Below are 72,089 nucleotides of genomic sequence, written 5' to 3'. Positions count from 1 at the left end.
GCAGTTTTTGTTGAAACCTATATTTAAGCCTAGACCACCTAAATTAAAAATATGACTCTTGAAACCAACTTGAAGCCTTAAAACCGTAAAATTTTCTTCTTCACCCTCAATAAACCAAGCCATTAAAGCCAAATTCAAAATTCCTACCCTAAGTGCAAAGGATTGTATGATTGAAAGATTCGATTGTTAATTAGAATGTAGCAACAAAAGAGGGAGAATTCATCAATTAAAACTAGCAAATAAAGAAAAGAAGAAAGAATCAAGAAAGAGGCACATGAAAAGCAATCAAAAGAATTCAAGAAAAATAGAAAAGGCAAGGAAGAAAAGTGCAAAAATATTAAGAAAAGACCTTGTCCAAAATGCCTCTAGCTAGTAAGAAAATTTCAAAACAAAACACTCCCTAGAACTAGAAAAAGTTTAATTAAAATAGAATCTAGAATGTTATACATTCTTTTGTACTCTTTGACCACATTTCATCCCTTTCTTTGATTAAGCAAAATTTACACCAAGAAAGCCCCATTACAACCCAAAATAAAGACCTTCTGATCTTTTAATCGTATGCATTTAAATCGTGGAGAAAGGATGACTAATTCTGCATATGGGAATGCCACTTTTATCAATTATCTTATTTTTAAATGCTTTAGATAACTCATGTCCTGTTTATCATAATTTGAATAAGTATTAGTGTTGATAATCTCTCTAAACTTATATTTTACTCAATGAATGTGCTTTATTCAAAAAAATAAAAATCAAGCTTAAGTATGAATAGCATGGAGAACAATTGAGTTTATCCACTTATTTACTAATCATGATATCATGAAAAGTTTATTGAGATCAGCTCCAGCCATGGTAAGCCAGTGTCGTCAAATTATTTTCTTTTAGTTTTGTTGCTTGAGGACAAGCAATGGTTTAAGTTTGGGGAATTTTGATAGATGTTAATTCTATAGTGTTTTAATATAGTTTTTATTTGAATTCTAGTAAGTTTTTATTGCTTTAATTTGATTTTAAATCACTTTTAGTATAATTATATTCAAAAGCTTCCTTGATCTTTAATCCGCTTGATCTAAGAGAAAATTGCAGAAATTTGGCACAGAAAAGAACTTTATAATACAAGGCACTTAGCCTTTAGCACGCCCAGGCCGTGTTAAAAAGCACAACCGTGCTAGAAGCCAAGGAAACCAAAGAAGAGACAGAAGAAAGCACGGCCAGGGTGTGCCAAAAGGCACGACCGTGCTATAATGGGACCAGGGCGTGTCAAGCATAGCACGCCCGTGACAACTCTAGGCAGACTTCCAGAGAAAAGCACGCCCTTGCCGTGCTAAGTGGCACGCCCGTGCCTCAATGCTTCGCTAGCCCGTGCTGCCTAGCACGCCCCGTGCTTCACTAGCCAGACTTCCAGACTAAAGCACACCCAGCCCGTGCCAGGAAGCACGCCCGTGCTGCACAGGCGGAACCAGCGTAAATTTAATATGCAAATCAAGCCTTTTCTCACATGGGCCGACTTCAGGGAGTTTCCTAAACACACTAAACAAGACCTGGACCTATTCTAGGAGAAAAAGGAGTCTTAATCAAGAAGAAATCAAAAGTCTAAACAGTCATGATCTCCTATAAAGGATTTTGCATTAAATAAGGATTCTATTTCCTAAAAGGAATCAGACTTGCCTTCAGGAACTCTATATAAAGAAAGGAACTTCTCATAGCAAAATATATATCTCGTTGTTTTTAGGCAATTTCTTTACATAATTCGTTCTCTCTCTAAAGGATTTCAAGCATCAAACAATTGTGCCAAGATTCAAGGAAGCCATCAACATAGTTGTGATACAGTTTTTATTCTAAAACTCTTCATCTTGTTTCTTTCTTTTATTATTGTCTTTAAATATGATGAATGTGCCAAGCATGATTGAGTTTAATTTAATTACTATGACCAGCTAAACTCTTATACTAGGGATTTGATGTAGCTTAATTTGATTCCAATTTATGATATTAGATTTGTTTTTCTTTGTTCTCGTTATAAATTATTATTGTGCTTAATGCTTCCAGGCAGAAATTTTCCCCTGGATTGAGGTATTTCAATAACTACATTCGGGAGAAGGGTTATTGATATGAAAAAGATAATAATTTACTTGAGAATAACAACTTGATGCGGAAGCTATATGGTTTGACTCAAGGGAGGTTTTCATAAGTTAATAAATTATTAAGTTGTGAACTCACAAAACAACCTTAAAACCTAATAATCTGATTTATGTTTAATTTCACTATTAAAGATAGGTAATTGAACTGAATTAGAATAACTAACAATAAATCGGGAGAGCTTGTTAGTGACTTTAGGGTTGTTCTCCTACTTGAACAATTAAAATTGATTAATGAACTAATAGAATAAGATGGATAGAATTAAGTGAAATCAAATTCCCTAGTAGCTTAATCCCCTGATTTCTTTTCACTTAAATTTTATGTTTGATCTCTTCTATTTTTACTTTAAGATTCTATTTACCTTACAGTGAATCTCTCTTATCGTCGTCTAAATAATAATAGGTTAACATAATTTTGGTACTTGATAAACAATCCCTGTGGATACGATACTCTCTTACTCTATATTACTTGTTGCGATTTCGTATACTTGCGAAAAAACGCTGTCATTTATAAAAGGAGTACCTAAAATTACCATATAATTTATTTGAGGAGATAATAAAAATACTGTGTTTATTTCTAATTCTTGATTTATGATTATTGCATCTGTCTTTCCTATAATTTCAAGTTTAGATTTATTGGCTGTACTTAATCTTTCACTAGTTTTTAACCAATATCTTTTAGGAACTATATCAGATTTTATACAGTTTAAATCTGCACCTGTGTCAAAAAGTGCAATTGCATTTATCACAAAATCATTTATTTGAATGTTTATTTTTACTAAATATTTACGTGAAGTAATTTCTTGTAATAAATTTAGAAAATTACAATCTACATCTTCATCTAATTCATTTATTTCATCTTTTATATCAGTTTCTGGTTCGTCATCAGAGGAAGAACTAGAGATTAATTGAGACTCTAATAATTTTATTTTTTTAGAATTGTGTTGAAATTGAAGTTTTAATTCATGAACTTCATTTTTTAAAGTTTTAATTTCATTGCGTAACTCTTTAGTAGATATGTCAATATTCTCTTTTTTACTTTTATTTTTATTTAAAATAGTGGTTAAATCATAAGTATTAGGTTGAATTTTAGGAGTGATATATGGTACTTCTTTTTCTTTATCAAAGCTTTGAATTAATTTTTTAAGAAGTTTTGCTTTAGTTTCTTGGTCCTCTATTGTATTTACTACTTGTAATAATGTACTTTGATCTTTACTAAGCATATTTATGGATTTGTCTGATGAACTGGAAAAACTTGTGGTAGTTCCTAATTCATCAATTTGATTTTCACTTTCATCAATCTCAGATTCCGAAGAATCAGAATCAATATATAATTCATAAATTTTATTTAAAACATCATCTTCTAATTTTAATTCATGTAATCTTTTATTAAATTTACAAAATTTAGATGTATGCCCTTTTTTTCCACAATTGTAACAAGTCAAATTTTTATAAGAAGTTTTAGTTGTAGATTTAGAAGGTCGTTTATCTTTGTGTTTATAAGAAGGTTTTGTTCTCTTTTTACTATAGAATTTATCTTGACTAGGTGTAGACCTATATTGTTTTTTGGAGTATTTATTTCTATAATATTTTTTAGGTTTAGTTGTTTTAGAACATTGACCATCACATCGTTGGTTTGATATGAAATTATAATCAAATTGCTTACAAAATGATCCTAATTCTTTTTTAGTTTTTTGCATTTCATATTTTAATTTTCTTTGAAGTTTTAAGTCTTGACAAATTTGTAAACTTTCCTTTTGGATTATACTAATTAACTGTCCATATGTTAATTTATTATAAGGAATAGGTTGCCCAAATTGTTGCTTTATATGGTTTCTAACTTTTTCACCTAAAAAATAAGGTAGTCCAGCCAAAAACTTTTCTTTCCAAAAGCTTTGATTGGAATCTTCTCTTAACATTAATCTAGTGAGAAAAGTAGTTTTATAATTTTGAAAATCACCTAAATTTCTACATTTAAGATTACTTAATAATTCGGCATTTTTATCTTTTAGGTGAGATGGATCTCCTATAAAATGTAATGAAATAGTAAGAATTAAGGTTGCAACTGCATCCTGAATTACCTCACCATTTTCATCATAAATAGGTTCACCGTCATCATTTACTTGAACTGAATTTAAGATTTCTAAATGTTGTTGATCAGTGAGATGATAATCCCACCAACCTTTTAATTGGCCTGTAAAGCCAGCTATAATGATTTCTGCTATAGCTCTATCTGAAATAATAGATTGAGTTTTATAGGCATTTGCAGCCATTGTCATTTGTTGCAAAATACTTAATATATTATATTCACTTAAACCATCTATGTTCCATTCATAAATAGTTGAAGCATTATATTTAAATTGAGATATAGTATTAGGTTTATCAATTATACCTAGGTCTGGTGCCCGATTTACTAGTTCTCTATGATGATTTATAGGATTGATTTCAAATTGTTTAATATTTTCTGAGTCAGGTTCACTAACATCAGAGTTGGTGTTTTCTTCTATCATGTTTATATTTCTTGATCCTGATGAAGGGGGAGTTTCTGGGGTTACATGTTGGGTGGTGTTAGAACGAACTTGGATTTTACTTAATTGATCTTTTAGTGTATTTACAAATTCATTTTTACTAGATTGAGAAATTTGATAAGGTTTAAACATATGAGTTTTTACCTTTTCTTTACCTTTTACAGTCTCATTTACAATTGGTTTATCTTCTAATAAATTTTCTATTCGTTTTAATTGTGTATTTAAACAAATTAAACTGGCATTACTAAAATTATTTTGTTCAATTAATTTATTATTTGTATCATTTTCCCTTATATTTTTAAATGGAGCACAGACAATTTCATGATCTTGATGTTTTAATTTACTAAGTGTTTTAGGTGGAAAATCACTTTTAATTGTTTGATCATTTACTATCCATTCTGGTCTTTTATCTCTTACAGTAATTGGATTTAAACTTTTATTAGAAGAATGTTCTTTAATAAATTTATACCAATCAAAGAAGTTAATTTCAGTTTGAGTATTTAATTTATAATCTAAATATTCATATTTTAATTCTTCAAAAGTATATTGTTTTAATATCTGTTTCATTTTAAGTAAATTTTTAATTTTAGATACTTCTTTTATTAAACTTTTTTCTATATCGTCTTTATTAAGTACATTTAATTCCCTGTTGATTTCACTAACATTTTCAGTTATGGCTGAAGCTGTTGGTGATTCTGGAGGTGTATTTACTAAATTTGATTGTTGATTAACATAATTATCTACAGGATTATAAACTGCCTGTGGTATAGAATTACTATAATCAACACCTTTCATTTTTAAATTTGGAATATCAGAAGTAGAAAATCTTGGTTTTACTAATGTTTGAATTATTGGTTTAGGCTCAGTCTCTTTATATTTAGCATAAATAACAGAAGGTATGGATGAAGTAGGTTTATCATTTTCATCTGTAGTTACAGAGGAAGATGACCCTGTATACCTCATACTTTGACTGCGATTAAATTTTAAAGTTACTTTACCATCTTCAAATTGTTCAATTTTTTGCAAATTGACGTTTGGTTTTACTTTATCAATAACTGGAGGAGGTACAACCCCCTCTAAAATCCATTCGTCTGGAAGTGTTATATCCTTCCATTGTATGGTTTTAGGAATTACTGTGTTTGTTTTAGTCAAGTCTATTTGAAGAAATCTTGTTTCACCAATTTTAGGTTGTAATTTATATTTAGTACCAAAAGCTGAATTCATTGCCTTATAATGAATTTTATAAATTAAAGCTATAGGAATTGATCCTTGCTTCATTTTATAATTATGAGTTTTAATTTCCAAAACTATACTTTCTAAAATATTTAAATCATTTAATGAGACAGTCATATCTGGATAGACCTCAAAGGAGATCGGTCCTTCACTTAAGCTAGTCTCAACTGATCCTAATAAAGAATCTTGAAAATTTAAAAATCTAGCGTCTCTTACTACTGCAAGAATACTAGTATTTAATCCTTCTCTGGTTAAAGGTTTTATTCCTACTTGAATTAATCCTATATGAATATATTTATATTTTTTACTTTTATGATGTTGTAAAGTTTTAGAAGATAAAAGAGTTATTCTTTCAAAAGGTTTACTTAATTGAAAATCTCTTTCTTCGGTTTTAATTACATAATCTGTTTTAAATAAATTAAATTTAGAAACTTTATAAATTTGTTCTTTATCAACTTTAGGAATTTCCCATTCATCAATTGCTTTACTAAAATCTTGCAAAATTAATTCATTTCTATTTATTACTCTTTTAATTTCTGAGTTATCTGAGTCTTCAGATTTATTACTACTAGCCGATCTACACAACAAAGGATCCATTTTATTATATACCAAAAGCTTTAATGACTACCTGGTTATACCCTCCTGGTTATACCCTTTCGATGCCTCTCACATGGGTCTTACTCATGGGTTCAATAGGAATGGGTTCAGTAGGCTAAGTCAAAACTGCTTAGGATATATATATATATATATATATATATATATATATATATATATAGATATATATATACTCTTCCATACTTTTAAGTAATTAAAAAGACACATAAAACAAAAGAGTTTGCATCACAAACCAAATAGTATGAACAAAACTTATGTTGTGCTCACTTAATTGTTGAAGGCTAGAAGTTAATCTATACCGAAGCACGTGATAGACGAGTGGTTAATCTATGAGAGGCTAACCGAGAAAATCACAAAAGACTAATAATAGTTTATCAATGACAGTGTGAGAAAATATCATATATTATAAAATATTGCAAAAATCCGTTTGAAAAAAGATCATATATTGATAGAAAACCTTGTAGTCAACAAATGAAATTAGCCAATGCAAGCCACAAAAAACTTACTTGCAAGAGGGACGAAAGAAAATACATGTAACCGAGCTGACATAAGAGATTAAAATGTTCAAAAAAGATTAATATGAAAAAGAATTTGAAACAAAATAACAATGACTTATTTGAGTGGTAAATTTGAGAGAAAGAGGCACCTCAAAACGTTCTTGCTCAGGAAGTGAATCTAAAATCAAGATTAGTCATTTGAATTGCAGCAATTAACAATTAGATCTGAAAGTATTAGCAGTGACAAAATGTGATAATAATCAAAGTACTGGAAAGTGTAAGATTTCAATTCGTAACAATACATTTTTCTTGAGATATCTATTCTGAGTTAATTGCTAGCGTCACCTCAGGAATGTCATTCTTACTCCATAAAAAAATATTGAGGGAACACCAATAAATAATGAAATAGTCAATAATGTTTAAATGCCTATATATGAAATGGTTAAAGAACCCAGTATATTTGTTAGCATAGAAAGACTTCATTGTGAACGAAGTAACTGGAGAAGTAAAATGCAACAAAATTTTAAAATCAACACTATCCTATTCCAAGAAAATGTAACATTCTTATTGAGAATCCATATCAAATGTAATATTTGAAAGTATTAATATAGATATAGAATAAAGAGAGAGTTGAAGAGATAGGTTTTGTGCAATTGAAATAATTTTTTTAAATAATAATTATCTGTCAATAATTATCTAAATTTCTGTAGAAAAAATAAATGATTAAAAAGTTATTAAAAATTATAAAAGAATTATAGAAAAAACGAAACAAAGAATGCTTTAGGAGAGGGTGCCATGTTATTATTGTGCAAGTTTAATATAAATATGTAAATAAATATATGGAATAGAAAGCGCAGGATTCCTTCTAGAATTATTTAATATGAAAAGAAAAAACCAACAAAAAAAAAAAAAAAAAAAAACAGGAGCGATCATAGATCGTAGAAACAACAATTTGTAACTGATAATTGCATATTGCATCTGAAAACTGAAAGAAAATGGGCGAGCTTTACCAACTGCGAAGAGTAGTATCATTGCAGAGATTTTTTGATACTGTTAGTTCACACAAAGAAGAAACAGAGATTTTTATAGTATCATAGAAACAGTAATACCTAATAATTTCAGATTGCGCTTGAAAACTGAAAATTGTTCCGTTGCAGAGGATGTTCTTGCCGTAGATGATGCCACTTTTCAGAATGTTAGGTATTTCTTAATGTGATGAGATTATATATAGATAGATTAAACATATTAAATTAAATAGATACGGAGACAGATAAGAGAAAAAATTAAAAAATTTCAAAACTACATAATTATATAATTACTTATTTTTCTATTGATAATTAGGAATTTTAAGGTCCAATCAAAACGTAATAAATAAAATAAAATTTTAAAAAAATTCGAAATTCTGTAAAAAAAGATAAATAGAAATGCTAAACGTAGAAAGCATCTTGAAGTTATTTTTTGCTTCAGGATTTTATATATATATATATATATATATATCTCGTAATAAATATAAACACGTTGTTTTTAATTAGAAGATATAAACACGTTGCTCCTGCAGCATCAATGCCAAAAGATGTCTAAATTTGGTAGATGATTAGAAAATTCAAAAGCTTCCAAAAGTTGGAATAAAGCTTATAGCACAAGTAGAATATGTAATGCAATGTAACAGGCAAGCTGGCAATAAGTATGTCCACACTTCCAACACATCATCCATTAGAACCTCTTAAAACTTAAAAAGGAAAGTGTTGATCTATAACTAATAATAGGAATATAACAAAAAATATTTCGAAGTTTATTACTTCATTGACGCAACATTTTTTTACCTCCTATATCTAAATGAATTTGTTACTTACATTGATGTCACTTCAAAGGTAATGACTACGAGGAACTTTCTTCTATGCTGAAACAAGGAATTACTAGGCAATTTCACTCTCATCTTAATATGAGTCATGCAAACTTAAGTCTAATAATTAACTTCCTAGAAATAATATCAGGATAACTACACCTAAGGCATATAAAGGTCAACAAGCATTAGATAGTAGAAATTATATAGAGTGGATCTAAGTAATCAAACATTTGCTAATGACAGAAAAAACTTACTGTCATAAGCCTCTTTGTACATATCCACTAAGCGCGAGCCGATACTTTTCCTATAGAACTCCCATTTTATGGGTTCAGGTTCCTGCACAGAAGAGAGAATCAATAAGATAATAGAAAAAGCGAACCAGCGAGATGAAATCACTGGCAATGACAATTCTGACTTTCAAAAAGCTGTCTTTAAAAGACAAAAATCCATATTTCAGTTGCAACAAAGTAAATTTGGAACCATAAATGATCCAATTTCCCCATCTTAATAATGGAGAATACAAAAAATCAAAAACAACAATCCAAAGCATAAGAAATTACATGTAACAATACTAACAGAAGAAAAATGAGACCGAGAAGCAAAATCTTCGCTGAATATCAACAAAATGTAAAATAAATAAATAGACAAAATCTAAAGAAAAAGGCGTTTGATCGAAAGAGAAGACACCTGGCTGAACTTGGTCTGGAGAGTGGAATTAACCTCATCAAAAGCGCGACGGAGCGAGGCGTACTCCTTTCGAGTCTCATCGGAGACGAAAAACTTTGCCATTGAACAGGATAAGGCAAGCTTGAGAAAACAATGGACAATCTCAATCATGGAGAACCGAAAAGTAGAAAGAATGAAAAGAAAGTAGCAGAGTTTTTAATTCTCAACCTCTGCTCTGAACTGTTCTTTTCTTCATCTTGTTCTAGAACTGTTTTACACAAAAGTATATATGATCTATCTTTCGTAACTAACTGTAGGTTTTGGCTAAGTGTACTTGGCTGTGATGGTTATTTGTTAATGGTGCTGTGATGTTTTTAATGTGTGAAGGCTGTGACTGAAGTAACGCTTATACCCCCTCCTCAAGCTGGCGTTGGGGAGAAGTCAACCAACCCAAGCTTGGAAGAAAAAGACTGGAATATGGTTGTGGAGAGAGGTTTAGTGAAAACATCCGCTAGTTGCATTGTTGAAGGTAGGTAAGGAGTGCTAATGAAGCCGGAAAGAACATGGGATCTGACAACATGACAATCAATGTCAATATGTTTAGTCCTTTCATGAAAAACTGGGTTGGCAGCGATATGAATTGCCACTTTATTGTCACAGTGAAGAGGTATTGGTTTTGGAATTTCAACGTGAAAGTCAGAAAGAAGAGAATGCAGCCATTTGATCTCACAAACTGTTGTTGCCATGGATCGGTATTCAGATTCTGCAGAAGATCTGCTTACGGTGGGCTGTTTCTTTGATTTCCAGGACACTAAAGCAGTGCCTAGGAAAATACAGTAGTCGGTGGTAGATTTTCTGGTATCAGTACATGACGCCCAGTCTGCATCAGAAAAGGCCCTTAACTTCATGTCATTTTGGGATGGCAGGAATAGACCTCTATAACTGGTGCCCTTCAAATACTTGATTACTTGTAAGGCAGCCTTAAGGTGTTGTGGAGCAGGTGTTTGCATGAACTGACTTAGCTGCTGGACAGCGAAGCTAATATCAAGTCTGGTTAGTGATAAATAGAGAAGTCTACCAACAAGTCTTCGGAAAACATCTGGAGTTTGAAGAGGGGATCCCATGTCGGAACTGAGCTTCAGTCCTTGAATGAAAGGACTAGGGCTTGGTTTTGCATTCTGCAATCCAGAATCTGTGATAATATCTGTGATGAACTTGTGTTGAGTGAGAAGAATGCCTTCATGTGATCTGGCAATTTCAATGCCAAGAAAATATTTAGCGTATCCCAAGTCTTTTATAGTAAATTTATGGTGAAGATAGTCTTTGAGGTCCTGAATGAGCTTTTCGGATGGTCCTGTTATAATGCAATCATCAACATAGACCAGAATAGCAAGAAAAAATTCTCCTTTGCCTTTTGTGAACAGGCAGTTATCAAACATGGACTGTTGGAAACCTTGAGAAAGTAAGCTGGCAGAAAGTTCCTTATTGCATTGTCTCCCCGCTTGCTTCAACCCATAGAGAGACCTCTGTAATTTGCATACTTGACCTTTGTGAGCTTTGTTATAACCTGGAGGTACTTGCATATAAATAGTTTCATCAATGGATCCATGCAAATAGGCATTGTTGATATCTAGTTGGTGAACAGGCTAGGTTTTAGTTGCTGCCACAGTTAAGAACACTCTTACAGTTACTAACTTGGCCATAGGAGAGAAGGTCTGGTTGTAATCGAGACCTAGCAGTTGGTTGTAACCCTTCGCCACAAGTCGGGCCTTGTATCTGTCAATGCTTCCATCTGATTTATACTTTATCCTGTATATCCACTTACATCCCACAGGTTTTACATAAGGTGGTAAATCAGTTAGTGTCCATGTATTATTGTTTTCAAGAGCAGTTAACTCTATATGCATGGCATCTACCCAATTTTTATCATTTTTAGCTTGATTATAGCTGCTAGGTTCCTTGATTTTAGAAACATGTGCAACAAAAGTTTGATGTGAGGGTGTGAAATAAATGGAAGCTGGTGTTTGATGGGAGGAGAGGTGAGAAACCACAAAGTCTTGTAGCCAGGTTGGTGTATGTTTGGTCCTTATGATTCTTCTTAAAACAGGAGCTTGAGTTTGATTTGTTGATAATGAGTCGGGAATGTTGGGGTGCGTATTGGCTGGGTCGATAAAGTTTGGCTGTGATGGGTCTTGTGGGGACAGAATAGATGTTCTAGAATCTGAAGATGGCGGATCTGGAACATGTTCTGTGATTTGTGAAGTGTGTTGGAGTGAGTTGTGTGGAGAAACATCAAGTGTTGTTGTAGGAAATGAAATTGGAAATAGATATGCATCAGAAATACAAGCTGGCAGTGTGAAATTTGTTATGGCTTCAGGTGTTTTGTGATGAAAAGGGAAGGTGGTTTCAATAAAAATCACATCTCTGGAATGGAATAAGGTTTGGGTACTGAGATTGTACAATTTATACCCTTTATGTTGTTGAGAATAACCAAGGAAGACACAAGGATGTGCTCGGGGCTCAAACTTCAGTTTGTGTGGCAGGGTATTGGTTGAGTAACATAAACAGCCAATTACTCTAAAGTGAGAATAATCGGGTGGTTTATGATATAATTTTTCATAGGGTGTTTTCGATTCAAGGTTTTCAGAAGGGACTCTATTGGATATGTAGGTGGCAGATAACAAGGTTTCAGACCAGAATTGGGTTGGGAATTTGGCTTGGTGAAATATAGCTCTAGCAATATTCATTAAGGTTCTGTGTTTCCTTTCCACTACTCCATTCTGCTGAGGAGTATACACACAAGTTCTTTGGTGAATAATGCCTTTGTCAAGAAAAAACTTCTGACATTCAGAATTTGTGAATTCTGAGCCATTATCAGATCTGAAGATCTTGATATGTTGTTGAAATTGGGTAAAAATTAGTTGGTAAAAGGATTTTAAGGCATATGGTACTTGAATCTTTGTTGTTAGCATGTAGGTCCAGCAATATCTGCTGTAATCATCCACCAAGGTCAACATATACACTGCATTTGTAACAGATTTAACTCTATATGGTCCCCATAAATCTATATGCACAATCTCAAAAGGCTTTAAGGTGGAAATTTGGCTAGTGGAAAAAGGTAATCTGGTTTGTTTAGCAATAGGACAAACAGGACATGCCATATCCACAAAATCACAGTCATGTACATCACTCACATTTTTCAATCTCTTATTAGAGATATGGCCTAATCGAGCGTGCCACAACATTGCTAGATGTTTATTGTGGCTATTACATTGAGCTGTCATGTTTTGGTTCTTATTTGGAATGAAAGAGTCTTTTGTCATGTAGTATAGGTCTTCATACACTTTTCCCACTGCCAGTAATTCCTCAGTCTGTAAATCCTGGAATAAGCAATAGTCAGGAAATGAGTGCACAGACAGATGACATGTTTTGGTGAGTAAGTTGACTGAGATGAGGTTACAGCTGAAAGAGGGAACATACAATACATTGTACAGAGTAATTCTATTGTTCAGTTTGATGTTTCCAATGTGAGTAACTTGTCTGGTAGAGTTGTCAGGTAGTCTAATGGTTTTGGGAGGGTTCAGTTTATGTACAATATCAAAGAATGATAGATTGGTAGTGATGTGGTCTGTTGCACCTGAGTCTATTATCCAGTTACTTTTGCAGTTAAAATCAATGCTATGAATGACAGAATTGAGTAAGGTACCTGCAAAGTGAACACTCCTGATGTCGGCATTAATTGGTTCCATCTGATAATCAGTTTGCTGCTGCAGAGGTGTGGGCTGCTGGTGCTGCAAAGGCGTATCATCCATATGAACTGCATTCACCGTTTTTATTCCAGTCATGTTGGCTCCTTTTTTCTTTTGTAATTCAATAAACCAGTCCGGATATCCATGGATTTTGAAGCAGTTGTCTATGGTGTGACCATTTATTTTGCATTTGGAACAATACTTGTCTCTCTTATCTTCCTTTTGGTTGTAGTATGGTCTCCTGTTACCAGTTGCGCCTAAGCTGTTGTAATTTCCGTTATAGTTCCTTCTAGCCAATAGTACCGTTGAATTTTCACTGGATTCCACATTCAATGTGTTTACCTCTCTTTGTTTCTCAACACTCAAAATCATGGAGTAAGCTTTATTAATTGAAGGAAACGTATCCATTAAAAGGATCTGATTCTTTACATTGTCATATTCATCACCTAGTCCCATTAGAAACTGCATTAGCCTTCTATTGTTGTCATACTCTGTAATTGCATTTGTTTGGCCACAACATGTAGGCAGAGGTGCCAAACACAGTAATTCATCCCATTTCCTTTTGAGATTTGTATAAAAACTTGTTACGGACTCGTTTCCTTGCTTGTAACTTGCAATTTCTCTCTCAATCTTATATATCATCAGGCCATTACACTCTCCATATCTCTGTTTTAGCTCATCCCAAAGTATTTTTGCAGTTTTGCAAAATACAAATGCATCTGATATTTCTTTGGACACAGCGTTAATTATCCACGAGGCTACCATGCTGTCTGCTTGTAACCATCTCTCGAACTCCTCTGACTGTGGATCAGGTTGAGCTATGGTTCCATTAATGAACCCTAGCTTGTTCTTTGCCCTGAGAGCTACCATTACTGATCTGTTCCACGAAAGATAGTTCTCTGGTCCTTTTAATGGAGAGTTCACCAACCGGAATCCGGGAGATTCTGAGTTGTTTACGTGTAAAGGATCACAATCATGATTCTTGCTAGTAACTGCAGCGATAAGCCTTGCCACATCTTCTGGAGTCATCATATTGATGTTCAACCAGATCTAAAAAAAAATTGCTCTTGAATTGTAGAAATCCAAGGACAAATCAATTTACCTGCTCTGATACCATGAACAGGATAAGGCAAGCTTGAGAAAACAATGGACAATCTCAATCATGGAGAACCGAAAAGTAGAAAGAATGAAAAGAAAGTAGCAGAGTTTTTAATTCTCAACCTCTGCTCTGAACTGTTCTTTTCTTCATCTTGTTCTAGAACTGTTTTACACAAAAGTATATATGATCTATCTTTCGTAACTAACTGTAGGTTTTGGCTAAGTGTACTTGGCTGTGATTGTTATTTGTTAATGGTGCTGTGATGTTTTTAATGTGTGAAGGCTGTGACTGAAGTAACGCTTATAGCCATCGCTTCCCATTCTATGTTTCTCGATGCTTTAAATACCACGTCTGTCACTTTCTTTGCTGTTCCACTCATTTTCGTTCGCTTTCCCTCACTTTCACAGTCGCCAAACAAATTTTTTGGCCTTCGGTTTTTCTGTGAATGTGTCACCAACACTCACCTACTGCTGTAGGAGATGCACTTGTTTTGAAGACTGACTGACACGGTATCATTTTGGATTGTTTGGAAAACCTAATGGCTATGCTAATGGGCTTAAAAGTGGTCTGAGTTCTTCAAGCAAGCTTAGCCTGCTTTGAGCTTCAGTGGTTGATGACTCTCCCATCCTATAATTCTTGTCCAATTTTATTTTTTTGATCCGTTTCAAATTATTATCATTTTTTCTATTTTAGAAGTAAATAGTATTTAAAGTTTATTAGTTTTATATTTTTTTTATCAATAAATAATAATCAAACTACTACAAGCCTATTTAGTTCAGAGATTCATACTAGTCGATAACTAATAACAGTTGCTGATAATTGGTGGCTGATAGCTGATAGCGATTAACCGATGAATATTTGTATTTGATAAAATTTTCATGGTGGTTGTTGTATATTCAGGAGTGTAAATGCATGCGTGTTCCAAGGATAAGTTATCAACTCACTTTTTCATTTTGTTTTATAGTAACAATGGTCCTTTTATAAATTTGGCTACAAAATTAAAGTTTTGATATTAAAAGTCAAAATAATGGAACATAAATACATAATTAACCATTATTTATATGTTTGATAACTATATGTCTACTTTTATCATTGTAAATTCGGTTACAACCACTGACATCGGGAACAAATATATGTTATACTCAGTTAAGTTTTGAAAACGACTATGTTTTGTTTTTAAAAGTGTGGGTGTGTTTTTTTACTATAGTCATTTATATTATAGCCAACCATAGTCATTTATGCTTCATATTATAAGATTCAAATATGGAGGATGCAAAGTGGTCATTTTTAGATATGATGTGACCGCTTTAGATGTTATGGAGAAATGAATGGGTTTTTCTTGAATCAAATCATTAACCGTGATTTCATTTATTTGTGGCCAAAATTTAGAAGTTGAAGAGTTTGTAAACTCAAAAAATTTAGTTTCAAATTCTATTTTATTTTGGCCGCAATATATTCCATTTGAGCATTACTTTTTGAATTTTATTTAAATTTGGAAAAATCAAATTTTGCTTTTAATTTTGAATTTGAATTGAAAAACTATTCAAGTTTAAACAAGTTAACGCCAAAATTTAAGTCTTCCCTCCTTTATTTTCGCCAAAAATTTGGAAAATTTATCACTTTCGATAAATAAGTTTAAAAATTTGGCCTTTAATTTAGTTTCAATTTTTTTTAATTTTTGGACACATATTATGTAAAATGTCCTTATTTTAATAAAGTGTGATAGAGTTAATAAAAAAGATTGAAAGTTATGGCCAAATGATACAAGTAGGTAATAAATGCACTTCTTCGGACTATTTTTATGTCAGTTATTGTTCACATAATTAATGAAGAAATAAAGGGCATTTTAGAGATAAAATTTTATTTAACTAATTTTCTTAATCCAAGAGTTTTTTCTTTTTCTCTAAATAAAGAGAATAAAGAGAATAACAATTTATATATCCTGGATCATATATGTTGATTAACACCGATCATATATTGTTGTCTTCTCTGTCTGCTATTGGTGTTTGCTCCAATTACATTAATCACCTATACCATTATGATTTTTAAGAAAGCCTCCCGATGTTTTTAGAGCATTGATGTGTTTCCATACAATAAAAATGGAGGAAATAAAATCATAAGGGAATTGTGGCAACAAGCATACAGAGGACAAAATATAGATGACATTTGCATTCATACATATTCGGAAAGTGGTGGGACTATAATTTTGATTCCAATTTGATGCGATGCATAATTTTACAGTTTTAAAAGTTAAATTTATAATATCTATTTTAAATTTAAATTCATAATCTATCTAAATTATTATGAAAAAAATATCAATCATTTCTATTATGTTAAATTTGGATTAAAAAATTAAATTAATAATTTTTTAAAATTTCAAATGTTCATCCATTTATGACTAAATATTGAGATTAATTATTGTTATTAACGAAAAAAATTTCAATAAAAAATTATAAATTAAAAACTTATCGAATAATTCAATTATAACAATTATCGAGTAATACATAAATACCTACGCTTGAAGTGCAGAATAACGACTAATTATATATATATATATATATATATATATATATATATATATATATATATATATATATATATATATATATATATATATATATATATTTGGTTATTACTAATAGCAAAGCAAAGTATAAGTTGAAAAAAATTTTAAAATACTATTTGTAGAAAATTAGCTATTACTAATAGTTTTGCAATATATATATTATTTTATGGGCTGCATTCCACGTTAATTATTTATAACTATTATTAATTTTTGTATAATATTAGGTATTGATTATAATTCTTATAATGTTTAAAGCATGAAAGGGAATATAATAAATACAATGACTATTACTAAATAAATATTAATTTTTATATAAATTAAAAAAAAACTAATCCAATTACTTTATAAGATGTCAAATAAAATAAATTAATATTATGAACTAAACTAACATTACATATTAGACGATAGGTGAACAGTGGTGAGAAAAAAAAAATTCCCAGGTCAACATGTAATAAAATATTAAGAAAAATTTTCAAGGGTGAATTGAGAGTTGAATCTTAGTTAGGCATGACCAAAATCCAGTTTTCATAATTAAAACCATCGATTCAGAAACAGTTGAAACTGGATTTTAAATTTTGTGGAACCGTAATCCGACGGTTCTAAGAACAAGTCAGAACCAGAAGTTCTTTCAACCGGTTAGAATTGACGGTTCCAACTGTCTTAATACATTTGCCACAATAGGTTTTCTTCTTTAGTAACTTTTTTTAAAACTAAGAGAAGGGAAGGGGAAGAGTGAATTGGAAGATATTGACATTGTTGTGTTGGGAAAGTAAAAAATTAATGAAGGGAAGGGAGGAGAAATAATTTTATTTTGTTCGGCTGAGGAGAAGGGGAATTTTAGTTATAAAAATACAATTATTTCCTTTGATAGGAGTTGAATTTGTCTACAAACTTCTGGAAATAAGTAAAATCCCAAGATAAATGATTTTCTCTTTCATTCTATTTGTTTCCCCTCTATTCTCCTCCATTTTACGCCCAGTCTAGATAAGATTGTATGCCACTCGTTTTGACAGCCAGCTTGTCTTCTTGAGTTCCACGTGACAAAGAAGAGAATCCTGGCCACCATGGCTCACTATATGCACGATCAGTGCTTGGAAACGAGGCTGAAGCACTGCCATTTCCATTTTCCAGATTAACATTCTCTTCGCTTGCATGCCTAACAAATTCCTCGGGAGACATGTGGGAACCATGGCAAGCGCACACAATTTTGATTTGAGTTTCACTGTATCCATACGTTACACCAAAAATTGTTCTTCCCTTTGGACCATAAACTGTAGTTGAAACCCATGGTAAGTTTGGGCAACCACTTCCAAAAATCTCTGGGGGCTTTGAAGAAGTGATATAGGGATGAGCAAATGTGAAGTCTTTACTATCATCTTTATGAGCAACTTTATCCCTTTGATCAACAATAAACTTGAGAGATTCATCCTCCATTTCAGACTGCAATTAAGATCAATATTATCCCCTAAATGATTCGCTGGGGATGTAAGAGTGCCTTTGTCGTCATTAGTTCCAAACATCATTATTAGAGGCTTTGAAGAACTACTGTACGAATGGGCTTTTGAGTTTTCCGAATTGGCAAGCATGGATTGGCGTTGGCCATTAATATTGCTAGTCTTGCTGGGATTTGACTGCAGTTGGGTTCCATCTTTACTTGTGTCTCTCAACAACAATAATAATGGAACATAAGATGAAGAACTGCTGTTCTGCTGCAAAATAAACAACATTATGTCAAACTGATGCTAATACCTTTTCTTTTCTACTTTTGATGTGCAAATTTTTATTTGTAGTTCATTGAGTTATAAGTCTAAATTTTTCCAAAGCAATGACCCTCTGAACTCTTATTTGGTTAAACGACTTTAAGATGTAAAATTCATTTATAAAAAACGGGATTTGGTGTAATTTGTCCAATTTCACAAAACTAAATTTATTTGATTGAAATAAACATTTTCGTTATTCATGCCCAAGCATGAAATTAAAGTATAACATTCTAAACCAAGCATAAAATTTTTTATTACAGTGGCACCAAATTAACATTGGGAGTTCAGTACTTGGAGGAAAACAGGAAGCTAAATTATTTGGTTAAGATGGGCTTGGCTCGATAAGAATATATTTGAACTCAAGCTCATTTCACGCTAAGGAGTCAGAGCTCGAACTCGGTTTGTGCAAAAATAGTCAAATTCAAGCTCGACTCGATAATCATCAAGTTTGAACTCGAGCTTGAAATATATCAAACCGAAAGTAAGTTTTTCTGATATAAGTTTAATTAATTTTAGCTTATTAGGTTAGCTCTAAGCTTAGCTCGGCCTAATAAAGCTGGTTTGCCAACTGTCTTGCTTGGCTTGACAAAACCAGCTCACAAGCTAATAAGCTTGACTCAGACCCATTTATTAAGCGAGCTTAATAACTCGGCTTGACTCGACTTTGATTCATTTATTAAGCGAGTTCAATGTCTCGGCTCGAACTCAGCTTTATAAGTTTATCGAATTAGCTCCAGCGAGTCGAGCAGCTAGCAACAAGGGCACCCAAGTACTTTTCATATGGAGACTTAATAATGGCAATCTCTTTTCCATCAAAAATTTCCTCAAAGTATGAATAACGATACCTAATTTGATATGTAATTATTTTTAATTAGAGTAATTTAAATTTTACCTGTAGGTAGTCGACGATATCGTCATCACCGAAAAGACTGCCAACAACGGTGAATTTATGTGGTTCAGTGGTTGAAGGGAAATAAGAAGCTATATAACACTTATCCGTACATCGCTGGCCAAGGATTTTACATGCGGCACAAGGTCCGATAACCGTTGCAGAAGGTGGGCCGGCGACATGACTTGAAGAAGTTAGGGAAGGAGGGAAGGGAAAAGAAGGCTGAAAAGGAGAATTCAGACTTTGAGAAGATGGACATGGAGAATTAGATGATGGCGACGGCGACATCGACGGCGACGGCGACGATGACGGAAATGATGGTAGAGAAGAAGAGAGTGTAGATGGAAAGAAGAATGGTTGTTTCCCATAGAAAGAGAGATCCAGATAGAGACAGAGATGTAACGGAGGAAAGAGCTACTCTTGCAAAAAATGGGTCACTGGTTAATGGTTGCTTTGCTGGTATTATTTTCAATATTTGTTTGGTAACGGTGAGTAAGGAATACGATATTGCAGGTAACGAAAAGTAATGGAAAGTGTGGCAGTATCCTTTCCATGTCCCTTCACATTTTGGTTTTTTTTTTTTTTTTTTTCCCCTTAAATGATCGTTCATTGATTATGAGCTGGACTATTGGAGTAACTTTTGTGTTTTAAATTTATTTCTAGAAGTAAATAATACTCTAAATTTTGAATCGTTATTTCTTCATTATTTTGGTTATAATTAAACACTTACTGCAACAATCAAGCCTTCCTCCCAAATTATGAGGTTGGCTCCATGAATTTTAAATATTCACTTCCATCAAATTAATATTAATGTAGAGTATAATACGAGCGAAAAAACGATTTTGAAAATACTTTTTTAAAAAAAAATTTAAAGGAGAATTTTAAAATCATTCATTATATTAATAATTCGAAGAAAACATAAAATTTTGATGGAAAATTATGATTGTATCCATATGGAATATTAAAATTAACTTGTGTCTATCATTGTATTTTAGAAAATATATTAATATATTTCTAATTTTTGCTTTTATTAAATTATTTGGTCATTCTAGAATTAATATATGAGACCCACACACATGTAAAAAAAAAAGAAAAAAAAGAAAAAGGAAGATTCAACATGCATACAACAAACTTAAAAGCTGTATATACGTTATGAAAGAGAATTAAAAAAAAAAAAAAAAAGAAAGAAGGCAAGTGGCACATGAGCTGTACACATCTCATGACTACACTTTCTTCTCTTATAAATATAAATATAGGAGAAAATTGCTTCTTCTATGTACAAAAACACCACCATAAAACCAACCTCGTATAATGTTAGAAAGAGGTTCTTAAAATTAGAAAAGAGAGAAAATAGTGAGAATTATAATTTTTGAGATGTTTTTTTGAGAAATACTTAGAGTATTACTATTTTTATAATTTCTTTTGTACCTACTATTTTATAGTAGAAGAATTATTCGGTGTTTTTAAATCAAAAAGAAAAAGAAATGAAGAACACAAAAATTGCATGAGTCACTATCCTCTTTGCTTCAAGACCTTCAATAGATACGTGTAATTTTTGTATTAAATAAATGAAAAAATAAAAGCTTTTCCTTTTTTTATTTAAAAAAAGTTCTCACTCTACTTTTGATATATCTCTTTTTTTTAATTATTTTCAATTTATGTTTCTAATTCTTTCTCTTCTAATTACTCTTTTCTTTTCTGAAAATTTGTAATTACTCTTTTTCATTTTTCATGATTTGTGGGTTTTGGGATTTAAAAATAAGAATATATATTTTTAAATCTTAGATGGTTCAATTGAGAATAAAATCAGTGGCTCTTTTTATGCGATTGAACTACTTAGGCACCATGCTTTTTATGCCATGAAAGTTTGTGTTATATATATTGGAAACTGTGAAAACCAGAAGAAAATCTGAGTTCTTTCACCGCTCTCATGTTCTTCATCCAAAGCCCTGCACTAAATTCTCACTAACACTTAATCCACCATAAATTAAAAACCCCATAATTTATTCAAATTGCTTTGTGATTTCTCTTGGAACAGTGTATATATCTATATATACTAGGATGAATCGGCCAAGCGAGCTCAAAACTTATAATATGTTAAATATTAATGATTTGAACCTAAGACTATTTTTATTGAACAAGAAGTTTGTTTGAAATATTTTTAGTTTATTACAGGTTTTTGTGGTTTTAAGCCTATCTAGATTTTATTGTCGATCTGACTCAAGGTATCGGGTCATGAAACATACACACAAAATATTCTATCTTTTGACCCCATAAAATTTAGCATAATTGATAAAAGAGCAATTAAGTTCATAAAGGAACAGTGGTGCTTGATTAGGTTGATTTTGTGGTTGTGTTTTATGGTCTTGTTCGTTGTTCAGATAGGAAGTACAAAGATATATAAAAAAAAAAAAAAAAGAAAAACACAATAGGGCAACACGCATATTGCAACGAGTAGAGAAATAGTACACAGGCAGGAGAGAGAACTTTATAAAGCTCATCAATACTGTTGAGATGGCAAGTTTTTCATTTTAAATATTTTAACGATGCACACGTGAGCTTTTCATCTACTCTTTAATGAAAAATCTAACAGACTGCTTTTTATGTAACACTAATTAAAGTTTATATTTTTTATAATAAGTTGAATTTTAGGAAGATTAATGTATAAGGTCTATAGCTCAAGTTCCATGGGTGAAACTAAGCTGGTCCTCGTATTCATATTGTTTGAGTTATACCATTTGTCAAGCTACAAAAGCAGGCTAAAACTGAGAGATAGAACTTTTATACCTAAATACCCATTAAAAAAAAAAAAATCCTTTTTTCTTTATCTTTTTTCTCTTTACCTTCCTCTTTAGATACAATCTCTATTCCCATCACCTCCACCACCGCCACGTTACCAGCTCATCTCCCATCACAACTGCCACCTCCACCACCGCTCACCTCAAATTGATCCCTCTCCTCGCCCGTGTCCTCTACAATATATGGTTCTTCATTTTCTTTAATTTTTCTATTATTTTTCTAAAATAAAGAAAATTCTCAATTTCATCTTCGAACATGATAATCTCGACATTTTCACCAGGTGTGGCCCTTACATTGGCTCGTCCATTTGCAGTCTCAACTGGACCTCCGATGGCTTAAGGTCTCACCACGGCTGGTGTTGTGACTATATTGAGGTCATGTCTACTTGTCCACACAAGGAGTGTGGCTAGACCTTATTCTACGTTGATCAGTGGCGGGACCGATGTGTGGCCTTTTAAGTTAATGATTGAGCTTGATGGGTATAGTTTGTTGGATGGGTCCTCCTAGTAGATGGTGAAAGGGTAAATTTATTATTAGGAATCGGAGCGAATTCTCTGGTTCTACTTTGTCACCATTTTTCCTATATATATATACACGCACATTTGTTTTATTTTTTTTACAATTTTTAATAGATGAAGTATTATATTATTTACTAATAGGATTTTTAAATAAATTTATTTAATTTATAATTTACATTAGGCTTAATGACTTCAAAAAAACCTAAACTTTTAAGTTTTTTTCAATTTTGGCCCTTTTTTTTTAATTTTATCAATTACAGCATTGAACTTAGTTTTTGCAGCAACTATAGCCTCCGTTCAAGAAGTGTTGGAAGCTCGCTTGACATGGTTGTTAGTGAGATCCACATATTGCCATCTCAAAACCACATGGACCCCAAAAAAAGCAAAATGCTCAATTTTTTATCAAAAAAATAAATTATTTGATATAAATCATATATATAATTAAAAATAATTAAACATTTAATCTAAATAAATATAATTAAAAAATAATGAAACCAGAAAATAATAGATACGTTTGTAATCAAATATTTCAATATTATCAAATATTTTTCTAATTTTATACGTTTCTTAAATCAAATATTTGTTTAATTATTTGTCAAAAAATCAAAGATAAAATACTATACTTTTTATAATTATTTTCATATTTTTCTTTCCTAATTTTAAACTTTTAAAATAATTTTATTAGTTAAAATATAAAACATTACTTTAAAAAAAGTGGGCTTTTTGTTCTAATACAATTGTAACTGTAAATTGTATAGAAAATTAATTTTTGGGCAAATTGTATATTACTTTTAAATTTAGAGAGGAAATTGAGATTTATTTCATCTTTTAATTAAAGAAGACAGTAATAGGGTTGACCTTGCCGGATATCTAATAACAAAAAAAAAAAGGTTTTTGAATATTCATTTTTGGAGTATTTTTTGATACGATAATTGATTGATTTCGGAATTTTGATTTCGGAATATAATTATACTATTGATGAAATTTTTTAGTTTGATTACATTAAAAGAAAGAGAAGAATTCATCTAACAATTGCTTGATCTAGGAAGATGTTTTAATTATAACATTGATGATTTTTTTTTCAGTTTAGCTACATTAAAAGAAAGAGTTGAATTTGATTGTTGAAAGATGGAAGGAGGAGTTGGAGTGCTTGACCCCTTTTATTTTTTATTTTTGGTGAGGGGGTGTTTTTCCTTACCATTTTTTGAGGAATTTCTTTGAGAGTTGAAAGAGGATAAAAGAAGGAAAGGAATTTTCTCGATCTTTTTCTAAGGATATTTTAATTATAAAATTTTTATCTCTCACTTTTTATCGAGCTTTTGTGGTCTGACAAATAGAAAAATTCTATTAGTACGCACGGAAAGACAAATTATTTATAATCTTAGCAAAACATAAAGATTTAGAAAGACATATCCAAAATAATTATTTTCAATAAGATATGAAGATAAGATTATAATTTTCAAAAAAAGAAAAAGGAAAAAAAAAATTGTGAATCTATGCTTCTAATGTCATATATCAAAGGTAAAAAAATTGTGAATCTATGCTTCTAATGTCATATATCAAAGGTATTAATTATGCTTCTAAGGCAGTGCGGCCTACCCTGCAGATTGGACGGGGATAAGATCTCACATATTGACTTCGAAGTCAAATAATCAAACCATTATTAATAAATTTCTACCTTTGGCATTCAAAAAAAAAAAAAAAAGATTTTTAAGTTGAAAATAGTCAAATGACAATTATAAAAATGCTTGGAGAGATGCTTATATTACTTCCAAAGTTTGATAAGCTTATCATGGCTAGCAGAAGCAATCAAGCTTGTCAAAGGTGATACAGCTAAGGCACTAATTAATCCTTCATGAGCAGGCACGGTCAGAGTCTTGTTCTCAGCCATATTCCAAAGCTCCAAACACAGGTAACCACCAATGACTAGCAAAGAAGGGTATGTAGGATGGAAAACACAGGAGCGGAATTCGTTGCCAGGCCAACTCATGGCATCACTGCAGTTCTCATCACTCCCTGACAGGAGACTCCACAGTCTAGCAGAGTCATCACTGACAGACGCTAGATACTGTCCAGAAGGATCCCAGGATAAAGAGCTGATTGGCTTGTTATGTCCCCGAAATGAATGCCAGAGAGCTCCTGTCTCAACATCAATTATATTTACAAAATTATAATTAGCAGCAGCAAGATACCTCCCTAGACGCGGCTGAAATCTTATTTGGGCTGTACCACCCTTTGTTATTTTTAGACAAGTACCATTTCCGATACTCCAGTAACGCAGTTCACAATCTGCATCGCAAGAGCAAATAAGATCATCCTTAAATGGGTGGAAATCTATTGACATGATAGAAGTAGAATGTCCTGTAAATGTGCATATTGAGTTATTGGGATCATTTGTATCCCAGACCTTGACAGTTTTATCGAATGAAGATGTTGCGAGCTGTGGCATAATTGGACTAAAACGAACATCTGTAATCAGTGATGAATGTTCTTTAAGGATGGTCTTCGGCTTTAGCTTTTCTCTTTCTGTATCCCACAATACCACCTTTTTATCATGTCCACCACTGGCAAGCAATTTTCCATCTGATGAGAAGTCGCAACAAACAACTTTGCCTGCACTTGCTCTAGCAGAATTTACTTCAACGAATGTAAACAACCGATTAATATCATGTTTACGAGCAACTTTATCACTTCGATCAACATTACCCACAGGCATATTTAGACCCACCATATCAGCCTGCAAGTCGAGATTATTATTATCCCCTAACTGTTTTGCTGGAGATGTAAGAGTGCCTGTGTCGTTAGTTCCAAACATATTTAGAGGCTTTGAAGAGCTACTGTATGAATGAGCTTTTGAGTTTTCAGAATTGGCAAGCATGGGTTTGCCATTAATATTAACATTAGTTCGATATGGAACAATATTGCTACCGTTGCTGGGGTTTGCCTGGAGCTGATTTCCATCTTTACTTGTGTCTCTCAACAACAATAATAGTGGAACGTAAGATGAAGAATTGCGGTTGAGCTGCAAAATAGACAACATTGTGATCAAACTCATGTTAACACTTTTTCTTTAACTCATGATGTGCAAATTTAATCTCATTCTGAAAAAGACTAATTCTAGAGTGGACTAATTGTGTCAAGTACTACCTGAACTCGCAATTTATTTTCATTACGATTCCTAAATTCAATCTGATATTAATAAAATTAACAAAATTTTATTTGAACTTCATTGAGGTATAGCTTCATTGAGGTATAGCTTTGAATTTTTCCAAAGCCACACTACCCATAATTGGTTAAATGACTCGAAGACGTAGAATTCATTTATAAAAAATGAAATTTGGTGTAACTTTTCAACTTCATAGAACTAAAGTCAATCATACCAACTAGAAAATGTAAAATTCTAAATCAATTGTACAAGATTTTACAAATTCATTGCAATGGAATCTAGCCAGCATCGGGCTCAAATTATGATAATTCCGTCCCAATAGACACACCAAGAAATAGATAATGATGAACTCAATTTGGTATATAACTGTTTTCTAATTAAGGAGCAATTTAAAATCATACCTGCAGGAACTCGTGGACATCGCTGAGTCCGAAGCGACTATCAACGACAGTGAAATTATGCGGTTCAGTAGTTGAAGGAAAATAGGAAGCTAAATAACACTTGTCGGTGCATTGCCGGCGAAGGATTTTGCAAGTGGCGCAAGGTCCGACAACATCCTTAGAAGGCAAGCTGAAATGGCTTGAAGAAGTTTGGGAAGGCGGTAAGGGAAGACTTTGATGAGAAGGATGAAAAGGGGAATTCAGACTTGGAGAAGATGGATATGAAGAGTATGAATTAAAAGATGGTGACGGAGAAGAAGAAGAAGATGGAATTGATGATTGAGAATTGGAAAACGTAGAGGGAAATACGAATGGGTTTTTTGCCATTTGAAGCTAAGCTAAGCGAGAGAGGAGAAACTGGGTCAATAATAGAATAGATGGTGGTGCTTTCTTAAAATTTTTGTTTGCTAATGCTTTTTAAGCATGGAATCTTAAAAGTAAGGTCACCTTTAGTTGGGAAGGAGGGATGAAATGGGGAATTAAATTCTTATTCTAGATTATATTCATGTTTTTAGTCGCTAAAAATAATAGAATCAATAGAATAAAGAATTAATAGAAAGACCTAAACATCCATATTAATAAATTTGCTATAACTTAATTTATTCAATTATTATTTTATTTAAGAAGGTTTAGTGTTTATAATAATTATATAATTATCATTAATACTTGCAAATAATGAGAAGGAAAAATACTTCTAAATCTATAATTTTTATTTCTTAATAATTTAAAAAATTATAATATCAGAGTCATATAAATGCATGGATATATTATTATCACAATATTTGTGATATTGAGTTAACAACTGTGCATTCGATCCATTTGTAAATGTGCAAATTGAGTTATTGGGATCATTTGTACCCCAGACCTTGACAGTTTTATCGAATGAAGATGTTGCGAGCTGTGGCATACTTGGACTAAAACGAACATCTGTAATCAGTGATGAATGTTCTTCAAGGATGGTCTTCGACTTTAAATTTTCTCTTTCTGTATCCCACAATGCCACCTTTTTATCATGTCCACCACTGGCAAGTAATTTTCCATCTGATGAGAACTCGCAACAAACTACTTTGTCTGCACTTGCTTTAACAGAATTTACTTCAACCAATATATAATATCCCTATAAAATATTGAAAATAATTTGCTTATATCCTTATATTTTAGAAAATACATTAATATATATCTAATTTTTGCTTTTATTAAATTATTTGGTCATTTTATCTGAATTATTGATCTTATTATATTGACGTCCCTAAAATTTAATTTATTACGTACAAGTATATAAACTTCAATTAATATTACATAAAAGCCAACTTGTTAAATTTTCGGTTAAAGACTGGATGGAGTGGTGACAGACTACATAATTAAACATTTAAAATAAAAAATTTTTCACCTCAATTATCAACTTTGATTTTCTCTCTCCTTGTTATTTTTTTCTTCCATTGTTTGATGGCTACCTCAGTCGTTACTGCCGGAACTGTGGGGTCCCTCCGACATGTGTGGTGTTCTGGACCCACACAAGTTTGAAAAAAAAAAAGAGAGAAAAGGAGATGTGTGGTGTTGTGGATCCACCCAAGTTTAAACAAAGAAAAAAAAAAGGCACGTTTTTTTTGTTGTTCAAAGGATGCTGCAGAGAAGAAAAGAAAAAGGAAAGAAAAATTGGCATGAAATTTTGACAAAGATGGAGAGCCGTGAATGAGTTACACACGGCTCTCTCGTAACCTCTCCTATAAATAGAGGTAGCGAATCCCTCTTCAATGTACAAAAAACAAAAGAATAGAAATACATAGAGTGTATAGAAAATTTTAGGAAAGGGTTCCTAAAATTGGGAAAGAGAGAAAATAATGAGGATTGTAATTTTTGGGGTGTTTTTTGAGAAACACTTAGAGTACCACTATTTTTGTATTCTCTTTTGTACCTACTATTTTTAGTGGAAGAATTATTTGGAGTTTTTGTCCCGTGGACGTAGCGCATAATAGTTGAAGGGTGAACCACGTAAATCTCGGTGTTCTTATTTTTCATCTGGTATTTACGGTAATTATTTAATTTTTACCGTAGTTATTATTTCTGGTGGATTCGATCGTCAATATCCAATACAAAATTATTGGAGGTATATGTGGTATTAGTAATTTTAATTTTACTTTTACCACCGGTATTTTTTCGCGAGCCCCACTCGGGATCAGTTATAATCCCAACAACTGGTATCAGAGCCTTTGGTTGGTAAAGTCTGTCAATTTCTACAAAGTTACTATTCACGTGAATAGTGAATTTCGTGAATAGTAAATTTTTTGTCAGATTCAGAATTCGACATGGCAAACGACGGGGCAATGATCAAATTGACAAATTCGAATTACTCAATGTAGAAATCCAGAATGGAGGATTACCTCAATTGCAAAGATCTGTACGATCCAATTGAAGGTGACAGTGCAAAGCCAGAAGAAATGAAACAAAGACAGTGGGAGAAATTAAAAAAGCAGACATTGGGTACAATACGCCAATGGATAGATGCTAGCCTGTACAATCACGTGAGAAATGAAAAAGATCATTAAGTTCTCTGGAAGAAATTAGAGAATATGTACGAGGCTACGAATGCTTAAGGAAAAGTCTTCATGATGCGTAAAGTCATGAACTTGAAGCTGTCAAAGGGACGATCAATTACACAACATCTAAACGATTTTGAAGGACTCGTAACTGAGTTAGCAGTTAGCGGTATGTCCTTAGAAGACAAGATGCAAGCATGCCTACTGTTGGGATCTCTACCGGATAGTTGGGATACTCTTCTGGTGTCATTGAGTAACTCAGCTCCAAATGGTGTGGTAACAATGTCTATGGTAAAGAATAGACTACTCAATGAAGAGCTAAGAAGAAGAGATGTTGCTAGTACTAGTTCACAAGCCCTTGTCACAGAGAATAGGGGTCGGAGCAAGAGTAGAGGTCCAAGGGATGAAAAATCAGGTGGTAGATCCAAGTTCAGAGAGATGAGAAAGTGTTACCATTGCGGTAAAGAGGGTCATCTCAAAAGAAATTGTCGTTTACTCAAACATGATAATGCAAACCGAAGACAGGAGAATGACAGAAATACATCTGCTACAGTCTCAGGAGAAGATGGTGAGGTGACTTTAGTCACTCATGATGCAGATTGTTGTCATGTTGGAGATGCAGATACCGAATGGATAGTAGACTCCGGTGCTTCATACCACTGTGTTCCAAAAAGGGAATATTTTTCCACTTATAAAGCAGGAGACTTTGGCACTATTAAAATGGGAAATAATAGTGTCTCGCAAGTGGTGGGAATTGATGATATTTGCATAAAAACAAGTATCGGGTGCACATTAACACTTAAAAATGTGAGACATATTCCCGATCTTCGGTTGAACCTGTTGTCTGTGAGTGTACTGGACAAGGAAGGCTATCACCATCATACAGGTGACGGTAATTGGAAACTCACCAAAGGGTCTTTGGTGGTGGCGAGAGGAAAATTATGTTGCTCACTGTACAAGACACATGCAATAATATATGCGGGACAACTGAATACAGTTGCAGATGATGCTTCACCAAATTTGTGGCATAGGCAACTGGCGCACGTTAGTGAGAAAGGGTTGAATATGTTGGCTAAGAAGTCCCTCATACTATTAGCCAAAGGTAAAATAAACCCTTGTGATTATTGTTTATTTGGGAAGCAACATCATGTCTCATTTTTGAAAAGCTCTAGACGGAGAGACAACAAGTTGGAGTTGGTACACTCTGACGTATGTGGTCCCATAGAGGTAGAATCACTTGGAGGAAGTAGATATTTTATTACCTTCATTGATGATTTCTCACAAAAAACATGGATATATTTGTTGTGCACAAAAGACCAAGTATTCAAGCACTTTCAGCAATTCCATGCGATGATGGAAAGGGAGACTGGAGTTGCATTGAAGTGTTTGCGCACGGATAATGGTGTTGAATATCTCTCTAAGGAGTTTAGAGAGTATTGTAGTCAGCATGGTATCAGGCATGAAAAGACAGTCCTTGGTACGCCTCAACACAACGGCGTTGCTGAACGAATGAATCGCACCATTATTGAAAGAGTCAGATCCATGCTCAAAATGGCCAACTTACCTAAGCCATTTTGGGGAGAAGCTATCAATACTGCTGTCTACCTAATCAACCTACTACCTTCAGCACCTTTGGATTTTGATATCCCGGAGAAGGTCTGGACAGGTAGAAATATTTCATACTCTCACTTGAGGGTATTTAGCTGCAAGGCATTTATGCATGTTCCGAAGGAGCAGAGATCAAAGCTTGATGACAAGACAGTTCCTTACACTTTTGTCGGTTTTGGAGACGAAGAGTTTGGCTATAGGTTGTGGGACCCAGTGAAAAAGAAAGTTGTCCGGAGCCGAGATGTAGTATTCCACGAGAATGAGATCGTGGCAGATACAACTTGTGAAGAATCCACAAGTGATGGTGTTGTTGATATTACACCAGGAAGCATTCCTACAGATGATGCCATAGGAGGAGGAATGCCAGAATCAGAACGAGAAGAAGAAGAAGAACCAGTCGTAGGGGATCAAGAGACAATTGTGGATGATAAAGTGATGCAGAGGGTGTTGAGCAGGGGGAGCCAGAGAACCCCATTACACCAGAAGGAGTTGAACCTCAGTTAAGAAGGTCAACCAGAGAGCGCCAAACATCTACAAGGTACCCTAGTTCGGATTACATTTTGATTACTGATGAGGGGGAGCCAGAGAGCTTCCAAGATGTGAAATCTTGCAAAGGCCGAGATTGCTAAACAAAGGCCATGCAAGAAGAGATGAATTCTTTGAAAAAGAATAACACGTATGAGTTGGTGAAACTTCCAAAAGGGAAGAGAACACTCAAGAACAAATGGGTGTACAAACTGAAGAAAGATGATGGCAATCTAGTGAGATACAAAGCTCGATTGGTCGTCAAAGGCTTTACTCAAAAGAAAGGTATTGACTTTGATGAGATTTTTTCACCAGTTGTGAAAATGAGTTCTATTTGAGTTGTGCTAGGTCTAGTAGCCAGTTTGAATCTTGAGTTGGAGCAGCTTGATGTAAAGACCGCATTCTTGCATGGGGATCTAGAAGAAGAAATCTATATGGAACAACCAGAAGGATTCAAGGTCAAGGGAAAAGAGGACATGGTTTGTCGCTTAAAGAAAAGCTTGTACGGGTTGAAACAAGCCCTGCGACAATGGTATAAAAAGTTTGATTCTTTCATGGTGAATCAAGGTTACAAAAGGACAGATGCAGATCCTTGTGTATATGTCCGGAAATTCCCTGATGGTAAATTTATCATCCTTCTCTTATATGTTGATGATATGCTAATTGTTGGACCAGATGCACATATGATTAGCAAGTTAAAGAGTAATTTGTCAAAAGCATTTGACATGAAGGATTTGGGATCGGCAAGGCGAATTCTCGGAATGGAGATTATTCGAGACAAAAAGTCCTGCATATTATGGTTATCGCAGGAAAATATATTGAATGAGTTTTAGAGAGGTTCAATATGAAGAATGCTAAACCAATTAGCACTCCGCTTGCCCCTCATTTTAAGTTGAGTAAGAAATCCTACCTATCAACAGAGAAAGAAAAAGGAGATATGTCAAATGTTCCATATTCTTCAGCGGTCGGAAGTTTAATGTACACAATGGTGTGTATGAGACCAGATATCGCTCATGCAGTTGGCGTTGTGAGTCGATTTTTGTCAAATCCCCAAAAGACATATTGGGAAGCAGTAAAGTGAATTTTCAGATACCTGAGAGGAACTTCAAAGTTATGTTTAACTTTTGGAGGTGAAAAGGCTGCACTTGTTGGTTACACAGATGCAGATATGGCCTATGATCTTGATGAAAGGAAATCTACATCAGGATACCTATTTACATTCTCGGGGAAGCTATTTCATGGCAGTCAAGATTACAAAAATGTGTTTCGTTATCAACGACTGAAGCAGAGTACGTTGCAGCAACGGAAGCAGGAAAGGAAATGCTTTGGTTAAAGCAATTCTTTCAAGAATTGGGCGTGCAGCAGGAAGAATATATAGTTTATTGTGATAGTCAAAGTGCGTTAGACTTGAGCAAAAATACTATGTATCATGCACGAACGAAGCACATTGATGTAAGATATCATTGGCATAGACTTGCCATTGAAGAGAAGCAGTTCCAGTTGCGGAAAATCCACACAGACAGAAATGCTGCAGATATATTGACAAAGGTCGTTCTGAAGAAGAAATTCAAACTGTGTGTCAAAGCAGCAGGAATGGAGAGTCCCACCGTGTAGTCGGGAGGGGGAGAATTGTTGTGGGGTCCCTCCAACATGTGGGACACACATAAGTTTGAAAGAAAAAAAAAGAGAGAAGAAGATGTGTGGTGTTGTGGACCCACACAAGTTTGAACAAAGAAAAAAAAAGGGCACGTTTTTTTTGTTGTTCAAAGGAGGTTGCGGAGAAGAAAAGAAAAAGGAAAGAAAATTTGGCATGAAATTTTGACAAAGATGGAGAGCCGTGAATGATTTACACACGGCTCTCTCATAACCTCTCCTATAAATAGAGGTAGCGAATCCCTCTTCAATGTACAAAAAAACAAAAGAATAGAAATACATAGAGTGTATAGAAAATTTTAGGAACGGGTTCATAAAATTGGGAAAGAGAGAAAATAGTGAGGATTGTAATTTTTGGGATGTTTTTTGGAAACACTTAGAGTACCACAATTTTTGTATTCTCTTTTGTACCTATTATTTTTAGTGGAAGAATTATTCGGAGTTTTTGTCCCGTGGACGTAGCCCATAACAGTTGAAGGGTGAACCACGTAAATCTCGGTGTTCTTATTTTTCATCTGAGATTTACGGTAATTATTTAATTTTTACCGTAGTTATTATTTCTGGTGGATTCGATCGTCAATATCCAATACGAAATTATTGAAGGTATATGTGGTAATAGTAATTTTAATTTTATTTTTACTACCGGTATTTTTCCGCGGGCCCCACTCGGGATCAGTTATAATCCCAACGGGAACCTCCACCAAATAGAAATTGTAGTGGTCTCCAACTTTATTCTGAATTTTTTTTTTTTTTATCTCTCTATAAACAGATCTTTACTTTATTGCAGTATTATTTTTTCTCTTTTTCTCACTCTTTTTTTTTCAAGAAAATAATTTATTTTTTACCCTAGCATGCAACAAAATTTGAACTCATCTCGTGAAGAACTCACCTACAGATTTTGTTTTTATTTGGAGAAATTAGGGTCTTTAAATCAAAAAGAAAAAGAAGCGAAGAGCACAAGAATTGCCTGAGTCACTATCCTCTTTACTTCAAAACCTTCAATAGATACGTATAATTTTTGTATTAAATAAATGAACAAATGAAAGCTTTTCCTTTTTTCATTTAAAAAATTTTTCACTTCTACTTTTGATATATCTCTTTTTTTTAATTATTTTCAATTTATGTTTCTAATTCTTTCTCTTGTAATTGCTCTTTTCTTTTCTGAAAATTTGTAATTACTCTTTTTCGTTTTTCATGATTTGTGGGTTTTGGGATTTAAAAATAAGAATATATATTTTTAAATCTTAGATGGTTCAATTGAGAATAAAATCAGTGGTTCTTTTTATGCGATTGAACTACTTAGGCACTATGCTTTTTATGCCTTGAAAGTTTGTGTTATATATATTGGCAAGTGTGAAAACCAGAAGAACATCCCAGTTCTTTCACGCTCTCATGTTCTTCATCCAAAGCCTTGCACTAAATTCTCACTGACACTTAATCCACCATAAATTAAAAACCCCATAATTTATTCAAATTGCTTTGTGATTTCTCTTGGAATAGCGTATATTTATATATACTATGATGAATTGGGGCAAAGTGAATCCAAGATTTATAATATATTAAATGTTGATGATGTTGGGCATGAGACTATTTTTATTGAACAAAAAAGTTTGTTTGGTATATTTTTAGTTTACTATGAGTTTTGGTGGCTTTAAATCTACCTAGATTCTAATGTCGGTCTGCTCCAAGGTAATGGATCATGACATATACACACACAAAATATTATATCTTTTGACCCTCTAAAATTTAGCATAATTCATAAAAGAGCAGTCCAGTTCATAAAAGCATAGTGGTGCGTGATTAAATTGATTTTGTGGTTGTGTTTTGTAGCCTCATTTATTGTTCAGATTGGAAGTACAAAGATAAAAGAAAAAAAAAAAAGAACAATAGGGCAACACACATATTGCAACGAGTAGAGAATTAGTACATAGGCCGGAGAGAGAACCTTATAAAGCTGATTAATAAGGTTGAAGTGGCAAGTTTTTCATTTTAAATATTTTAATGATGTACACGTCAGCTTTCCATCCACTCCTAAACGAAAAATTTAATAGATTACTTTTTATGTAACACTGATGACAGTTTATATAATTTTACATAACAAATTGAATTTTAGAAAGGTTAATGTAATAGGATGTATAGCTCAAGTTCCACACGTGAAATTAAGCTGGTCCTTCCAGATAAAACTTTTATGCCTAAATACCCATAAAAAATAAAAATTCCTTTTTTCTATTTACCTTCCTCTTAAGAGACAATCTCTATTCCCATCACCACCAGCACCGCCACCTTACCAGCTCATCTCCCATCACAACTGCCACCTCCACCACCGCTCACCTCAAATTGATTCCTCTCCTCGCCCGTGTCCTTTACAACGTATGGTTCTTCATTTTCTTTAATTTTTCTATTATTTTTTCTAAAATAAAGAAAATTCTCAAGTTCAACTTAGAACATGATAATCTCAGACATCTTCGAACATGATATAATTTTTGAGTATGAGCAGTATTATTTGTTTGTTAATTAAGGGTATTTTTATCTTTTAGCTCAGAATTTAACGGAAAAGTATAAAATATGAACGGAAAGGTCAAATGGTATGACAAAAATAAAAATTAAGAATATATTAATATGTTTTCAGATTATAAGAATACACCGGTTAATTTAAATATTTTTTAGAGATGAAATAGTAAATTTTCCAATTTTTTTTAGAAGGTAATTTTCCCAATTTTTATTATAGTTAAATGTCTCCATAAAATATTTCACTATTATTAAATGCTTTATAGAATATTTCATGAGAAGAAAACATGGCTAAAGAATATAGGAAAAAGAAAAGAGCAAAAAAAAAAAAAATTGTTATGAAGTATACTTCTCATGTCATATACTTAAGCATGGCCACGGTTCCGGAACCGGCGGTTCCGATTCCAGAAAAGCTGGAACCGGAACCGAACCGAAATGGTCCAGTTCTGGTTCCGGTTTGGAACCGTCTGGTTCCGGTTTCGGTTCCGGTTCCGATCCGATTAATAAACCGACGGTTCCGATTGATTTTTCGGCGAATCGCATAATTTTAAATTTTAAATTTTGAATACCGATTTAAAAAAAAAATTATGTGAACATAAAAAATTAAAAAATACAGTTAAAAAATTTTAAAATATGAAGACCGGTTAAAAAAAAAATTATTTGAACATAAAAAATTAAAAAATACACCTAAAAAATTTTAAATTTTGAAGACCGGTTTAAAAAAAAATTATTTGAACATAAAAAATTAAAAAATACACCTAAAAAATTAAAAAATACTTCAATTAAATTTATTTTTTTTAAGACTTGAATTGTTGAGTGTTGAACATAATGATTTTTTAAAAAAAAAATTTGAACTGAATTTTTTTTTTTTTAAGTTTGAACATAATTTAAAAAAAAAAAAAAGGGCTTGAACTTAATTTTTTTTTGTTTAAAAAAAAAATTAAGTTGCCTACGTATCCTCTTGGGGTTTAGAGAAATCAAAGCCCACGTAGTTCTTACTTACCTTATATCAATTTCACCCCTTTTACCTTAATCGTTATTTGCACCACCGGTTGATGTTCCCGTTGAGGACCCATCGTATAAATCAAATAAATCTTCATTTTCTTTTGGATTTTCTTGGGCTCTTAGTTCGGCTTTGGTCCAATCATCCACGCACACTTGTGCTTCTAATGAATCGGGTATCATACGAGATCGTGTTTCATCAAGTATGTTACCTCCTTGACTAAAAGCTTGTTCAACCGCAACAGTGGAGACCGGAGCTGCTAAAATTTGTTTTGCAAGTAAAGAAAGAATTGGAAAAGTATTTGCGTGATGACTCCACCAATCTAAAATTGGAAAATCTGCATCTGCATAATCATCACCAAACTCAAAAGAAGTTGTTAGATAATTATCAAATTCAGAAATAGAACTGGATTCCCTTGTTCTTTTTTGTCTTTGCAATAAAACTTGTTGAGCAACACTAACACCACTTACCCTTTGTGTTGAAAATTGTGGAATATTAGATTGAGAAGAAGTAGAAATAGAAGTAGATGAACTAGAAACTTGAACAAATTCATTATATAATTGCATAATATTTTGTTTAACTTCATGCATTACTACATTTATATTAACATTATCTTCTACATCAAGATTTAATACATCATAATAAATAGTCAAATAATCACATAAAACATCCATTCTACATCTAGGATCAAATACAATAGCAACAAGATAAAGAGGTGATATATTTTTAAAATAAGATAACCATTTTTTTCATTGAAAAAATACAATCTTTTAATAAATCATCATTTTGAAATTCTTGGAGTGCAGTAACAATATTAATACACATAGGTAAAAATAAATTAGACGTGAGATAATAAACCCCACTAAATTTATAGGTAGCATCATTAAAAATTTTTAAAATATCTAAATTTTTTGCACAAATCTCCCAATTTTGTGGATATAAATTAATATCCTCAATATTATTAGTAACAAAAAAAACATAATAATTCTTTATAAGAAAAAGACTCGTTTAGTAATTCATATGTTGAATTCCAATGAGTTGGGACATCCTTTGGAAAACGTTTTGGTCTTTTATTATTTTCTTTACAAAATTTAGCCCAACTTTTCATCACTTGGGGATGTGTCCATAAATATGAAATAGCTTTTTTAATTGGAGAAATAAAAGAATCAAGAATTTTTAAACCATCTTGTACACGTAAATATAAAACATGGCATGCACATCTTATATGAAAAAATTTACCACCAATATTTGGTTCACAAATTTTTTTAAGTTCAATAATTGATCTAGTATTTGCAGAAGCATTATCAAATGAAATTGAAAAAAATTTTTTTGTCAACCTATATTCATCTAAAATTGAAACAATTACTCTATAAATATTATTTGCAGTATGTTTATCATCAAAAACACGAAAACCAATAATTCTTTTTTGAATTTTCCAATCATCATCAATCCAATGACATGTAATACCCATATAAGAATGCATTTGCCAATGATCACTCCAAACATCACAACAAATTGAAACACGAATTTTCAATTGAGAAAATAAAAGCTCTAACTCTTTTTTTCCTTTATTATATAAAGAAATAATAGTTCGTTTTACAGTATTTCTTAGTACTCTTTTAGCACAAGGATTTAAAGCTTTTTGACAATAATTATTAAAACCTACTTTTTCACCAAAACTAAAAGATAAATGTTCCATAGAAATCATTTTTGCTAATTCTTCTTTTTGTATTTTTTCAGAATATTTAAATAAAGAAAGGTTAGAAGCATACCCGGAAATTTGTTGTTGAGACCGATCAACTCCTATTTTTGTTGGATGTTTTGTCTCCAAATGCTTCCAAAATGATCCATAGCCGCCCGCTTGTTTAAATTTATAAGATTTTCCACAATAATTGCAAATTACATCGTACATTTTCTCACCTTTGAATTTTTTTGTGAAATGAATGGAGAATATGTCGGAACTTTGTCTTGCTCTTGTAACAATTTTTGCTCGTTGCTTTTGTTCTTGCTCTTCATCTTCTTGAAATTGCTCATTAAATTCGGATTCTTGAGTTGGAATATCCAAATTTTCATTTGGAAAACCCTCAAAATTAAATTGGTCGGGAATCATATCATAGATGTCGTTTGTAGGGATAGATAATTCTCCAATTTTTCCCTTGCCCTTACCCGAATTTGAGTTTCCTCCACTTGCCATTATATGATAATAAAATATAATTTGGAAAATTGAATAAAAAAAATTAGAGAGAATAATTACTTAATAAGAGAGATTGTGGAGTAGAGAAGAATAAATGAATAATATAGAGTAGAGTGTAGTATATTGTAGAGAGAGTAAGTAGAGAGTGTAGTATATTGTAGAGAGAGTAAGTAGAGAGAGTTGAGATTTTTTTGTAATGAATTTGTAAATCAAATAAAGTATTTATAATAAATCCAAAAATTCATTTTTCCAAAAATACTCTTAAAACTAGCCGTTATGTAACCGTTTATGGCTGTTGGGAGGGGTAATTAAGACATTTCACAACAAATTTAAAAAAAAAAAAAACTGCAAAAATCTGACAGTTACAACGGCTAGAACCGCTGGTTCGAACCGGTTCGAACCGACGGTTCTAACCGGACGGAGAACCGGCGGTTCCAGTCCGGTTTCGACCGGTTCTCTGGAACCGCCGGTTCCGGTTCTTTATTTGCTGGAACCGGAACCGAACCGGATTTTTCCAGTTTCGGTTCGTCCTGGTTCCGGTTCTCACCGGTTCCGGTTACGGTTCCAGGCCGGTTCGAACCGATGGTTCCAGTTCCCGAAACAGTAATATGGCCAAGCCTACATATACTCCCTTTGTCCCATAATAATGTCTAAAGGTCTTTTTACACCGATTAAAATATAGTGTTTCTATAATACCCTTATTTAATATTCAACGTCTCTCTTTATTATGTTAGAAATTCTAAAAATTTAATATTAAATTGTCATTTAGAAATTAAAGACTATTATTATTGCTAGTTGGCTACTACCATTCTAAAACATGTAAAAAACTAGTCATGTAGCAGATTGTCTAATTTTCAACTTTTTTAGTTAAACTGAATTTAATTTTTAATAGAATTATTGTAATTTATATTAGTGTTGCTTTAATTTAAATAGTTTATTTATGTAATTTTGATTAAATGATAAAAAGTATAATTATACGCTCTTTTTAAAATTCTCAATTAATGAACTGAAATATTAATTAGCATAATTATTATTATAAGTAAATTATTGTAATTCAACTGATATATTTAGTTACTTATTTATTTTTTTCTTTGAAATTTTTATATATTCAAATTTAGATGAGGTATGAGAATATTCTATTTTAATGAAACAAATTTTAGTGAATTAAATATTAATTTTGATTCTATTTATTAATGTAACTATATTATTTAATTAATTTTTATTAACTATGACTCTAACTCCATTCATTTTTTTAATAGAAGAAAAACTATTTAATAAAAAACTTAATATTTATTAAATGCAAAAAATTATTAATTATAATGAAATATTTTATTATATTTATTAGTTTGTAACTCCATTATTTAATAAAAAATTTAATTTTTATGAAAAAAATTAATTATAATGAAAAATGAAATGTCACATCATCACTTTCATATTCTAATATGTTGTCATATAAGCATTTAGGCTTTGGAAACTATATATATATATATATATATATATATATATATATATATATATATATATATATATATATATATTATAAAGAACATTAATATGTGATGTGGTTTTTCAATATCACATTTAATATTATTTACTTAATAACAATGCAAATTAAATAGGGGCACAAGGGTTTAATAAGTATATTTTCGATTCCATCTCTCAAAACCTAAAACCTAAAACCTCTCTTTCTTTCCTCTACAAGCGGCCACCAATTAGCTCTCACCGGTGGTCACCCTTTCCCCTTTTTATTTGTTTTTTATACAAATAATCCTCATATCTATATACAAATATAAATTTGAGTTATTGTTGCCCAAATATTAATATTTATTATTATTCATATATTGAGATTTTGTTCTCAGATCTAGTTCTGAGTTATTGTTATTACTTTTATGATGATTTTATTTAGTATATTTTATTATTTGAATAGTTATGCAGAAAGAAGTGCAGATCTCATATCTGATAGAAGGAAAACATTTGAAGGTAATTAGATCGGACTTGTACAAAGATCATAGAGTCGAACAGTGGCCATGAATAGCCATTAAGTAGAGCAAACGATCGCCTATGGAACAAATGTTATGCTTTCTCAACTCAATCACATACTTCAAATTAAGATTATATTTTTTTATTCTTTGTATAAGTGATTTATTATTAGACTTTCTATACAAAAATATAAAAATTTATTGATCTGCATTCTATATCTGTATACAGTTTCTACTTAACGAAATTTCTAGTTTGATTTTTTCTTAAAAAAAATATAATAAGAAACTAGTATTAAATATATAGTAGTTTTAAAAAAGGAAATTGCCCAGATTATGGTATGGGTGAAAAAGAAAAATTAGCCTATTATTATGGAGGGAGTGAAAAAGTGACTAATTGGAGGCTAAGACATTGCGGCCAATCCTACAAATTTGGTTGGCATAAGATGAATCTAACTATGTTTTTCAAAGTAAGGGAAAGGGTATCATTCATATGGAGTTAGCAGAACTCCTCTTCCTTTAAGCAATGTTATTTTTGTTTTGTTTAATTCCATTCCCGAAGAGCTAATTGGATCTTTTTGACATTACGTTCAAAATTATTTTACAGAAAACATAGTTTTAGATGCTATTAAAAGAATTGGATTACTGTAACATAGTTCTAGATGCTATTAAAAAAATTGGATTAATGTTTAATTGGTTGATAATATTTACGATTAAAATATTGAAAATTCACCTTAAAAAATGATCTTTAATCAACATATTTAATAAATATCTCAGAATAAAGCATCAAAATGATGAGACAAGTTCTCATGGTGGCCATGATTAAGGCTGTAAAATGAGTTGAATAATTCGTGAGTTGTTTGAGAGCCGATTTGATAAAAGCTCACTCGAATTCATTCAATCAATTTATTAAATTGAGTTGTCAAATTTGTTAAATAAATGAGACAAGCTCAAGCTTGAGCTTGACTCATTTAGCTTGCAAGCCAATTTGGTCGAACCGAGCTCACATGCTATCTCGTTAGCTTGCTCAATAACCTAAGATTAATTAAATTGACATTAAAATGATGTCATTTTGATTTGATAAATTTTGAACTCGAGATTAAACTTTGCTTATGTATGGTATTGGGTCAAGTTTGAACTTAGCTATTTTTAAGTATATCTTTGTCGAGTCAAATTCGAGCTAAATATAAAATTTCAACTTGACTTAGGACAACTCAGTTCATTTACAACCCTAACCATGATGTTCTAGGTTTGCATATAGAAGTAGTTACCTAAGCTGGCCATCTTACAGGCAAAAGATATTAGTTTAAAAGCTAAACTAATTATAAGCATGTTTAGATTAAAGGATATCCCTTTGAAATTCTGCTCATAAGACTCCGACATGAAATGGCTCGAAGTCAATATTTCTGGATTTTATAAGTCATAGATCATATGTTTGACTCCTAATTCAGGATATAAATCTTTATGGAGAAAGATATCAGGTTGAAAGTTGCCCAAACCATTGGAAGTGACAAATTTTAGGAATGAAATTGAATAACACATGCGTTTCAGACAGAGGCTTCAAAATGGTGACCATGACACCTTAAGTTAGACTTTAGACGAAAAAGTGCCCCTCTGTACTTACAAGTTGTAGCTCAATTGGTAATGCAGGCTGGACATGTGGGAAGAGCTCTTGGGTTCGATCTTCATAAAATGCATCTATAGGAAGAGGCGATGAGCCTTAACTGTGACTAAACCCTGAACTTGATTAAACGGTTTTTAGTAATAGGATCCGAATACCGGTGGTTTAAAAAAAAAAAAAAAAAAGAGTACCCCTCTAGAAAAGGAAAATCTTATCATATGAACATATATTATGAAACTATAATGGAGGAGTGAAACTTTCTCCACTGATACATTTTTTTTTTCATCTTTAGGATGAAAGATTTAATTATGAACAATTATATATACACTCATGACTTATTACATATAGAATAGATTAAAAAAATCAAGTATTTATTTTTTATTTCATATCTTTTTTTTTTTTTTTTAAATATGAAAGGAGTTACTCTATCTGTCTCATTTTATTTGCTTGTTATTCCTTTTTAAATGTCTCAAAATGTTTACAAGGTTTCTAAATTTAGATATGTAAATAATTGTTTTTCTCGTAATAACTTTTATGACTGTTCATTAAATATAGGACTTTTATAAATATCTTAATGAGTTAAGGTAAAAAAGGGCAAAATAATTTTTATCAATTAAATTTTTAATAAAAAAACCGTGCAAATAAAATGAGACGGTGTCACGACCCATTTCCATGGACCGGACCGGCACTAGGACCTGGGTGGGCTTAAGGCCCCCGAAGCCCGTAGTAAGCCTAACTTATTTAAATCTCACTTTCTATTCATAATTATGGATTCAGGCCCATTAACATTTTATACATATGCATCCAAAATGCAGTTCATATATTTAATATGGACTTTTACTATTTATTTACAACCCAACTGGAATACAATTGCGGAACTCTACCTTTACATTCACATCGTTATTTCTATCATTAACAATCTTCTATAATACGTGTTTCAACTCCATAGGGCTTTCCCTTCTTTCTATTACCTGGAAAAAAAATAGTAGGCAGGGATGAGCGCCAAACTCAATGAGTAGGGTTAGATAACCCTCTCACCCCATACAATCACACAAATGCTAAAATATTTTAATTTGGTCACTCGTTTAGTTATATGATCATGCAGTTTGTCACACAAATGGCAATACAACAGCAATCACAATTATTATCACCTTCATATAATCACATCACGTGGAAATTAGTCAATGGCACCACCTGAATCCCCAGCGAGCCGTCCTCACACATGGCTCGCCCTCTCATACATGTGCACCAGGGAGCCGATCCCCCATACGGCCAACTGGTCTAATCCTCACTGACCAGTCCTCTCATTGTTTTTTTCCATTCTCTCTTTTCTTTTCCATACCAACAGGAGGCAACCCGGTGGTCTCCATCCAATCTAGATCATCAAGTGCTCACAACAGGAGGCCACCCTGCGGGCTACAATCAAATCTAGATTATCAGGTGCGCAACAACAAGAAGCCATCCTGTGATTTTCCATATAATCCATATCATCAGGTGCACATGGGGGCGCCGATCTCCCATTTTCCCGGCCGACGGTCAAATTCCATATCATATCATATTCAGGATCCATATCACAGACCGTCCTCACAAACCCATGGTGGTCCACGTCATCCCAATTCCACACAAACAAGGCACAGTATATTCATAGCACAAGTAATCAAACAATTTTTAATATCAACGAATAGTGCATCATAATATGGCAATTCAACAAAATAATGCATGATAACATTTAGCCGTGAATGCATGAATGCAGGCGGATGATGCTAGTTATCTAACACTACTCACAGTTCTTTATTGTCCTTTAAAAGGACTGCCTTTTTAGCCACATGCTTCCAGCTTTTGTCCTCGCATTTTGTATTTTATAAGCCTTTAAAATAAACAAGAAAATTCTAAATAAGAATTTTAATTCAAAAACTTATATTTCACATAATCCATTATAATTAGTTGTTCTATAACTATTTATTTGTTAATAAAATTCCTAAAATTTATTATTAGCTAGGAATATATTTTTTTTTTGTACCAACCTTATAGTTATAATTAATATTCATAAAATCTATTTAATAATATTTAATTTAATTTACTTAAATACTTAATTAAGTTCATTAATTAATTAATTCAGAATTTATTCAAAAATTGCGGATTAAGCTTTAGAGTGTACCGATTTAAAATCAAAATTCATTTCCGTGTTCCGCACGAAGAGGAGAGCATTCTGTCCCTTGAAGTCTCGCCGGAGTCTCGCCGGCCGGTCGCCGGACCGCCGCCGCCGCCATCGTGCACGGTGGCCGGAAAATTTAACCTTCACCAAAATTGACAAACAATACATCATTTTATTCGTTTCGATGAGAGGATCACTAATATGTGTTCAAATCAAGGTGGGTCTGAACCAGTTGGCCGGAAATTGGGCGGAAAGGTTCGGTGATACCCATTTTGGGTTTTCCGATTCCGGCTATTACAGTCGACGAGGAGGCCATCAAATGAAAGAGGAAGAAGAGAGGAGTCATTTGGTACTCACCTTGTGTCCAAGGCTTGCCTGAAACGGCGTGAATTGTCGGAAAAAGGTGTCCAAAACTTCAAGCTCTTCCCCTTCAAAATAGACACAATTTCAGTTCAAATCTAAGCTATAATCTTCTTCCTCACGTTGAGTAGATATTTTTAGAGTATTCATTTGCTGAATTTGGTGGCCGGAGGAAGGAGATCGAAGGAGAGGAAGGAGGAGGAGGAGGAGGAGGCCACGCTACTGGAGAAGGAGAAGGAAGAAAAGAAAAGAAAAGAAAAAGAAAGAAAAAGAAAAGAAAAGTGGGCCGATCCGGTTCGATTCGAATCGGTTCGGTCTGATTCAGTGATTTGGTCTCATTTCGTTTGGTTTTTCGAGTTTTCCAATCGATTTTCGGATCCTTCGTGTGGTTCTCGACAAATTAAATTGATTTTTAGGTCCGGTTTTATTTATTTTGATTATTTTAGTTAGGTTCTATAACATTCCTTCAATTTACTTAATGTTAATATTAATAATCATATATATATATATATATATATATATATATATATATATATACATTTTTTTTTTTTTTTTGATAAATTTCGATAATGTGTTTTGGGCTTGAGCCCAACTTCGTAAACTTGGGCTTGAATTGAGGCTATTTTATACTTGCAGTCCACATGATTAAAATTTCTGATTTTTGATTTAATAAAAATTCAAAAGTTTCGAAAATAAGAATTCGGGGTATTACAATCTCCCCCCCTTAAGACAATTCGTCCTCGAATTGAATCTAGTGGGAAAGAATAAGAATGGATGCATGGGGAATTTGAAAGTCACAAGAAATTGCTTCCACTACCAAGGAGACAGCTCAAAAGCGAAAATACAGATCGAGGAAAGGCAGTGAGTGGGGTATTCGGGTTGTACTTCTACAGCCAATTATCATATTTAGAATAAAATTTCGTTCAAGCTACATAGTACCACCTAGCTGAAGCTTATAAGGAGTTTTATTACATTAATCTTCAATACTATCATCGTTCGGCTATTGGAATCTTTAGAAAATCGTTCTTTAAATAAAAATCTTATAATTAACCGAGTTTTTCAATAAAATGCTTAATATATATATCTATGTTCCCCAAGATTATTTAATTTCATTTGAAAATTAAATTTTATTACCCATTCCTTTATGAAATCCAAATATATAATGTAAAACAAATTTGAAATTTAATTTATTTATTATAAAACTTGATTTATTTAATTTACATATGTTATGACTAAATATTTGCTTAATCAAAGTTGAAAAACTATTACTATAATCCAAAATTTTAAGAAATTTTTTTTTTTTTTTTTGTAATTCCCATTGTTTATAATATCGCAGGGTGATTCGAGCTCACTCTATCAGTTCCTTTTTTTTTTTTTTCACGACTTATCCGATTACTATTGTTTCAATCTAATCTTTATTATTTTCTTAAGTCCCGATCTAACGCTTTCTTACAATTTCAACATCACACCAATTAAGAAAACATCAATAACTCAATTTCTTTCACCCAACTCTGCGTCAACTAAATAATTTATTCGTTTCCATATGAAAGTTCAATTTATGCCTTAATTATGAAATGATAGCAAGGCCCTAATTAGCCCTTATAATACTTAAGCTAATCGTTAAATTTTTCCATCCAAGTTTTAAAATATAGTATCAATTTATTTATCTCATCCTTACTTATTTATGTCTAGCAAGGTATTTATAATTTCCTTAAATTTATCCATGTAACCTTATCATTTCTAGTTTCTCAGGTTAGCACACTGCCACCTGGTATTATTATCTAGACCTCGACTGAGTTTTGGTCCTTCCTCCTTTCGCTGACATGTCAAAATTTTTATCCATTACCTTACGATTCACTTCACTAGCTTCTTTTATTCTCTTTTCTGTAAGGATTTAAATTTATTAATTGTCATACTTATTGAAAAGCCTGAAGAAATTAATTGCCACATATTTCCATTGAACTCCAAAATATCCTCTAGAGTTAAATACTTTTCTTATGATCTCATAAATTACCAGAAAATTTAAATTTTCACATCAAATCTCTTTAGTTATGATTTGTCACAATTTACTACAGTTAAAAAGGTATAGTACTAAAACTTTCAATTCTAAATGTATCTATTTCTAAGTTTTCTTGATTTGTATTTCTTATTCTTGAGAAAATTTCCATTTTAATGAGTTCATTTATAATAATAGTCCACAACACTAATTATCTCATATCAGGCATTTCATCAAATGTGTCTACTAAAGATTTTTGAGTAATTTAAGAGTCCTCATTTATTCATATTTCCACTATACATTGTTTCACCGTTATAAATTATTAGATTAATTGTTTATTCAAAATTCGACTAATGAGTTGACAACTACAGCCTAGATTGACAATCCTATGGGTAACTGACTATTTAAAAACTTTCAAAATAATTTTCCTTTCCAACTTTTAAAAACATCGGCATGTCACTCACACAAAACCTTGAAATTCTTTTAATAGAAATTTGCATTTACTTTTATTTTAAACCAATCTCAATCGTGGTATAAAAAATATTTTTATAAAGTTTGAAAATCAACACTCATTGTATTTTCTAAAACCTTTTGGTATTTAACAAAAATGAATTGTCTATCTCCACGAGGACAATCCTTAAATCTTCTAGTTCCAGTCTACTGTTACATATTTCATCCCTAAATGATCCTCTTAAACCAAGAATATTCTAATCTCCATCATTACTATTCCTTTCGCTATTACTAGTCTCTCAAGTAGATTGGTCCACACCTTAAATTTTCCCAAAAGTTATTTTCATTAGTGATTTATATTTATATTTATATTTATATTTATATTATTATTATTATTTTATCTTTATTTATTTCGTTACTTATTTTATAATCATTTTATATATATATATATATATATATGTATATTTCTTACATCTGAATTTTACTTCTTTCCCAATTTGTTTCTAATTATTTATTCTAGTATTTCACAGTAGATAAATTAATTGATCATCATTGGCTTTTCTATTATTTAACATCCCCCTAGTTCTATCCAAGTTCTTTAGTTGTTTGATTCATTTTAATCTTTCTTTTATCATTCATGTCTCCTTAGTGTACCCAACCTCATTTAAGTCCTATCCCTGAAAGAGTTTAATGCTGGGTACATGAATCTATGGCGTGAAACTGTTATTCTACACAAAATTTAATTCCGTCGTCAGGTCATTATTTCTTGAATTTCTTATTAAAAATTTTTTTTTTTTCTCTACTTCATCATTATGAGTTATCTTTGACCTTTATTCTCTTCCAAATTTATTAACTTTTATTTTATTTTATTTTATTTAGCACCTCGATCTAAATTTGTACTTAATTCTTTAAAGCAGGTTTTATACACGTTTCTTATCATTACCTTAGATTAATAAATGGTATTAGTCCTTTCTACATAACTCTCTACCTAGATACATCCAATTTCCTTAATTTATTAAGCTTCCTACAGCATCCACGTTCCTTTCCCCATTCATTCCCCATTATTCATCATCTTCTACATTCATTTTATTATAATAGATTTATGAACTTAGTCTAGCCCTTTAAGCATCCTACATGTGCTAGGATCTTAATTATATAATATCTAATACACTTACTACACTTTCACCTTATAAAATTTTAGATTATACCAACTATCCCTTAGTTACACATTAGTTCCATAAGTCTATTATCGATTCAATCTAATTGCTCATTTTATTATAAAAGATTCATAATTATTTCATGACTTGTAATTACTTCTATTAACTATTAGTCAATCTTTTCCATATTAATCAAATTTTCGATTCAAACTTTTGCCCAATTATTTACCAACCAATTTTACTTTTAATTCTATATTAAAACACCCAAAATCTTACCCTTCATACTAGTTGTGCAAAGGAAGTTTTACCCATTTCCTTATTATATTCTGCCTCACCTCAATATGACCTATCCAGTTAAAAATTATTTTCTTCATATTTAATCACATAATTAGTTTACCTTTGTCTTTTATTTTAATTTCATTGCTCTATTTAAATTCTATATGTCGAGATTCACCTCAATCAATACTTTTTAAGACACAAATTATTGTTTCCACGTCTAACTCTATTTAATTTTTCCAATAAGTCTCTATCCTCCTTAATGTTATGCTTAAGTAAGTTACAAATTTTCTCTTTACATCCTTAAGTTTCGCTTGGTTAATTGAGGATTTCTTGTCTAGTATAACTATTTGTCCTAAATCCTTCTTTTGCTAACCCTTAATTTAATGTATATTACAATTTTCACTTTTTATTCCCTAACAGTAACATTTCTAGAATTTAATCTATATCTTAATTGAAATTTTAATTCAAATTCATATTCTATACCATTTATTATTAATTTATCAATATTAATTTCTATAGACCTAATTTAGTCCTCGGGATAGACAATATGATAAAATAAATCAAACATGCAATCATTGTAAATAATTTAAATTCTAAAATCAGATAAATTTTTTGACATGCCGACAAAACAATAAAACCAAACAATTAATTGCAACTTCAAAACAATTTCCAATAAGCAAATAATAAAACATGTTTCTCAAATCATAGTTCAAATAAATTTACTTTCTTATTGTCTTTAAAACTCCGAATTCTTTTCTAAATAATTTCAAATAATTTTTTTTTTTTTTTTTTTTTTTTTTTGAAGCAGTGTCTCTTGTCGAATCATGGTGTACTGGGTGATCAGGCCATTACACCAATTTCCAACTGATCTTCTGCTTCAAAATAGATGGAGGGGATTTAGCAAAACTCGAAATGTTTATTTTATAAACGTCAGTTACCCGGACCTTTTTATGATTTACTATTACTTATATACATTTAATTCTCATCCTAAGTTTCATATAGATTTCCTTCCATCCTCGTGCACGATGCGTCCACCGGCACTAAAATGGAATTCAATCCAGACTACACCTCCTTTGTTGGTTACGGCCGATCCCAACATAGGAGCTCTCTATTTAATTTCCTATGTTCCGCAATTGATTCCTAAGGCCCGACTTATGCTCTGATACCAACTTTGTCACGACCCATTTCCATGGACCGGACCGGCACTAGGACCTGGGTGGGCTTAAGGCCCACGAAGCCCGTAGTAAGCCTAACTTATTTAAATCTCACTTTCTATTCATAATTATGGATTCAGGCCCATTAACATTTTATACATATGCATCCAAAATGCAGTTCATATATTTAATATGGACTTTTACTATTTATTTACAACCCAACTGGAATACAATTGCGGAACTCTACCTTTACATTCACATCGTTATTTCTATCATTAACAATCTTCTATAATACGTGTTTCAACTCCATAGGGCTTTCCCTTCTTTCTATTACCTGGAAAAAAAATAGTAGGCAGGGATGAGCGCCAAACTCAATGAGTAGGGTTAGATAACCCTCTCACCCCATACAATCACACAAATGCTAAAATATTTTAATTTGGTCACTCGTTTAGTTATATGATCATGCAGTTTGTCACACAAATGGCAATACAACAGCAATCACAATTATTATCACCTTCATATAATCACATCACGTGGAAATTAGTCAATGGCACCACCTGAATCCCCAGCGAGCCGTCCTCACACATGGCTCGCCCTCTCATACATGTGCACCAGGGAGCCGATCCCCCATACGGCCAACTGGTCTAATCCTCACTGACCAGTCCTCTCATTGTTTTTTTCCATTCTCTCTTTTCTTTTCCATACCAACAGGAGGCAACCCGGTGGTCTCCATCCAATCTAGATCATCAAGTGCTCACAACAGGAGGCCACCCTGCGGGCTACAATCAAATCTAGATTATCAGGTGCGCAACAACAAGAAGCCATCCTGTGATTTTCCATATAATCCATATCATCAGGTGCACATGGGGGCGCCGATCTCCCATTTTCCCGGCCGACGGTCAAATTCCATATCATATCATATTCAGGATCCATATCACAGACCGTCCTCACAAACCCATGGTGGTCCACGTCATCCCAATTCCACACAAACAAGGCACAGTATATTCATAGCACAAGTAATCAAACAATTTTTAATATCAACGAATAGTGCATCATAATATGGCAATTCAACAAAATAATGCATGATAACATTTAGCCGTGAATGCATGAATGCAGGCGGATGATGCTAGTTATCTAACACTACTCACAGTTCTTTATTGTCCTTTAAAAGGACTGCCTTTTTAGCCACATGCTTCCAGCTTTTGTCCTCGCATTTTGTATTTTATAAGCCTTTAAAATAAACAAGAAAATTCTAAATAAGAATTTTAATTCAAAAACTTATATTTCACATAATCCATTATAATTAGTTGTTCTATAACTATTTATTTGTTAATAAAATTCCTAAAATTTATTATTAGCTAGGAATATATTTTTTTTTTGTACCAACCTTATAGTTATAATTAATATTCATAAAATCTATTTAATAATATTTAATTTAATTTACTTAAATACTTAATTAAGTTCATTAATTAATTAATTCAGAATTTATTCAAAAATTGCGGATTAAGCTTTAGAGTGTACCGATTTAAAATCAAAATTCATTTCCGTGTTCCGCACGAAGAGGAGAGCATTCTGTCCCTTGAAGTCTCGCCGGAGTCTCGCCGGCCGGTCGCCGGACCGCCGCCGCCGCCACCGTGCACGGTGGCCGGAAAATTTAACCTTCACCAAAATTGACAAACAATACATCATTTTATTCGTTTCGATGAGAGGATCACTAATATGTGTTCAAATCAAGGTGGGTCTGAACCAGTTGGCCGGAAATTGGGCGGAAAGGTTCGGTGATACCCATTTTGGGTTTTCCGATTCCGGCTATTACAGTCGACGAGGAGGCCATCAAATGAAAGAGGAAGAAGAGAGGAGTCATTTGGTACTCACCTTGTGTCCAAGGCTTGCCTGAAACGGCGTGAATTGTCGGAAAAAGGTGTCCAAAACTTCAAGCTCTTCCCCTTCAAAATAGACACAATTTCAGTTCAAATCTAAGCTATAATCTTCTTCCTCACGTTGAGTAGATATTTTTAGAGTATTCATTTGCTGAATTTGGTGGCCGGAGGAAGGAGATCGAAGGAGAGGAAGGAGGAGGAGGAGGAGGAGGCCACGCTACTGGAGAAGGAGAAGGAAGAAAAGAAAAGAAAAGAAAAAGAAAGAAAAAGAAAAGAAAAGTGGGCCGATCCGGTTCGATTCGAATCGGTTCGGTCTGATTCAGTGATTTGGTCTCATTTCATTTGGTTTTTCGAGTTTTCCAATCGATTTTCGAATCCTTCGTGTGGTTCTCGACAAATTAAATTGATTTTTAGGTCCGGTTTTATTTATTTTGATTATTTTAGTTAGGTTCTATAACATTCCTTCAATTTACTTAATGTTAATATTAATAATCATATATATATATATATATATATATATATATATATATATATATACATTTTTTTTTTTTTTTTTGATAAATTTCGATAATGTGTTTTGGGCTTGAGCCCAACTTCGTAAACTTGGGCTTGAATTGAGGCTATTTTATACTTGCAGTCCACATGATTAAAATTTCTGATTTTTGATTTAATAAAAATTCAAAAGTTTCGAAAATAAGAATTCGGGGTATTACAGACGGAATGAGTATTTAATTGTGTAAATCTAAAGGACAACACAAGTTACACGACCATAAGAAAAATATAAATTTCAAAGGTAAATAATTATTTACTAACAATTCATACCCAAAATAAATTACTTGTAATTTTAATAAATAATTATATGTTAAAACGTTATTATTTTTTATATAATTGAATTTAAAAGTATACTAAATATACATGACATCTCATTAATTTTTTAATGCAATGCCTTTTTCTTTTAATTAAAAAATTTAAAATATCTAACTCTAAAGCTTGGCTTAGTCTCTCCCTTTTATAATATCTAATTATATAAGTCAAGCCAGATAAAATAATATTTTCGTATTTCTAATTTAATTATATCTCAATTAAATTTAATTTTTTTCCTATATATAGACACGCACATTTGTTTTATTTTTTTTACAATTTTTAATAGATGAAGTATTATATTATTTACTAATAGGATTTTTAAATAAATTTATTTAATTTACAATTTACATTAGGCTTAATGACTTCAAAAAAAGCCTAAACTTATAAGTTTTTTTCAATTTTGGCCCTTTTGTTTTTAAATTTTGTCAATTACAGCATTGAACTTAGTTTTTGTAGCAACTATAGCCTCCTTTCAAGAAGTGTTAGAAGCTCGCTTGACATGGTTGTTAGTGAGATCCACATATTGCCATCTCAAAACCACGTGGACATACCGCATCATTATATCAAAAAAGACCTAATGATAAAAATAATAATAAAAAAGCCTAAACTTTGGAGTTTGTTTTCAATTTTGGTCACTTCTTTTGACTTTGTGAGTCAATACTTTAAACTTATTTTTTTCTTGTTAATTTTGACCTCATACATGTCTTGTTGAAGAAAAGACACTGATAAAGGACCCCAAAAAAGCAAAATGCTCAATTTTTTACCAAAAAAAAAAAATTATTTGATGTAAATCATAAGTAATTAAAAATAATTAAACATTTAATCTAAATAAATATAATTAAAAAATAATGAAACCAGAAAATAATAAATACTTTTGTAATCAAATATTTCAATATTATCGAATATTTTTCTAATTTTATACGTTTCTTAAATCAAATATTTGTTTAATTATTTGTCAAAAATCAAAGATAAAATACTATAACTTTTTATAATTATTTTCATATTTTTCTTTCCTAATTTTAAACTTTTAAAATAATTTTATTAGTTAAAATATAAAACATTACTTTTAAAAAAAAAACGCTTTTTGTTCTAATGCAATTTTAACTGTAAATTCTATAAAAAGTTAATTTGTAGGTAAGTTGTATATTACTTTTAAATTTAGGGGGAAAATTGAGATTTATTCCATTTATTAATTAAAGAAGACAGTAATAGAGTTGACCTTGACGGGTATCTGATTGCAAAAAGAAAGGTTTTTGAATATTCATTTTTGGAATATTCTTTGATACGATAATTGATTGATTTTGGAATTTAATTATAATATTGATGAATTTTTTTAGTTTGATTACATTAAAAGAAAGAGAAGAATTCATCTAACAATGGCTTGATCTAGGAAGATGTTTTAATTATAAAATTGATGATTTTTTCAGTTTAGTTACATTAACAGAAGGAGTTGAATTTGATTGTTGAAAAGATGGAAGGAGGAGTTGGAGTGCTTGATCTTTTTTTTTTTTTTTTTTTTTGGTTTTGGTGAGGGGGTTTTTTCCTACCATTTTTTTTGAGGAATTTCTTTGAGAGTTGAAAGAGGATAAAAGAAGGAAAGGATTTTCTCATTCTTTTTGTAAGGATATTTTAATTATAAAATTTTTATCTCACTTCTTATCGAGCTTTTGTGGTCTGACAAATAGAAAAATTTTATTGATATGCACGGAAAGACAAACTATTTATAATATTAGCAAAACATAAATCATAAAATAGTTTATTTTTAGAAAGACATCCAAAATAACTATTTTCAATAAGATATGAAGATAAGATTATAATTTTCAAAAAAAGAAAAAGGGGAAAAAAATTGTGAATTTATGCTTTTAATGTCATATATCAAAGGTATTAATTATGCTTCTAAGGCAGTGCGGCCTAGCCTGCAGATCGGACGGGGATAAGATCTCACATATTGACTTCGGAGTCAAATAATCAAACCATTATTAATAAATTTCTACCTTTGGCATTAAAAAAAAAAAAAAGATTTTTAAGTTGAAAATAGTCAAATGACAATTATAAAAATGCTTGGAGAGATGCTTATATTACTTCCAAAGTTTGATAAGCTTATCATGGCTAGCAGAGGCAATCAAGCTTGTCAAAGGTGATACAGCTAAGGCACTAATTAATCCTTCATGAGCAGCAAAAAGAGTCATAGTCCTGCTCTCAGCCATATTCCAAAGCCCCAAACACTGGTAACCACCAATGACTAGCAAAGAAGAGTAATTAGGATGGAAAACACAGGAGTGGAATTTGTTGCCAGGACAACTCCAGGCATGAACACAATTCAATACACTCCCTGACTGGAGACACCAGAGTCTAACTGAGTCCCCACTTACAGAAGCTAGATACTCTCCAGAAGGATCCCAACATAAAGAGTAAATTGGCTCATAATGTCCCCGAAATGAATTCACACAAGCCTCTGTCTCAACGTCAAATATATTTACAACATTCTCATTAGCAGCAGCAAGATACCTCCCTAGACGCGGCTGAAATCTTATTTGGGCTGTACCACCCTTTGATATTTTTACACAAGTACCATTTTGAATACTCCAGTAACGCAGTTCACTACCTGCATCGCAAGAGCAAATAAGATCATCCTTAAATGGGTGGAAATCTATTGACACGATAGGGGTAGAATGTCCTGTAAATGTGCGTATTGAGTTATTGGGATGATTTGTATCCCAGACCTTGACAGTCTTATCGAATGAAGATGTTGCGAGCTGTGGCATACTTGGACTAAAACGAACATCTGTAATCAGCGATGAATGTTCTTCAAGGATGGTCTTCGACTTTAAATTCTCTCTTGCTGTATCCCACAATACCACCTTTTTATCATATCCACCACTGGCAAGCAATTTTCCATCTGATGAGAAGTCGCAACAAAGTACTTTGGATCCACTTGCTCGAACAGAATTTACTTCAATGAATGTAAACCCTTCAGTATCATGTTTACGAGCAACTTTATCACTTTGATCAACATTACCCCCAAGCATATTTAGACCCACCATATCAGCCTGCAAGACAAGATTATTATTATTACCCACTAACTGATTTGCTGGAGATGTAAGAGCGCCGGTATCATTAGTTCCAAACATATTTAGAGGCTTTGAAGAGCTACTGTATGAATGGGCTTTTGAGTTTTCAGAATTGGCAATCATGGGTTTGCCATTAATATTAACATTAGTTCGATATGGAACAATATTGCTATTGTTGCTGGGATTTGCCTGGAGCTGATTTCCATCTTTACTTGTGTCTCTCAACAACAATAATAGTGGAACGTAAGATGAAGAATTGCTGTTCAGCTGCAAAATAGACAACATTTTGATCAAACTAATGTTAACACTTTTTCTTTAACTCATGATGTGCAAATTTAATTTAAGTCTGAAAAAGACTAATTCTAGATTGGACTAATTGTGTCAATTACTACATGAACTTGCAATTTATTTTCATTTCGATTCCTAAATTCAATCTGATACTACTAAAATTAACAAAATTTTATTTGAACTTCATTGAGGTATAGCTTTGAATTTTTCCAAAGCCACACTACCCTTAATTGGTTAAATGACTCGAAGACGTAGAATTCATTTATAAAAAATGAAATTTGGTTTAACTTTTCAACCTCATAGAACAAAAGTCAATCATACCAACTAGAAAATGTAAAATTCTAAATCAATTGCACAAGATTTTACAAATTCATTGCAATGGAATCTAGCCAGCATCGGGCTCAAATTATGATAATTCCGTCCCAATAGACGCACCAAGAAATAGATAATGATGAACTCAATTTGGTATATAACTGTTTTCTAATTAAGGAGTAATTTAAAATCATACCTGCAGGAACTCGTGGACATCGCTGAGTCCGAAGAGACTACCAACGACAGTGAAATTATGTGGTTCAGTAGTTGAAGGAAAATAGGAAGCTAAATAACACTTGTCGGTGCATTGCCGGCGAAGGATTTTGCAAGCGGCGCAAGGTCCGACAACATCATTAGAAGGCCAGCTGAAATGGCTTGAAGAAGTTTGGCAAGGCGGTAAGGGAAGACTTTGATGAGAAGGCTGAAAAGGGGAAGTCAGACTTGGAGAAGATGGATATGAAGAAGATGAATTAAAAGATGGTGACGGAGAAGAAGAAGAAGATGATGGAATTGATGATTGAGAATTGGAAAACGTAGAGGGAAATACGAATGGGTTTTTTGCCATTTGAAGCTAAGCTAAGCCAGAGAGGAGAAACTGGGTCAATAATAGAATAGATGGTGGTGCTTTCTTAAAATTTTTGTTTGCTAATGCTTTTTAAGCATGGAATCTTAAAAGTAAGGTTACCTTTAGTTGGGAAGGAGGGATGAAATGGGCAATTAAATTCTTATTCTAGATTATATTAATGTTTTTAGTCGCTAAAAATAATAGAATCAATAGAATAAAGAATTAATAGAAAGACCAAAACATCCATATTAATAAATTTGCTATAACTTAATTTATTCAATTATTATTTTATTTAAGAAGATTTACTGATTATAATATTTATATAATTATCATTAATACTTGCAAATAATGAGAAGGAAAAATACTTCTAAATCTATAATTTTTATTTCTTAATCATTTAAAAAATTATAATATCAGAGTCATACAAATGCATGGATATATTGTATCTTTAGAATACTTCTAAACAAATATTAACACAATATAGAGGCTAAATCATTAAAAAAAAAAATCTCATAGTAGTTTTAATTATATTATAAATCTAACTTTCTTCTCCCAATACCATGAATTTAAATTTTATTTACAATAGTACCATAATTCTTAATTAGACCCAATTTAATAAATAAAATACTATTTTGATTGGACCTATATTCTTTGAACGCAAATCTGGAAATATGTTTCCTTTATACTTAAATTAATTATAAACATAGAAGATTAGTTTAAGTTTTTTGTTTTGTTGTTTTTTAAACATGAAATTTTAGTTGGGTTTAAGTTTTTTGTTTTACTATTTTTTAAGCATGAAAATTTTAGTTCGGATTTATTGGAATTATATTTAAATTAGATTTCTTATAAAACTAAATTTTATTCATTATATATGACGTCAGTTTATTTGTAGGGAATCATTCAATATTTTATAAATAAATAAATAATATTTTATTTTAAATATGAATATATTATTTTTATTTTAATATTTATATAAATAAAATTTATTTTAAGCAGTAAAATCATCATAAATAGTGTGGGTCTCAAGAAAATAATATTTTATTAATTAAAATTGGTATAATTTAAAATTAAGATGCTATTATAATTAAAATTGAAATACTAGGAAAATAAAATTGAATTTAGGGTACAATTAAACTACACGCTAGATACCTTAGTACAGTGTTAGAGTTGATTGTTTTTATAGCATAAGGGTAAAAATATAAAATGGTAATAATTTTAAAATAATTAATTGAAAAATAGCCGGTAAAGGTTATTGTATAATTCAAATTAATTAAATCATTAATTAATTTAAAAATAATAATGAACAATTTCAGCATAGAGTTTACGCAAGTTTAAATATTAACAAATGGGTTTGTGAAACAAACCGAATAAATTATTTTATAGAATTTTCATTTAAAAACTAAAGTTTTAAAATCAACCAATGAGGTTATGCAACAAATATTTAATTATTATTAAAACGGACCCGTTAATCAGCTTGAATTTTTCAAAAACCAAATGGAAAAACCCATAAATCAATTGAAAACCAAGCTAAAACCATGATCTAAACCAAGCTAGACTCAAATCGACCCAAACCCTATCAACCAATCAGAAAATTCTCTTAAAAAAAAAGAGAGAGAAGAAAGAAAGGAGAAGAGAGACCCCGCGTCTGATAACAATTGCTGATAATTGGTGGCTGATAGCTGATGAGCGATTAACTGATGAATATCTGTATTTGGTAAAATTTTCATAGTAGTTGTTGTTAAAATATAAAACCATCATTAACAAAATAATATATATATATATAAAATTAAATTTTCTAAAATAATATTTAATAAGATTTTTATTTTTAAAATAACTATAAATAAAAATTATAAAAATATTAATTTGAAAAAATAATTTTATTAGCAATTATTTTTACGAGTTTAATGAAGTCCAAATATATATATGAATTCTGAGACAGAGAGAAAGTTTGAGACTCTTTCTTTGTTTAACAACCTATTTTCTTTTATTAGAAAATTTTGAAATTTTTCTTTATTTTTTGTACTTATGATTGGCTACAATTAATATTTAATTTAATGATAATATTATCCATCTATATAAAATATGTAACACTTTTGATAATGATTAAAGTTTTTAAAGTTTAAACATATTATTTACATTATCTATATTATTTATATTAGCCGTTGTCTTTTTTTATTCTGTAATAAAATTTTTTCAGTATAATATTTAATATATAATGATAAAACCTAATTTAACCATCCAATTTAATCCAGCTATCTTAATTTTTGAATAAACCTAAAATCTAGCTAAACACGTTATTATATATAATTTCTACCTCAAAAGTAATTCACTATAAAATGTATTTGTATCATATTTTTCTTAAATTTGCTATGTTGTTTATATTTTAAAAAAAAAAATTGAGTTTTTTAAGATAAAATGGCAATGTTGCAGTGAATGATCGTGAAATAAACATAGATGTCCAAGTTCTAATGGTTGTGCAGAAATGCATCCAAAGAGTAGAAAAAAAAAATAATAAAATAGGAATTACGAGCTTCAAGTAAATAATATCCCAAATACATTCTCTCTTTTTTTTTTTTTTTTTTTTTTTAGCAATATATCCCAGATGCTTGAAGGATCGGAAAGGACCATCTGCATATTTTTTACAATTCTTGCTTTTATAATACAATTTTAGTATCATTCCAGCAAGTCCTTGTGTGCCTCTATATCTGTATATAAATTCAATTCTTTTAAGGTAATTAAAAAGACTACCACCAAGAGAAAAAAAGAATCTCTAGCTATGTCACAGTCACATTACCATCATCATCAACTAACTCCTACAGTGAAAATCAACACAAGTAACCATAGTCAGCCTATGGACAACTCTACTACCCTTATAACTTCCACTGTTCAACACAACCACAGTCTGAACAACTGTTCCCTATGGCAGTGTTGGAATGTGCTTATAGCCATGTCATGATCATCTATTATTTATTCTATTTGAAGTTAAATGTTTACAAGGACAAAAATAAAAAATAAAAAGGAAAAAAACTTATCAAATATTTTGATTTAAAAGCAATTACTATTATCTTTAATTTCAAAACCATGTTTATCAATTAATAATTTTTCCTGTTGTATCTACATATTTTGTTAAGATAACTTTTTTTTTATGCTTGGAGCTGCAGCTAGAAAAGGAGATACATGGAAGCACAGGAGAACAATTGCTAATATTATTATCAATATTCGATATTCGGTTACAAATTAATTTTTATTTATTTTATAAATTTAAAATAAAATTATAATCATACCATTATCTTTTATTTTATCTAATTTGAAAATTATATTTAAAAATAAATATAACAAGAAAATTATAATTTTTTTATTTCAAAATTATATCTCCCATTTAAAATTTTTCTATTACCTATCTATATATTTGAATTGGACAACTTTATTTTTTAAAATTTATTTTCAGATAACAAAAAATCTAATTTATATATATGCCTTTTTATTTTTCTCACAAAGATATCTATCTTTTAACAGTTATTACTTCATTTATTTACATATTTTTATTGATAATTTATATTTTAAAATTTATTTAATATTAATTAAAAATTAATGGATATATACATATTATTAAATAATTAGATAATTATTACTTTTTCTAATAATACTAAAATTAAAAATTTATTCATTCATCTACTTATGCATTTTAATTGAATAATTTATTTATCTAAATTTATTTAAAACTAATAAAAATTAATAAATTTTGACTTCTTTTTTCACAACTATATCCATATAGGAAAACCAAAAGTTATTTTCCTCATTTATCTATATATTTTAATGGTTAATTATTTTTTAAAATTTATTTAATACTAATAGAAAATTAATAGATATACACAAATTATTAAATGACTAGATAATTATAATTTTTTTTAAAAATAATATAACTCATCTATTAAAATTAAAATTTATTCCTTCATTTATCTAGATATTTTAATTGAATAATTTATTTTTTAAATTTATTTAGTATTAATAAAAAAAATTAATAGATATATATAAATTATTAAATAACTAAATAATTATGACTTTTAGAAAAAATTTATGTATCTATTAAAACTAAAAATTATCCCTTCATTTATTTATTTAATACTAATAGAAAATAATACATATATACAAATTAATAAATATTATATAATTATAAATTTTTTTAAAAAAATATATCTATCTATTAAAATTAAAAATTATTTTCTCATTTATCTATATATTTAAATTGGATATTTTATTTTTTAAAAATTATTTAATATTAATAGAAAAATAATAGATATATAAAAATATTAAATAATTAAATGTTATATGTTACCTTTGAAATATTATATGTTAGTTTTCAAAATTCTTCCTCTGTATAATTTGACATTTAGAAGTTCTTTTTAGCTACATTATCTTAAATAAGTTATTAATTAATTGATTTATTATATGTATTGAGTTTGTTTATTTACGTTATTCAGCTCAATAGTAATGTTCTTTATCTTATTAAAACTGAAATTTACAATTAACTAGGAATATACTTAAAATATTTTGGTTATTGTAAATAATGTCATAGTTTTCTTTATTATAAATCATTTTGATATTTACCATTACTGAAGTATTTTAATTATAATTTTGATTAATCTTTTTAATAATTTGATAATTCACAATAGTTTGTCAAAAAAATAATAATATAATAAATACAATAATTATTAAAATAATATTTTAATATAATAATTATTAAAATAATATTTAAATATCCTAGCGCGAACCGTGGTTTTTCAACTAGTTATATAAATACAAATCGGCTACCAGTTGATATGAAAAAGCTCCAAAACTTAGCTGATGAGGATTTCTATCTGTTATCAACGCTTAATAACAAAGTTTACCCAAACACTTAAAATCTAACTGTTGGCTACGAATCAACTATTAGGTGCATGAATCAGTTGAATCAAATGCCCTTTACATTATTATTAATTGCATCTTGATATAAACAAAATTAGAATATCAATCTTTAATCTGCTAAGAAAAACTCTATTTAATTAAATATGTTTATTTTAATTTTAAATATAATTTAATATGAATCATTTAATTTTCATAAATATTAGCATAAAGAAGTATTAGGAAAAAACAAAGCAATCTAAATTTTTTTAATCTGTATAAGTGAAATCAAGATAAAAGTTATGGCCAGAGAGAGTAATAATGACCAATAAAAAAAATTATAAATTATGTTAACATAGTAGAAATTTAACAATTTTCTACAATTCGTTGCTAAATCGTTATTGAAAAATTTAGCAATCCATTTATCAATTGCCGAATTCCATTATTATGTCACTCGCGCCATTTTTCTACCAAAATTTGCCATGGATTAGCAACAAATTTCTTCTCTTATTAAAGTTTGGTGTATATTCCGTTGCTTAATCCGTTTCTAAATTCCAAATATAATTCAGTTGTTATTCTGTTACCAAATATATATATATATATATATATATATATATATATATATATATAAGAATGTTTAAGTCGTTTTCTTTGTTCAATTTTCTATTTTTTTTTTAGAAAATTTTAGTTTTTACCTTCTTTTCCTGTATTTTGATTGATCAGCTTAATTAATTTTTTAATTTAATAATATTGATAATTGATAATTTTTTACTAATCTAATCATCTAATTTAATCCAACTAAAACTTAACTTTTAAATTATTTAAAATTATTATCTATAACGTAATATCTTTTATCTCTTATCTCAATATAAATATTGTAGCCAATGTTTTGTTTTCTCATATCAAAAGAGCGATCAAATTTGATGGCTATTCGAAGGGCGTTGGTTATTCAAAGGGAATACATATTGCAGTATAACCCTTCCCTAAATTATTTAATTAATTAATTTATGTATTTTTTGATTTATGATGTCATAGTGTTGTTGTTTTATTTCGTATGAATTTTCTGCTATTTGTTTGCCGATTTCTTTCATTTTCCAAGGAGAACAATTGAGGTAATTTTTTGAACGAGATTTCTTTCGTTGTCTTTACCAAAAGTTGATGGTCAAAAGAAAGCGAGAGTAAAAGTGTTGGACTCTATTTTCAGTCTTATCTTAGAATTAGTTAATACTCCTTCTGTTTTTTTTTATTTGAAGAAAATTTCCTTTTTGAGTGTTTTTTTTATATAGAAAATTTTACTCTAAATAGTAACTTTGGGATGTAAACAAAGTTAAAAAAAATTAGAAAGCACTTAGAACGTATGTGTTTATTTTAAGATTGAAGCTCAACAATTCAAAAAAGTGGCAAACACAAATATTCTCAGCATTTAATGCATACGTATTTCAAGAGACAAGTTATCAACTCACTTTTTCATTTTGTTTTATAGTAACAGTGGTCATTTTTATAAATTTGGCTACAAAATTAAAGTTTTGATATTAAAAGCAAAATAATGGTCACATAAATACAGAGTTAAAATTTATTTATATGTTTGATAATTATATTATCATTGTAAATTCGGCTACAACCACTGACATTAGAAATAAATATATGTTATGCTCAGTTAATTTTTGAAAACGATCATGTTTTGTTTTTAAAAGTGTGGGTATGTTTTTTTACTATAGTCATTTATATTATAGCCAAACATAGTCATTTATGCTTCATATGATAAGACTCAAATATGGAGGATGCAAGTACCGGTCATTTCTGGATATGGTGTGATCGATTTAGATATTATGGAAAAATGAATGGATTTTTCTTAAATCAAATTATTAACCGTGATTTCATTTATTTGTGGCCAGAAGTCGAAGAGTCCGATTGTAAACTCAAAAAATTTAGTTCCAAATTCTATTTTATTTTTCCATTTGAACATTACTTTTTGAATTTTATTTAAATTTGGAAAAATCAAATTTTGCTTTTAATTTTAAATTTGAATTGAGAAATTATTCAAGTTTAAACAAGTTAAAGCCAAAATTTAAGTATTCCCTCCTTTATTTGCGCTAAAAATTTTGAAAATTTATGACTTTCAATGAATAAGTTTAAAAATTTGGCATTTAATTTAGTTTGAATTTTTTTTTTTTCCGCTTTTGAATACATATTATGTAAAACGTCCTCATTCTAATAAAGTGTGATGAGTTAATAAAGAAGGTTGAAAGTTACGGCCAAATAATGCAAGTAGGTAATAAATACACTTCTTCGGACTACCTTTTGTGTCAGCTATTTTTCTCATAATTAATGAAGAAATGAAAGACATTTTAGAGATAAAATTTCATTTAACTAACTTTCTTAATCCAAAAGCTTTTTCTGTTTTCTCTAAATAAAGAGAACAGAGAGAGTAACAATTTATATATCCTGGATCGTATATGTTGATTAACACTGATCATATATTGTTGTCTTCTCTGTCTGCTACTGGTGTTTGCTCCAATTACATTAATCACCTATGCCATTATGATTTTTAAGGAAGCCTCCCGATGTTTTTAGAGCATTGATGTGTTTCCATACAATAAAAATGGAGGAAATAAAATCATAAGGGAATTGTGGCAACAAGCATACAGAGGACAATATATAGATGACATTAGCATTCATTAAGATTGGGAAAGTGGTGCGACTATTATTTTGATTCCAATTTGATGCCATGCATAATTTTACAGTTTTAAAAGTTAAATTTATAATATCTATTTTAAATTTAAATTCATAATCTATCTAAATTATTATGAAAAAAATATCAATCATTTCTATTATGTTAAATTTGGATTAAAAAATTAAATTAATAATTTTTTAAAATTTCAAATGTTCATCCATTTATGACTAAATATTGAGATTAATTATTGTTATTAACAAAAAAAATTTCAATAAAAAATTATAAATTAAAAACTTATCGAATAATTCAATTATAACAATTATCGAGTAATACATAAATACCTACGCTTGAAGCACGGAATCACGACTAATTATATATATATATATATATATATATATATATATATATATATATATATATATATATATATATATATATATATATATTTGGTTATTACTAATAGCAAAGCAAAGTATAAGTTGGAAAAAATTTAAAATACTATTTGTAGAAAATTAGCTATTACTAATAGTTTTGCACTATATATATATATATATATATATATATATATATATATATGTTTATTTTATGAGCTGCATTCCACGTTGATTATTTATAACTATTATTAATTTTTGTATAATATAAGGTATTGATTATAATTTTTAGGAAAAATTATTATTTAGTCCCTCAGTTTTTACATAATTATCCAACTAATCCCAAATTTTGCGTAAATATCTAACTAGTCCCTCAGGTTTAACTCCATCTAATTAAAAGGTCCTTCCGTCCGAAAAGTTGATTTTTTTCCGTTAATTATAGACTAAAAGACTAAAACACCCCTCCCTAGCTGATGTGGACCATACTTATTCATTGATGGGAAAATTATTATCTAGTCTCTCAGGTTTTACATAATTATCTAACTAATCTCAAGTTTTGCGCAAATATCTAACTAGTCCCTCAGGTTTAACTCCGTCTAATTGAAAGGTTCTTCCGTCCGAAAAGTTAGTTTTTTTCCGTTAATTGAAAGGTCCTTCCGTCTAATTATAGACTAATGATATTTTTATAATTTTCCAAAATCATATAACATCTCCTCTCTTACTTAAGGTTACTTAATAAAATTAATTAATATTTTGTTATAATTTATAAGAATAGATTTACTTACTTAATTACCATAAAAACATTAAAAGTATTTATGAATAGATGGAATACTTTGTTTTTTTTTTTAGATTTTATCAATGATAATAGTAATGTTTCTTGATAAAATTTGCATATTAAATATTAAATATGAATAAAAAAGAAAATTATGTTCATTACTTTTTTTCTAAAAAAGAAACTATGATGATAATTTGGGGTAAAAAGAAAAATGAGGTATTTACTTTTTTGAAGAGGTATTTACTTTCATGATTCACTTAAATTTAATAATATTTAATTAGAACATCAAATTAATTTTTTTATCCTTTTTTTTAATACTGTCTTTGTTCCATAATACTTGTCAGATTTGAGAAAATAGTTTGTTCTAAAATATTTGTCTAATTTGGTCTAAAATACTTGTTATATTTGCGGTTTTAAGGAGTAATAAATATTTTTTTCATATTTACCCTTTGTGTATGATTAATAATTATTACTTTAATTTAATGATTTTCTTAGAGATTAATATTAAATTAAAGGTAATATTGTCAAAATTTATTCAATAATTTATTATAATTTATACAAATTTAATAATTTTTTTAAAAGACATGAAATTCTAAATGTGACGAATATTATAGAATGAAGATAGTAATATTTTAGAGACATAATTATATTTAATGGTTTTCGATTTGCAAATATTTATAATCTAAAACTAAACCGTACATTTAAGAGAGAAAAATGATTATGTCTCCATCGACTTTATATGAAACTCTTCAATTTTCATTTTTAAATTTAGCGAAGGCTAATTTTCCTACTCGTGTAATTAAGCTTAGTCTATACAATTCTACATGTGCATAAAATTATAGGGAAAATTATTATTTAGTCTTTTAGTTTATACAATTCCCTTCCTTATCGCTTCATACTGGTCCATGTCAGCTAGGGAGGGGTGTTTTAGTCTTTTAGTCTTCAATTAACGGAAAAAAATTAACTTTTCGGACGCAATGACCTTTCAATTAGACGGAGTTAAACCTGAGGTACTAGTTAGATATTTGCGCAAAACTTGGGATTAGTTAGATAATTATGTAAAACCTGAGGGACTAGATAATAATTTTCCCATCAATGAATAAGTATGGTCCATGTCAGCTAGGGAGGGGGTGTTTTTGTCTTTTAGTCTATAATTAACGGAAAAAAACCAATTTTTCGGACGGAAGGACCTTTTAATTAGACAGAGTTAAACCTGAGGGACTAGTTAGATATTTGTGCAAAACTTGGAATTAGTTGGATAATTATGTAAAAACTGAAGGACTAAATAATAATTTTCCATAAAAATTATAATCAATACCTTATATTATACAAAAATTAATAATAGTTATAAATAATCAACGTGGAATGCAGCTCATAAAATAAACATATATATATATATATATATATATATATATATAGTGCAAAACTATCAGTAATAGCTAATTTTCTACAAATAGTATTTTAAATTTTTTCCAACTTATTACCTTTGATCGGCTGAGGAGAAGGGGTAATTTTAGTTATAAAAGTAAAATTATTACCTTTGATCGGAGTTGAATTTGTCTACAAACTTCTAGAAATAAGTAAAATCCCAAGATAAATGATTTTCTCTTTCATTCGATTTCTTTCCCCTCTGCTCTCCTCCATTTCACTCCTATACAGGTATGGAACAAATTGGTGCAACTTTTTATTAGTGGGAACTGGGAAGAATCGCACTCTTAAATGAGCTGAGAGAACTAATCAGATAACTACGAATTAGCTAAATAAAGAACTTATTGATTAATGACTAAGCCAGTTATTATAAGAAAGTTTTTTAAATTTATTTCTCCAAATAACTAATACTATTATGAACTGTAATTTCTCCATTATTTTGGTTGCAATATATATATAATTGTCATGACGCGTTTCCAAGGCCGGACCAGCACTAGGGCCTGGGTGGGCTTAAGGCCTCCGAGATCCGTAGTAAGCCTATACTAGTTAAATCCATATTCCGTTCTTAATCTTGGCTTTAGGCCCAATAACTATACACCATAGACGTATCAAAAATACAATTCATATAATTAAAATTTATATATACATATTATTCGATTACAACCCGTTTGAAATATAATTGCGGAACTCTATAATTTACAGTCCTTTACATTTACATGGTTAATACAACTATTAACAGTTTTCATCGGGTTTAAGATATCTAGTATGGATTGCAATGACTTTTCCTCTCTTATACGCTTTATTTATCAGTTGCATCCTTATTTCTTGTTTACTTCTAAAATTCGAGGATGAATTTCTATAAAGGGGAAGATTGAAATGACCCGAAAATTCAATTTCATAGAATTTTCATTTAAAAATTAAATTAGTTATATCCTTAATAGGTGGTAACGATTAAAACTTTTAGAATTACTATTTCCTTTATTATTATTATTATTATTATTATTATCATCATCATCATCATCATCATTATAAAATATTACTTACCAAATAACTAGAAGCTTTATTAAAAGTTATAAATTAGAATAAATAAATAAATAAAGGAACAATATATATAATTTAGTTTGATAAGCCACTAGTAACCAAAATTAATAAATGAATGTGAAATAAATTTCTCGAATTAGAACTCTTATTTAGAATTTTCTTTTTATTTTAAATGTTTATAAATTTCCAAAACGTGAAAACAAAAGCTGAAAGCGTGCGGTAATAAATATAGTCCTTTTAAAGACAATGAAAACTGTGATTAGTGTTGGATAAATTATATTGTCCATTGCATATGCATTCATGCATACACAGATAAATGTTATGCATTCATATATGATAAATAAATTCCATTTAGGTACAGGGAGATCGGCGCCTCCGTGTGCACCTGATGATATGGATTATATAGAAAACCACATGGTGACCTCTTGTTGATATGAAAAAGGAAAAGAGAGCATATAAAAAGTAAATATGGGAGAGGGCTAGTCAATTGAGAATTAGACCGATCGGTCAGGTATAGGGGATCGGCTCCCTGGTGCACACGTCATGAGAGGATGGGCCATGTGTGAGGACGGCTCATTGAGGGCTTCGGTGATGCCACTGACCAATTTCCACGTATTGTGATTATGTGAAGGTGTTATTATTTGTGATTGCTGTTGTTTTATCATTTGTGTAATAAACTGCATGATCATATAACTATTCGAATGACTAGATTAATTTATTTATGCATTTGTGTGATTGTGTGGAGTGAGAAAATTAATCTAATTCTACTCATTGAGTTTGGCACTCATCCTTGCGTCCTTATTTTTTTTCAGGTAATAGGAAGAAAGAAAAGTCCTATGTATCCAACTGAGTCGAAATACAAATATAGAAAATTGTTAATAGTTGTATTAACCATGTAAATGTAAAGGATTGTAAATTATGAGTTCTGCAATTGTATTCCAAACGGGTTGTAATCGAATAATATGTATATATAAATATTAATTATATGAATTGTATTTTTGATACGTTTATGATATATAGTTATTGGGCCTGAAGCCATGATTAAGAACGAAATATGGGTTTAACTAGTATAGGCTTATACCTCGGATGCCTTAAGTCCACCCAGGCCCTAGTGCTGATCCGGCCCTTGAAAACGGCTCGTGACAATAATTTCTTCATTTTTTCTCCATAGTTTCAACTAGGAGTGACCAAATTACAGTTTTTGAACCGGTGGAACCAGAGCCGAAATCGTGGAAACTGAAACCGGTCTGAGCCGCGGTTTTGGTCTAGATAAGTTTTTGACTGAATCCGGTCTAGATAAGTGTTTTCCCTTAATAAATTGTACGCCACTCGTTTTGACAGCCAGCTTGTCCTCTTGAGTTCCACGTGACGAAGAAGAGAATCCTGGCCACCACGGCTCAATATATGCAGGATCAGTGCTTGGAAACGAGGCTGAAGCACTGCCATTTCCATTTTCCAGATTAACATTCTCTTCGCTTGCATGCCTAACAAATTCCTCGGGAGACATGTGGGAACCATGGCAAGCACACACAATTTTGATTTGAGTAGTATATCTATATGTTATACCAGAAATTGTTCTTCCCTTTGGGCCAGAACCTGTAGTTGAAACCCATCGTAAGTTTGGGTAACCACTTCCAAAAATCTCTGGGGGCTTTGAAGAAGTGATGTAGGGATGAGCAGATGTGAAGTCTTTACTATCATCTTTATGAGCAACTTTATCCCTTTGATCAACAATAAACTTGAGAGATTCATCCTCCATTTCAGCCTGCAATTCAAGATCAATATTATCCCCTAAATGATTCGCTGGAGATGTAAGTGTGCCTTTGTCGTCATTAGTTCCAAACATCATTAGTAGAGGCTTTGAAGAACTACTGTACGAATGGGCTTTTGAGTTTTCAGAATTGGCAAGCATGGGTTGGCGTTGGCCATTAATATTGCTAGTCTTGCTGGGATTTGCCTGCAGTTGGGTTCCATCTTTACTTGTGTCTCTCAACAACAATAATAGTGGAACATAAGATGAAGAATTGCTGTTCTGCTGCAAAATAAACAACATTATGTCAAACTGATGCTAATACCTTTTCTTTTCTACTTTTGATGTGCAAACTTTTATTTGTAGTTCATTGAGTTATAAGTCTAAATTTTTCCAAAGCAATGACCCTCTGAACTCTTATTTGGTTAAACGACTTTAAGATGTAAAATTCATTTATAAAAAACGGGATTTGGTATAATTTGTTCAATTTCACAAAACTAAATTTATTTGATTGAAATAAACATTTTCATTATTCATGCCCAAGCATGAAATTAAAGTATAACATTCTAAACCAAGCATAAAAATTTTTATTATAGTGGCACCAAATTAACATAGTGGCAACAAATTAACATTGGGATTTCAGTACTTGGAGGAAAATAGGAAGCTAAATTATTTGGTTAAAACGGCTTGGCTCGATAAGAATATATTTGAACTCGAGCTCATTTCACGCTTGAATTAGAGCTCGAACTTGGCTTGTGCAAAAATAGTCAAGTTCAAGCTTGACTCGATAATCATCAAGTTTGAATTTGAGCTTCGAATATATCAAACCGAAAGCAAGTTGTTCTAATGTAAGTTTAATTAATTTTAGCTTATTAAGTTAGCTCTAAGCTTAGTTCAGCCTAATAAAGCTGGTTTGCCAACCGTCTTGCTTGGCTTGAAAAAACCAGCTCACGAGCTAATAAGCTGGACTCAAACCTTGATTCGTTTATTAAGATAGCTCGTTGACTCGGCTCGAACTCAGCTTTATAAGTTTATCGAATTAGCTCCAGCGAGTCGAGCAGCTAACAACAAGGGCACCCAAGTACTTTTCATATGGAGACTTAATAATGGCAATCTCTTTTCCATCAAAATTTTCCTCAAAGTATGAATAGCGATACCTAATTCGATATGTAATTATTTTTAATTAGAGTAATTTAAATTTTACCTGTAGGTAGTCGACGATATCGTCACCACCGAAAAGACTGCCAACAACGGTGAATTTATGTGGTTCAGTCGTTGGAGGGAAATAGGAAGCTATATAACACTTATCGGTACATCGCTGGCCAAGGATTTTACAGGCGGCACAAGGTCCGCTAACCGTTGCAGAAGGTGGGCCGGCGACATGACTTGAAGAAGTTAGGGAAGGCGGGAAGGGAAAAGAAGGCTGAAAAGGAGAATTCAGACTTTGAGAAGATGGACATGGAGAATTAGATGATAGCGATAGCGATGGCGACGGCGACGATGACGATGACGATGACGGAAATGATGGTAGAGAATAAGAGAGTGTAGATGGAAAGAAGAATGGGTTATTTCCCATAGACAGAGATGTAATGGAGGTAATGGAGGAAAGAGCTGCTCTTGCAAAAAATGGGTGACTGGTCAATGGTTGCTTTGCTGGTATTTTTCAATATTTTATTTGGTAATGGTGACTAAGGAATACAATATTGCAGGTAACGAAAGTAATGGAAAGTGTGGCAGTATCCTTTCCATGTCCCTTCACATTTTTTTTTTTTTTTTTGCCCCTTAAATGATCGTTCACATAACTTTTTTGTTTTAAATTTACTTCTAGAAGTAAGTAATACACTAAATTTTGAATCGTTATTTCTTCATTATTTTGGTTATAATTAAATACTTACTGCAACAATCAAGCAAATTATGAGGTTGGCTCCATGAATCTTCTGTTTTAAATATTCACTTCCATCAAATTAATATTAATGTAGAGTAAAATACGAGCCGAAAAAAGATTTTGAAAATACTTTTTTAAAAAAAATTTAAAGGAGAATTTTAAAATCATTCATTATATTAATAATTAAGACAAAACATAAAATTTTGATGCAAAATTATGATTTTATCCCTATAAAATATTGAAATTAACTTGCGTATATTTTTGTATTTAAAAAATACATTAACATATCTCTAATTTTTGCTTTCATTAAATTATTTGATTATTTCAGACTTAATTTCATGTATCGTATTTGAATTATAAATTTTATTACATTAATGTCCCTAAAATTTAATTTATTATGTAAATATAAATAAATTTCAACTAATGTTATATAAAAGTCAACTTGTTAAATTTTCTGATAAAGAATGGACGGAATGGTGACCCGTAAATAATTAAACATTTAAAATAAAAAATTTTCCACCTCAACGATCAACTTTGATTTTCTCTATCCTTGTAATGTTTTTTCTTCTGCAGTTTGATGGCTACCTAAAATTTAATTTATTACATAAAAATATATAAACTTCAATTA

The 72,089-nt window shown here is 30.8% G+C and overlaps 4 protein-coding genes and 1 long non-coding RNA gene across 8 annotated transcripts; all 5 read right to left on the bottom strand.

The window, feature by feature from the left end:
- Positions 1 to 17,709: 17,709 nt before the first annotated feature.
- On the bottom strand, positions 17,710 to 20,176 carry LOC119371070 (uncharacterized). Of its 2 annotated transcripts, none has more exons than XM_089722276.1 (2): positions 19,581 to 20,176; positions 17,710 to 18,634 (listed from the first exon to the last, which is right to left on the bottom strand). In XM_089722276.1, the coding sequence occupies exons 1-2, from the start codon at positions 19,863 to 19,865 to the stop codon at positions 18,164 to 18,166; spliced, it is 756 nt and encodes a 251-aa protein (XP_089578402.1). In that variant the 5' UTR covers positions 19,866 to 20,176; the 3' UTR covers positions 17,710 to 18,163. The 2 variants fall into 2 exon arrangements, with proteins under 2 accessions (XP_089578402.1, XP_037496471.2); XM_037640543.2 differs by having other exon boundaries at positions 17,710 to 18,637; positions 19,581 to 20,172.
- A 4,404-nt stretch (positions 20,177 to 24,580) lies between these two features.
- LOC149495772 (transcriptional corepressor LEUNIG-like) lies at positions 24,581 to 26,907 on the bottom strand. Of its 2 annotated transcripts, XM_089722254.1 has the most exons (3): positions 26,462 to 26,907; positions 25,302 to 25,916; positions 25,046 to 25,183 (listed from the first exon to the last, which is right to left on the bottom strand). In XM_089722254.1, exons 1-3 carry the CDS (start codon positions 26,825 to 26,827, stop codon positions 25,139 to 25,141), a joined length of 1,026 nt encoding a protein of 341 aa, XP_089578380.1. In that variant the 5' UTR covers positions 26,828 to 26,907; the 3' UTR covers positions 25,046 to 25,138. The 2 variants fall into 2 exon arrangements, with proteins under 2 accessions (XP_089578379.1, XP_089578380.1); XM_089722253.1 differs by having other exon boundaries at positions 24,581 to 25,916; positions 26,462 to 26,906.
- Positions 26,908 to 42,862: 15,955 nt separating this feature from the next.
- On the bottom strand, positions 42,863 to 51,890 carry LOC149495771 (uncharacterized). Its single transcript, XR_016321273.1, has 7 exons — positions 51,552 to 51,890; positions 51,198 to 51,335; positions 50,825 to 50,906; positions 44,638 to 50,010; positions 44,284 to 44,421; positions 43,911 to 43,992; positions 42,863 to 43,096 (listed from the first exon to the last, which is right to left on the bottom strand). It is a non-coding gene; the product is annotated as an uncharacterized LOC149495771 (long non-coding RNA).
- A 2,579-nt stretch (positions 51,891 to 54,469) lies between these two features.
- LOC119369926 (transcriptional corepressor LEUNIG-like) lies at positions 54,470 to 56,736 on the bottom strand. 2 transcript variants are annotated; one of them, XM_089722551.1, is made up of 3 exons: positions 56,288 to 56,735; positions 55,681 to 55,758; positions 54,470 to 55,470 (listed from the first exon to the last, which is right to left on the bottom strand). In XM_089722551.1, exons 1-3 carry the CDS (start codon positions 56,654 to 56,656, stop codon positions 54,499 to 54,501), a joined length of 1,419 nt encoding a protein of 472 aa, XP_089578677.1. In that variant the 5' UTR covers positions 56,657 to 56,735; the 3' UTR covers positions 54,470 to 54,498. The 2 variants fall into 2 exon arrangements, with proteins under 2 accessions (XP_089578677.1, XP_089578676.1); XM_089722550.1 differs by having other exon boundaries at positions 54,470 to 55,758; positions 56,288 to 56,736.
- A 12,005-nt stretch (positions 56,737 to 68,741) lies between these two features.
- Positions 68,742 to 71,298, bottom strand: LOC119369898 (uncharacterized). The gene is made up of 2 exons (XM_037636854.2): positions 70,781 to 71,298; positions 68,742 to 69,861 (listed from the first exon to the last, which is right to left on the bottom strand). The coding sequence occupies exons 1-2, from the start codon at positions 71,150 to 71,152 to the stop codon at positions 69,019 to 69,021; spliced, it is 1,215 nt and encodes a 404-aa protein (XP_037492782.2). The 5' UTR covers positions 71,153 to 71,298; the 3' UTR covers positions 68,742 to 69,018.
- Positions 71,299 to 72,089: the final 791 nt, after the last annotated feature.

Source organism: Jatropha curcas, chromosome 6, assembly GCF_041381405.1.
Source record: "Jatropha curcas cultivar XTBG-Jc1 chromosome 6, XTBG_Jcur_1.0, whole genome shotgun sequence".
NCBI classification, from domain to species: Eukaryota; Viridiplantae; Streptophyta; class Magnoliopsida; order Malpighiales; family Euphorbiaceae; genus Jatropha; species Jatropha curcas.
This window is presented reverse-complemented; position numbering and strand designations above follow the sequence as displayed.

Excerpts from the sequence above, each read along its gene's own strand:
- LOC119371070 (XM_037640543.2), bottom strand. The coding sequence starts at position 19,865 with ATGTCGCCGTCGCCATCATCTAATTCTCCATGTCCATCTTCTCAAAGT. Across the intron at positions 18,638-19,580 it reads ATATCGTCGACTACCTACAG|CAGAACAGCAGTTCTTCATC; the intron begins GTAAAATTTAAA and ends TTTATTTTGCAG.
- LOC149495772 (XM_089722253.1), bottom strand. The coding sequence starts at position 26,827 with ATGGCAAAAAACCCATTCGTATTTCCCTCTACGTTTTCCAATTCTCAA. Across the intron at positions 25,917-26,461 it reads ATGTCCACGAGTTCCTGCAG|CTCAACCGCAATTCTTCATC; the intron begins GTATGATTTTAA and ends TCTATTTTGCAG.
- LOC119369926 (XM_089722550.1), bottom strand. The coding sequence starts at position 56,656 with ATGGCAAAAAACCCATTCGTATTTCCCTCTACGTTTTCCAATTCTCAA. Across the intron at positions 55,759-56,287 it reads ATGTCCACGAGTTCCTGCAG|CTGAACAGCAATTCTTCATC; the intron begins GTATGATTTTAA and ends TCTATTTTGCAG.
- LOC119369898 (XM_037636854.2), bottom strand. The coding sequence starts at position 71,152 with ATGGGAAATAACCCATTCTTCTTTCCATCTACACTCTCTTATTCTCTA. Across the intron at positions 69,862-70,780 it reads ATATCGTCGACTACCTACAG|CAGAACAGCAATTCTTCATC; the intron begins GTAAAATTTAAA and ends TTTATTTTGCAG.